The sequence below is a fragment of the Salvelinus namaycush genome, chromosome 4 (assembly GCF_016432855.1).
Source record: "Salvelinus namaycush isolate Seneca chromosome 4, SaNama_1.0, whole genome shotgun sequence".
Lineage (NCBI taxonomy): Eukaryota > Metazoa > Chordata > Actinopteri > Salmoniformes > Salmonidae > Salvelinus > Salvelinus namaycush.
The window spans coordinates 79,105,445-79,177,375 of record NC_052310.1 but is presented as its reverse complement, the minus strand read 5'-3'; the positions used below and the strand labels follow the sequence as shown (position 1 = coordinate 79,177,375).

Sequence of the window (71,931 nt, the reverse complement as noted above, 5' to 3'; positions counted from 1 at the left end):
TCTCTCACGTCAGCACAATGTTGTTTACATCCGTTAGTGAGAATTTCTACTTTGCCAAGATAATCCATCCATCTGACAGGTGGGGCATATCAAGAAGCTGATTAAACATGATCATTACACAGGTGCACCTTGTGCTGGGGACAATAAAAGGCTACTCTAAAATGTACAGTTTTGTCACACAACACAATGCCACAGATGTCAAGTTGAGGGAGCGTGCAATTGGCATGCTGACTGCAGCAATGTTCACCAGAGCTGTTGCCAGAATTGAATGTTCATTTCTCTACCATAAGCTGAAAATGTCCCAGTTCTTCCATGGCCTGCATACTAGCCAAACATGTCACCCATTGAGCATGTTTGGGATGCTCTGGATCATTGTGTATGACACCATGTTCCATTTCCCGCCAATATCCAACAACTTCGCACAGTCATTGAAGCGGAGTGGGACAACATTCCAAAGGCCACAAATCAACAGCCTGATCAACTCTAGATGGAGATGTGTTCACACCAGATACTGACAGGTTTTCTGATCCACGTCCCTACTTTTTTTTAAGGTCTCTGTGACCAACAGATGCATATCTGTATTCCCAGTCATGTGAAATCCATAGTTTCGGGCATAATGAATTTATTTAAATTGACTGATTTCCTTGAACTGTAACTCAGTAAAATCTTTGAAATTGCTGGATGTTGCGTTTATATTTTTGTCAGTGTATATTGTGATTGCCTAGTCACTTTTACCCCTACACACATGTACATACTGTATTACCTCAATTACCTTGTACCCCTGCACATTGACTCAGTCCTGGTACTCCTTGTATATAGCCTTGTTATTGTGTTACTATTTCCTTCTTTATTAAGCAAATATTTGTCTTACTTTTTAACTTTGCATTGTTGGGAATGGGCTCTTAAGTAAGAATTATACTGTAAAGTCTACACCAGTTGTATTTGGAGCGTGTGACCAATAAAATTAGATTTGTGTGCGTTTGTTTCGGTTCAAAGGGGTTGGAGTAAGTTATTTGTTCTGCAACCACTGGGGGGTCCCAATAAAACCACAGGACAGTGGCAGGTTTGGGATGCATTCCACAAATGAAATTCTCTCTCCCTGTAAATTCAATTTAATTAAATTCAAAATCCAGGTCAGTCTTTGAATTCAGAGATCATTAAATTCCTCTCAATTCCAATGTCAGGTAAATTCCCACAATTCTATTCCCAATTCAACATTATCCCCCAACAACTGCACAAATTATAATTCAATTCCCTCAGGGTTTCAGGCTGATCATGCCACCGTTCAGCCTAGCTATACTGGAATTACTGAAAACTAAGTCCATTAATTCCATTGACTGGGAAATGTACACATATCAAATTCCAATTCAATAGATTAAATATTTTTATAATACTAATTCAAACAGTCCAAACAGTCTAATTCCAATTCCATAACCTGAAGGTTGTTGAAATTTCGAATTCAATTCAACATAAATTCTCCACTTGATGAGTGAATTCAAGAATTTAATTGGAATTTCAAATTAAATTGGAATTGACCCCAACCCTGGACAGTGGTCATTCACCTGTAATTGGGGTCCAGTATCTTGACATTAAACACATAGGTAGCACTGTCCACCTGGGAAAATGTCAGAAAGTTTTTGGAGCTTCTGTTCATTATTTCATAAGGCTGGTCCAGGTTCCCCAACTTGCCAGGGCTGACCTTAAAACAAGTCCTGTAGTTCTGGAACGGGGATAAGAAGAATATACGTTTATAGAACAATGTTTCTGGCAGGTAGAAATGTATACAGATCATGAGAACTACAGTATATAAAGAGTACAGCTCTGTACCTCCGGACCCCAGGCCTCCTCCAGGCTTTTCCCCCCAGTCAGCATGGAGATCCAGGTCTGAGATTCACGGAGACAGGCAACCTGAAGGAGCCCCAGTGAGCATACCGGTAAGGAAAATTCAAACCCACCCCTCACACACACACTCAAAGTTAACTTATTTGATAGAGGAGTATAAACTGTACCTGGCGCATGGTTGCATTAAAAGAATAGTCCTTCCGACCAAATCTGTCCCATACTATGAAGTTGGCGTCGACGTTCCTAACATAGTGATCTCCATCATACCTGATTACATTAAAAAAAATTAAAAAATGTAATCACGCATAGAAATATGTGAACCAATAAGTCCTCCTCTGATAGTTTTAGTCATTCCTGTTAATGTATCATTTTCTTTTTTGACTTACAGGTCAATGCTTGGGAGAAATTGATTTTTATAGTGCGTTTTGAGTAGACATCCAAATTTCTCCCAGTCGTAATGCACAACCTATAACAATAATAAATGCATAATCAATGATGAAGGCAATTTAACTTTTATAAAAAATGACATAACTTACTTTAAACATCACATTTAACTACAACACTAAAATGTCCACATTTTAATACTCAAACTATTTCCATTTCCAGCCTCAGGTGCAATACTAGCTACAGTAGTTACGGTACATATCTATACTAGCAAACAGGAACATTTAGTACTGTGTATTTCTGACAACCGCAAACTAAATTACTTACTATATCGTCTTGTTGTGGATCTCTGAGTACAGACCTAAGATGAAAGAGAATGTTTGAATGCAGAGAACTGATACTAATAGGAGACAATACAGTCCTTCAACATCCTTGATTACCTTAAAATGGTGTAGTTGGTGAGGCTGTGCATCTCGCAAGGCATTCCCCAAGGCCTGGAAATAACAAGAAGGCATCACTACAATGTAGTTCTTTGTAGCTCAGTGGGTAGAGCATGGCGCTACCAGGACAGTGGGTTTGATTCCCGGGATCACCCATACGTAAAATGCATGCATGACTGTAAGTCACTTTGGGTAAAAGCATGAACGTTTATCAGTTAAAGAATAGATCAGTCCACCGTCACACTAATTCTGTCTAGAGAATATAAATCTTACAGAATAGTTTCCACTTACCTAGCAACACGGATATGTCTATTTGGTGGGCAGCCAACATTAAAATGGGATATCTGTCAACAATATGAGAGAGTTGGTAAATAACAATGTGCTACAGTAAAATATAGATGCAGTAACTGTTGAATATGTTTGAAAAATGATTACCCGACTCATTGGCAAATTACAAGTGTTGCCAATCTGGTTGGGTACTAGTTCCAGGGTAACAATGCCACTTGTTTTTTTTCTGTGAGGTAAATTAACAGTTTATGTGAATATATTCCCAAAACTGATAAATTAAGCCTTTGAATGAACATCAATCACAAATTGACAAACAAAAAGGACTGACGTTAAATGTGTGTAATTCGTTGCATCACTGTAATCCACTTTCTGGCTGATTATAAATGTCTGAAAAATCAAATAAAAGCATCAAATAAGTCTTTAGAAATGTAGCCATGGTAACTCGTCATGTATTCATTTCACAGAGCATTAGCAAAGTTTAGCAGAACAACAAAACATGCTACAAATCTGTCGACAGGAAATCTGTAAAGAGCAGCACTGTATCGCTCCAGTTTCTGGGAATGACATAATCAATACAGTAACAGCCTCACCGTGTTCACTGTGTCCACACTGTTCACACCCTCAAAGTGAAACTTCTGCTCAATATAAAGCAGGTCCGCATTGTTGCTGAGGAACTTCACGTGCACACCTTTCCCCTCTGGGTAGACTATCTGAGCCCACAGAACCATCTGGTCTCCCTTATCCATGTTATAGGAAATGGTGTTCATACTGTGCTCAAAGGAGATGAAGGGACAGTCATGGTAGCTGCCCTTCATGGCGCTCTTAGTCTCCATCATCATGGGGTACTTCTGGACGTGCAGCCCCTCAGGTGTCAGGGTGAGCATGTTGATCTCCTCTTTCTGGTTGAGGTAGAGGACCATGCGACTGTCCGGCTCCATCCACTTGTGCAAGCGCACCACCTCGTGCATGCCCACTTTACAGTAGAACAGGATATTGTTCTCCATCTTCACCAGCATGTTCCAGGAGTGATCTGAGGCAGAAAGTAAAAGAAGATGCACACCAATAAAATGTACAACTACACTTTTAGAGAAAAAAAAGGTGCTATCTAGAACGTAAACGGGTTCTTCGGCTGTCCCCATAGGAGAACCCTTTGAAGAACCCTTGTGGTTCCAGGTAGAACTGTTTTTTGGGTTCCATGTAGAAGCCTTTCCAAACGAATGAAATCTTCTTCTACTTCTCTGCTATTCAAATCTGAAATAATATCAGAATTATCTGGTACCGATCAAACGTTACAGCTGTTTAAGTAACCGCATCAACAAAATGTACTCACATTTTTATAAACAACTGAACTTTTGACCACTTTCCCAATAGGTTTGACAAAAAGTGAGAGGGGATGAAGTCTTCATCTACTTCTCTGCTATTTCAATCTGTCAGCGGAACAAAAATATCTGCAACGTATCTCACGATACAGTTGTTTTAGTAACTGGAGTTTTTCCTAGCCACCGCGCTTCTACACCTGCATTGCTTGCCGTTTGGGGTGTTAGGCTGGGTTTCACTTTGAGATATCAGCTGATGTAAGAAGGGCTTTATAAATACATTTGATTTGATTAACACGTTTTCCAACTTTTTCCCAAACTGCCACCGTTTTGACCACTTCCAACAAGTCAGACAAAAATGTAGAGGGTATGAAATCTTCCTCTACTTCTTTGCTATTGACATCTGGCGTATAAAAAAAAAAAATCTTATACCAATAATAAATTGCAGGTGTTTGTAGTTTAGAGTGACGAAAAAGAAGCTCGATAACGTCAGTTAACAGCTCTGTTATGTCTCATCATTGAGTACGTTTACATGCACAGTAATAATTTGATATTAAACTGATTACGGCAGTAGGCAGATTATGCAATAGTCATGTAAACACTTTACTCTGCTTATCTTTATGGGCGTAAGGTCAATATCGAAGTAAGCATGCGCTGATTAAAACAACTGGTTTTCTGAGCAATCTTTCGAATTATTAGGACGTGTAAACACCTTAAATCGGCATTCCAGCTGTGTATTTGATCTGCCAAAGTGCTAGCACAAGCCCAGCGAGCCTCCCTCTTTAGCGTGAGTGAGTAAGTTCAGAACAACTGAATGTACACTACCGTTCAAAAGCTTGGGGTCACTTAGAAATGTCCTTGTTTTTGAAAGAAAAGCACAATTTTTCTCCATTAAAATAACATCAAATTTAACATAAATAGTGTAGACATTGTTAATGTTGTAAATGACTATTGTTGCTTGAAACGCCTGATTTTTATGGAATGTCTACATAGGCGTACAGAGGCCCATTATCAGCAATCATCACTCCTGTGTTCAAATGGCATGTTGTGTTAGTGGCATTAGGTAGCCTGATTTCAGATGTGTCCATGTAAACACGATTATTAGGGAAATCGTTCTTCTTATAAATCTGACTATCCACAATAATCTCATTATTGTGTACATGTAACCGTACTCATTGAGCAGCTCAAACAGAACTGTTGCTATGGATACTCACACAAAGGTAGATAAAAAGGTTACAGCTGTTTGTCAAGAGTTTAGTGACGAAAAGTAGGTTCTGTAGCTAACATCAGCTAAGAGCACTCTCGTATCGCATCATTGAGCAGCACAAATCGAGCCGTTGCAATGGATACCAATGCATTCAATTGCAAAAAAGGCCCATAGACTAGAATGTTAAAAATACAAAAATTTGAGACCCATCTCCTCTTTCACCGCTTAAGCTATTAACTCCAAATCAACGGTGAGATGTTTAGACGGACCCTACTTAGATTGCTTGTTGTCAAAAGATTTTTGATACTATATATCATTTTTTTTAACTATAACCATTAATGTGCATAAATTAAGATGGGTTTGAATGAGAACCATAGGAATACAGAGGTAGCAATTCAAAATGGTCTTGCTCATTGGCCAATTAAGCTACAAGACCAACTTTAAAACATTCAGGCTATCAAATTCTTTAATACATTTATAAACTATAACTAAATAAATGTGGATACATTTGTATACAAGAAGTCAACAGTAATTCTTGAACCGTTCAAACTAGGGACACCAAGCCAACTTTCACAGGTTCAGATCGTCAAATTCTTTACAACTTTTATCAACTGTAACTATATACAGTGCATTTGGAAAGTATTCAAACCCCTTGACTTTTTCATTTTTTGTTACGTTACGGCCGTATTATAACATTTATTAAATTCATGTTGTTTTCCTCATCAATCTACCCCATAATGACAATGTGAGACCACACAGTGACCTCCATCAATCTTATATGGAAGAAGTTTGGAACCACAAAGACTCTTCCTACAGCTTGCCGCCCGGCCAAACTGAGCAATCGGGGGAGAAGGGCCTTGGTCAGGGAGGTGACTAAGAACCAGATTGTCATTCTGACAGCTTCAGAGTTCTTCTGTGGAGATGGGAGAACCTTCCAGAAGGACAACCATATCTGCAGCACTCCACCAATCAGGCCTTTATGGTAGAGTGGGCAGACGGAAACCACTCCCCAGAAAAAAGGCACATGACAGCCCGCTTGGAGTTTGCCAAAAGGCACCTAAAGGACTCTGATGAAACCAAGATTGAACTCTTTGGCCTGATTGCCATGCTTCACGTCTGGGAAAAACTTGGCACCATCCCTACAGTGAAACATGGTGGTGGCAGCATGTTTTTCAGCGACAGACTGGGAGTAGTCAGGATCGAGTGAAAGATGAACAGAGCAAAGTACTGAGAGATCCTTGATGAAAACCTGCTTCAGAGTGCTCAGGACTTCAGACTGGGGTAAAGGTTCACCTTCCAACAGGACAACAACCCTAAGCACACAGCCAAGACAGCGCAGGATTGGCTTTGGGACATGTCTCTGAATGTCCTTGAGTGGCCCAGCCAGAGCCTGGACTTGAACCCGATAGAACATCTCTGGAGAAAACTGAAAGTATCTGTGCAGTGACGCTCCCCATTGGGAATGGGAGAAACTCTCCAAATACAGGTGTGCCAAGCTTGTAGCGTCATAACCAAGTAGACTCAAGGCTGTAATCGCTGGCAAAGGTGCTTCAACAAAGAACGGAGTAAATGGTCTGAATAATTATGTAAATGTGATATTTCAGTTATTATTTTTATTTGCTGTTTTTGCTTTGTCATTATGGGCTATTGTGTGTAGATCGACGAGGGAAATTTACAGCCCTATTCACGTAACAAAATGTGGAAAAAGTCAAGGGGTCTGAATACTTTCCGAATGCACTGTACATTTGCATTAAATAACACCAACATTAGGTAGCCTAGTGGTTAGAGCTTTGGGCTCCCCGAGCTGACAAGGTAAAAAATCTGTTGCCCCTGAGCAAGGCAGTTAACTCGCTGTTCCTCGGGCGCGGGGACGTTTATGTCGATTTAAGGCAGCCCCCCGCACCTCTCTGATTCAGAAGGGTTGTGTTAAATGCGGAAGACACATTTTAGTTGAAGGCATTTAATTGTACAACTGACTAGGTATCCCCCTTTCCCTAACTCTTGAACCATTCAAGCAAGAGACACCAAACCAACTTTCATATGTTCAGGCTATCCTAACTTTTCATCTACCGACTTTTTCAACTATAACCAGTCCCCACCTTTACTACTGCAGACACTACCACTAATATAACGTTTTTCAACATTTAACATAGTTTAAAACTGCTTTGCTTTAATTAAATAGTAAAGTAAAACTTCTACCATTACCACAAAAATATTTTAAAAGAAGTAACGCAAGTTCCAGCAATTGTACTACATGTACAATTACCATCTAGTTATTATTATCATTCTGCACGCTACTCATCTTATGTCACGCCTACTCCCGCTCCCCCTCTCCAGCGCTCGACGTCGCCGGTTTATAACCACCGGTCCTGGCAACCATCATTACGAACACCTGGACTTCATCATCACCTTGATTACATTCACATTCCGTACACTTCTCATGTTTTGTTTATCTGCATTCTTCATTATTAAACTCACCTTCTGTACCGTCTTCCTGACTCCTGGCATATATGTGACATCTTACACAGTTTAAGCTAAAAACGCTGTTCAAACTTCAAAACTTGTAAAATGGTCTGGAATAGTGCTTTCATTTAATGTTTAGATTTTTTTTTTTTAATTTTTTAACAATCTTCCTTCACTGTAATGGGACTTTTTTCAACATTCTAAAGCTCCCCATTGTGACATCATGACTTCCAACATTCGCTGTAAACAATGTGACTTTTGACACAAATCAGCTACTTTGACCACTTTCCCAACAAGCTAGACAAAAACTTAGAGGGTGTGACATCTTGGTCTACTTCTCTGCTATTCAAATTTGGAATCGGAACAGAATTATCTTCTACATGACAAACGATATAAAAACAATTGTAACCGCATCAACAACTTTTCCTCTCAACTTTTTGAAACAACTGCTGTTTTGACCACTTACCGAACTAGTTAACTAAACTACTTGGTTTACTTCTCTGCTAATCAAATCTGGAATCGGAACAGAAATATCTTGTACAGAGCGATACAACTGTTTTAGTAACCGCATCAACAACTTTGTCTAATTGTTTTCAAACCACTGCTGTTTAAATCACTTTCTCAACTAGTTGTACAAAAAGTTAGAGGGTAAGACATCTTGGTCTACTTCTGTGCTATTCAAATCTGGAAATATGAGCAGAAATATCTACTACCAATCAAGAGGTACTGCTGTTTTAGTAACCACATCAACTATTTTAGATAACTTCCCAGTGTTGAATAGTAGTGGGGACTCGACTCCAAAAGAATCCCGGAGTCGGGGCGCAGAGGAGGTTTGGAACGCTGCCAGAAGGAACAGGCGGATCGCCACCGCAGTGAGGCTCCCGTGTTCCATCCTGGTGATCGCGTCTGGCTCTCCATCAGGAACCTCCCACTCCGCCTGCCCTGGAGTCATTCACTACTGTTGAATTAACTACCATGGAACTTTTCAGAACTTTCAAATGATAACAATGGGGGAGCATATTCTAAGCATGACACAATGAGTAAACAGTGACTTTTGACTCAAATCAGCGACCTTCACTTTTCCTGACAACGCATCGTAGACAAAAAATTAGAGGGTATGACACCTTGGTCTACTTCTCTGATGTTCAAATCTGAAATCGAAACAGCTATAACTACTACCAATAACTACCCCCCCCCCCCCCCCCACACACATACCATCCATATTCCTTTATCACACCAATCAGTCCAACTTAACCTCCTTTCATCCCTCCTTTCACCAGTTCTTCCACTACCACAAAAATACTAATACTAAAGCAACCTCCACCAATTTTTCTTCATGGAAAATTACCATCTATACTGAATAAAAATATAAACGCAACATGTTAAGTGTTGGTCCCATGTTTTATGAGCTGAAATAAAGATCCAAGAAATGTTCCATATGCACAAAAAGCTTATTTCTCGAATATTTTCCGTACAAAAATCCCTGTTAGTGAGCATTTCTCCTTTGCCATGATAATCCTTCCACCTGACAGGTGTGGCATATCAAGAAGCTGATTAAACAGCATGATCATTACACAGGTGCACCTTGTGCTGGGGACAATAAAAGGTCACTCTAAAATGTGCAGTTTTGTCACACAACACAATGCACACACACACGTTTTGAGTCAGGGTGCAATTGGAATCCTCTGCAGGAATGTCCACCAGAGCTGTTGCCAGAGAATGAAATGTTAATTTCTCTACCATAAGCCGCCTCCAGCCTCATGTCATGTCAAACTCTTTGCATTCTGACGGAGGTCAATCATTGTTAAATGGGGCTGTCCGCAACGATGCGTTGGAGATGCCGCACTAGGCTGCAGTGCGTTCTGTGTAGCGCATGCGGTCAATATTTTTAACTCGAGCGTTGCTTTACCGTGCGGTGGTACAAACAGAAGTTCATAAACAGTCAAGCCAGTTAGCTAGCTATCTAATTACAAAGCTAACCCCTTTGCTAGACAGCTTAGCTAAGAAATTGTCAGCACCTAGCTTCCACTTTCCAGCTAATTATTTCACATTCAACTGACCAAGGAATCCAATAATATTGGCAATGTGTCTCCATTCAGCATTTTTAGCATGGAGGTCCCAGTAGCAATCGGCGCTTTGGTCGAACAGGGCAGGGAACCCAGAGAGAGCGAAAATGACCTTCTCCATGCTGCAAACCTTTCTGCAGCCTTGCGAAGCACATGTGTCAAGTTCCAGTTCCTGCAAATATCCAGCAACTTTGCGCAGCCATTGAAGAGGAGTGGGACAACATTCCACAGGTCACAATCAACAGCCTGATCAACTCTATGCGAAGGAAATGTGTTGCGCTGCATGAGGCAAATGGTGGTCATACCAGATACTGACTGGTTTTCTGATCCACGCCCCTACCTTTTCTTAAGGCATCTGTGACCAACAGAGGCATATTTGTACACCCAGGCATGTGAAATCCATAGATTAGGGCCTGATTAATTAATTTTAATTTACTGATTTCCTTATATGAACAAACTCAGTCAAATCTTTGAAATTGTTGCATGTTGCATTTATATTTTTGTTTAGTGTAGTTTAAAGAAATAAAAATTATACAATTTAGTCCAATAGAATCACAGCAGTTCTTTGAATTGACCAAAAAGATTCAGAAGATCTTACCCAAGGCCACTTGGTGAATCTTACTGCCAAAGGCTGCAGCACTGAGATGTGATGCGTTGAAGGGTCTGATCTCGCCCCACTCGTTGTCATTGTGAAAGCTATAGAGGATGGTCTCTTTGTTCCACAGCAGCAGGGATGCATCAGCTGATTCCAGGAAGCGCATTTCAAATGGACCTTTAGGGATGTCCTTCAGCTTAAACTTGGTTATGAATGTGCTGGTTATCCAACTAGGGACCAGTTCATTGTAACTGGTGAGGAAGTGGCGTGAGATAGCGCCTGGGATGGAGTACATCCCCAGAATGGCCAGGGAGGCCGGGTGGGAACCGAATGATGCTGTTAAATAGGTGACACTTGGAGGAACCGTCAACACAATTTTTAGGAAATTCTCCCTACCCGGGTTTTTAAATTTCTTTGGACCCACAAGCAACAAATTGTCTTTCCACACAATTAAAGAGCTCAGTTCCACATCCTGAAAACGCAGAAGAAAATGCCTTGAGAAACAATGTATGACTTTGTCTTATTTGGACTAAACCTAAGTTATTTACAAGTGATTAAATGTGGAGATGGAAGGACTACACCTTTGATCTTCATATTTACTTCGATTTTCACATTTAATCACATTGAATCCCTTTGGGAGGAGCTGATGCTTACCTGAACAGGGTAGTTACTAGCGCAGCACATTCTTTGATAGAGGCCCATCACTCCACTCGTGGGAAGTTGAGGATGTTCTGTCAGCACACGATCCTGGTTGTCCCTCCAGTAGAGGGCGCCATCTATTCTAAATATGATGCCGTCCTCAAGAAGAGCAGCTTGGTCCACAGTGAAATATCCCTCAGGAGGGACAGGCAACGTTCCTGGGTCCACCTTCAGCTCCTCAGAGGTGAGGAAAGCATTCTTGGTTATGAGGGCGCCTGTGTCGGAGAGGAGCAGGCCGCGGTAGAGCTCACAGGTGCCCCACACCAGGGATAAAGGGCTTCCTTGGGCCAGACGCAAAGACACCTCCCTCTCCCCATTGGGCTCTGCGGGTTCTGGCCAGTAGAATGTGTGCTGACCGTCTATGACAAAGCGATGCTGGAAACTGATTGGCTGACCATAAATGTGAAAATCGTTGAATCTTTCATCACCAGGGATGACTGCTTCCCAGTACCTAATGGTAGTGGGTATATATTGTGTATTATTTGTACGTCAGAATTAGTTTTTTATGATATGGCTTAGGGTGGTATGCTTACCCATCTTTCTGGAAATGCCCCAAGTGTGTCTGCTTAGATTTTAACTTGATCACTGGGTACTGTCCGTTATTGTAGAAGTGCTTCGTGATATATCTGGATTGCTGAGGGACAAGAATGCAACTGAAAATCGTAGGTACAATTTAGATACTTTTTATACATTTCTGACAGAGATGACGATGCCAGAACTGGTCTCACCGTTGAGGGTACAAGTGCAGTGTTGTTAATTTCAGCAGGGTCTGCTTGCTCTGGATCGATGATCCACATTCTCACTTTCTGAAAGAAAAACAGACACAATTTACATTGCTGAAAAAGTTAATGATCTTCCTGTTAAGCTGCCATTTATTACTAAAGATTGGTGTTGTAAAATACATTTTACCTTGGAGCTTGTTTCTGCTGAACCTCTAAAGGAGAACAATTTAAAACAGCCATTAAACACACAAAAAAGCTAGAATCCATATTCTACAAAAATACAGATAATAGTATTTTACCTGTCAATAGGCACTACAGCATACCAGATAAAACAGAAAAATGAATTGCTGATGAAAAGATATCGTGCCTCTTCTTCCTCTGGTGACTGTTCAAATCATGCAATACAAAGTATTACAAATAAATAACAATTTAAACATTAAGGCTTTTTGATGGTATCATTTTTTGTTAACATTCAGTTCAAATGAAGAAGGTACTTACAGACACCAATGGCTTTACCATTTGGAAACCAGGAGAAGTGCATTTCATGATGGCATTTGGGGAGCTAAGTGGAGTTCACAATAAAAACAATAGTGCCAGATAGAAGTCAAGGCAATGAAGGTATCCTTTTAAACCAATGAAGAACTGTAAAATATTGTTCAATAATTACATACACTACATCTGCAGATGCCAAATGGGGACTGTTCCATCATATTTTTCCTTTACCTTTTGTTGTTGACATTACAACACTCTGGATACTCCCATTCAACAAAGTCAGATCCATCATACTTGAGGAAAACCTAAATATAAAACTAGTTTTAAACACACTGAAATCCGAGTAGCTATTACAACCTTATACTTGGGGTTATAATATGAAAAGAGTGTAACTAATTTGTTATATTTAACAATAATCAATGGGAAATTGAACAGTATATCACAACAGTAGGAAATATATATTCCTTCCAAGCATATGCATATTCTTCCCATGCACCTGAATTGTTTTAATTGCTAGAGGGACCAATCTAGTATCCTGTTGGCTATAGCTAGCCAGCATTAGCGTTAGCTAGTGTCTTTGCTAATAGTTAGAAGTTAAGAGTACTTACTGCATTTTGTAGTGTAAATAAGTTTTCATCCTCCAAAATATTATTGTATCTGTAAAATAAATTAATAAATTATATTTACATGAACACATAGTTAACTACTTGATACTCCCTTTTTGTAAGCTTAGTTAGCTTGCTAAAAAGATACGAAGAGGCTACATAAACTTGCTAATAACGTTAGCCCATGTCATCTAGCTGGATAATTTATTTTGGGCAGAATGGGTAGTTAGATAGTTTAATTACCTCCATACTCCAACGATTAATTCGATTTTCTGAAGTACAAGGAGAGACAGAAAAAAAGGTAACCCCCTCATCCTATCTAGCTTGATATTTAGCCACTTGCTAGCTCACAGAGGCGGTTAAAAGAATTTGGCTCGCTCTTTTTTGGGCGTTGTGGCTGCGTTCCAGACAGCCAACTAATTATGGGTGCGTTCGTAAATACACTCTGGCTATCTACTCCGATTTCAGAGCGCCCTCATCTGAGTGTGCCAGAGCGCAGAATAAAACAGATGTATTTACAAATACACAACACCCGTCGAATGTGACCGGTGTAAGTTAACGTCGGGGGGAAAAACGTTATGAAATTATTGCCAGCATCAGTTACAGTCTCCAACGCGTTAGATAACACGAAAACAGCATAACCAGCTCTGCTAAGGCGAGTAAAATGGTCAGAGTGAGGTGTTATCTCATTTGTGTCTGGAAGTAACTAGCCAATTTAACCAGTTAGTTTGGGAGCTTGACTGCTGTTGTGAGGTCAGAACGCTCGGATCAACCCTACTCATCGGCCGGAGCTTCCGGTGTGCGCTCTGAACGCTCCTAGAGCGACGCGCTCTAGATTTACAAACGGACAATCTGACAACGCTCAGAATTTGCGAACGCCGAGAGAGCACTCTGCGCGCACTCTGGCACTCCAAAGGGAATTTACAAACACACCATATTATGCAGTCACGTGATGGAGTTTATGGAACGTTAGAAATCATTCTGTATTTGTGCAGATCTGAGACCAATTACATATGTATCGAATATCTACCAAATAGAAATAATATAGTGATGGGCATTCAGTCTTTTCGGGGAGCCTGATATTTTTTCTCTGTTCACTTAAAAGAGACGTTAATTTGGCTCCCAAACATTATGGCCCCCACATATCCCATACGACAAATCAAAGGCTGTTGTCTGGTGTTATGATGTTTGTACGCTTGTGGCTAGATGGAGTACAGTTCCATCTAGATGGCGTGTCGGGGACAACGCAGGGCCGGAGCATTAATCCAATCCCCTCAAACTCTGGCTGTTGTTGTCGATTAATGGAGCTAGTGGGCGTGTCTGTTTAAAATAAACTGTATTTCATACCGCGCGCAGGGCTAGTTTGCAACCACTACTACCAAAACCAGATTGCAGCGAAGAACGAGACGGACATGTCGGAGAGCCGGAGAAAAGATGCTGCGCAAAACGGTGCAGAGCCACACGTGGCCAGACCAAATGTTGGCAACAGGGTGACTGTAGTGCTAGGGGCTCAATGGGGCGACGAGGGCAAAGGGAAAGTTGTGGACCTACTCGCTCAGGACGCCGATATTGTTTGCAGATGCCAGGTAAATTATAGAGCCACGTTACCGTCAATGAATGGGCTAAACATATGCTAGCTAATAAGCTAGCTGAATGACATATAGTTGTAAATAATGTAGCTAACATTACCTAGCTACATAACTAAGCTAACAAGTTAGCGAGCCAAGGTTGTGACAGTCCGTATGTTGCAAAAAAAACTAACACCCAAGGCTGAATTGTTGTGCCAAAGATTCTTATCCATCTCTGTGGTTCTGTGTTTAACTAACGTTAGTTAGCACAATCTGTATTTGTTGTAATTACAAAACGAATTAACTAGCCAACACTAGCTCGTGAACTTGTGTGTTTGTGCAACTTGCTTTGCTAGTTAGCCGCCTAAGCTAGTGTTGGCTGGTTAGTTAGCTAAATCTGTTTTTGTGGTAATCTTGGTTTCAAAGATTTCAAACATGAAATCTTAAATACTTGCATCAACAAATGTCCCTTTTTATGCATTAATAACAAGGTCTGAAGTGTTTGAGCATTAATTTAAAAACATTTACTGACAATTTAACACCTTTTTGAACATATTTTCCAAAACAAGTCCTTAAAAATCTCTACCGCAATGGTCTGAACGTCAAGACCAATAGGAAAGCTAATACATTTTTTAAAAATTGATTATTAACAGTCATGCACAGTTACTTAACTCAAATAATATATATTTTTAAATTACATTTTTTGACTGATCTCATTACTACAACACCTTCTGCAATATACAACCTAATATTTTTGATATTCCATTGAAACCTGACGTATATTTAAAAATTGTGGCAAGCCTGTATTTAAAAGCAAACCACTATTTTTACTTTCATAAAAGTACTGAATATCTCTGGAATTCCCATTTATTACAGTGGAGACCTCATCTTGATGAAGGAAGTGGCTAACAAGTTTGCGCATTAGTCTTCTCTGGCTCTTATTGGGTAATTTTCTCTTACTTCTTTGTAGTTTTCTTCTGGACCTCTCTGACTTCAATGTTGACAATTACCTGCTTCCTCTTGGCCATCATCTCAAGTCTTTAGGTTGATCATCTCTTTGGTCCTCTCCAGCAGCTTCTCTTCTGTGTAGTGCAACTTTGACCTCAATTTTGATAGTGATTTCTTTCTTCTGTTCCTCATTTTGAGTGATTCCTTTGGGGTAGATGTCTTCATTGGTCCTGGTATCTGTAGAGATGTCTCTCTTATTTTAGGAGTTGATGGCAGGGACATTCACCTGCTGAGGTGAGAATGGATGTTCTCTTGGAGGATTTGAACAACTTCTTAATTTTGCTTCTTGAACATGTTGAAGTCTATCATCTTCCTCGATTGATGGTGTTATGTCCAAAACAGCTGTTAGCTGTTTCTTTCTTCTGTAATACCTTTGAGTTTTCCCGCCACTGTTTTTTCTTTTCATGTTGCTTCTTTGTCAGATCTTGAGTTTTCTTGATTTTACAATGTTGCTTTCGTTTTTGATATCTGAAATGGAAAGGAAGCATGACATGAAATGAGCATGTCTCAAAACATGGGGAAAATCTTACTGTTATGGACATGTCATCCTATACTAGACTGAATGGCTTACTGTCTGTGTGTGTCTCTCTGTGTGTGTGTGTGTACACATCCTATAGTAGGATGATTTACAGACTCTGGACATCCTATAGTATAAACTAAATGGCTTACTGATTGTGTGGGCGACGTGTGCGCACATGTGTAGACTTCCTAACACTGTAGGGTATTGACTCACTATAGACACTGAGGGCATAGGCTTCCTATGGACTACATATACTAATTACGCTTGCTGTAACCTCTCCAACCCATAACCTCTTTCCCCTTCCTTCTGTACTTGTCCAGCAGTTCTGGGTTGGTGTAAACTTTTTCTCTAAATTGTCAGCCTAGTCTTCTGTAAAGCGTTTTTTTTTTTTTTTTTTTTTGTCACTTGCTGACTGTCTGCAATTAAACAGGACATAAAGAAAAATATCAACAGATAGTAAATTATATTTAAAAATAGTCTGATTAAATTCTTATTACCAAAACAGAAGTTTTCTCTACCGTAACTGGCCTTAAATTGCAGCGGTAAGTGAGAATGGTGTTGCGAAGGATGAGGAACCGTAGCATGTTTTGCTAACAATAGAGAAGACATGATGACTAAGCAAATTTTTACTCAATGTACATAATTAGACATTAATTTTAAATCTAACCTTTTTCTAAATGTGGAAAACTACCTGTATCGGTAATGATAATCAATACTGTCGTGTACGCAGTCTGACGAGTGTGTTTAACTTTTAACTGGAGAAATATAGAGATTTGCTTACCTGGTATCCGTCTTGAAGGTACTGGCAGATGTGTTGCTTCATTCAAAATCATCTGTGTGTAAAGTCCTTAAAAAATGTTGCGGCGGACGAGAACATCATTCATGGACACTTAATTTTTCCAATATTTTTTTCCATTATTATACATGAATATTCAGTTTATAATTTGTTTTCAAATGACATCTAGTAGAACGTCCATTCATTTTTTTAAATTAAATAATAAATTCCTATGTTGAATTTACTTTGTGCAAGGTAGAGAACACTTATCTTATGATATTTTGTTATAGTACTAAATTACATGTTTTATATTTAAAATTATTACTGCCATGGTATTTTAATGGTTTCATGAGAATGACCCAATTGGTAAACTAACGTTAGTTAAATTCGTGTGGTTAGCTACTCGAGCAACCCAATAAATTGTCAATGCTGAATGTCTAACACGGCATTCACATTGAATTCTAAAGCATCATAAGTTAGTTAGTAGGGCTGGGAAGGAAAAAGGGAGCCATGAGAACGAGTTTTGATCAGACATGGAAATAAAAGAGCTGAAAACAAATTGGCTCCCTTTTTTAAAAAGACGAAGAAAAAAGACGAGTTTTTCAAGTACAGTCAACTAGCGCAAACATATTTCGTTGTCAAAACGATATATCATAAAGATATCAATATGTAACTAACGACCCCCCCCCCCCATCACTAATAGCCAGCTAACTACACTGAACACAAATATAAATGCATCATGTAAAGTGCTGGTCCCATGTTTCATGAGCTGAAATTAAAGGTCCCCAAAATGTCCCATATGTACAAAAGCTTATTTTTATCAAATTCTGTGCACAAATTTGTTTACATCCCTGTTAGTGAGCATTACTCTTTTGCCAAGATAATCCATCTACCTGATGGCTGTGGCATATCAAGAAGCAGCATGATCATTACACATGTGCACCTTGTGCTGTGGACAATAAAAGCCCTCTAAAATGTGCTGTTTTGTCACACAACACAATGCCACAGATGTGTGGGGGGGTATTTCTGTATGTAATAAAGCCCATTTGTGGGGCCTAATTTTATTTAAATTTACCGATTTCCTTACAGTTCTTATAACTTAGCAAAATATTTGAAATTGTTCCATGTTTTTACATTTTGGTTCAGTATACATTCATATTACACAACCCTAATACCAGATAGCCTAGTCTTACCATGTCTTGTCGGTACAGTCTGGCATTGCAAGGTGATTCAAACTCCTAGTACTGTTGAAGGTACTGTATATGCGAGCAAGTGCATTTCTGTGTACTTTCTCACTTGCCATTGAAGTATCAACGGCATGATGGAATGTCTGAAGACAGCAGTTAATGCAGCTGACCAAAGTTTAATCATGTCTACGCAAGTGTGATTTGGCTGTCAATAAAGATGCTATATATTGGCAAGCCACCTAGCTAAGCCTATGGGTTGAGTGATTACCACAAAACCATGGTGTCTACCTTGTGTAGACTGAATTCAGTCTGTTTTCAGTTTTACTTTGACAAAAAAAAAAATATTTGTCACGTGCTGAATGAAACATGAAATTCTTACTTACGAGCCCTTTCCCAACAATGCAGAGTCAAAGAAAGGAAATAGTAACACAATAAAATCACAATAACGAGGCTATATACAAGGAGTACCGGTACTGAGTCAATGTGCAGGGGTACGAGGTAGCTTCAAGAGAATCTGTGCAAAAAACAATGCTAATAGTCCGGGTAGCCACTTGATGAACGGTTCAAGCAGTTGCCATACCCACCAGGGATGCAGCTGTGTAACTTTGAGGATCTAAGGCCCCATGCCAAATCTTTTCAGCCTCCTGAGGGGGAAGAGGCATTGTCGTGCCCTCTTCACAACTATGTTGGTGTGTTTGGATAATGATAGGTCCTTAGTAATGTGGACACGAAGGAACTTGACGCGCTCTATTACAACCCCATCGACGTGAATGGTAAACACCTAATGAAGTCAGTGCCTTAACATGTAGCTTACCGATTGCAAGGTGCAGCCTGTGTCCAAAACATTTGAGTCTGATCCAGTCATTCAACGCAATGGCCATCACCACGTTTGCACCGTTATCGTTAGGCACACTAGCAGCTCCTCATTCAGTCCCCAGGCGGTTAGAGCTTCTCTCAACCCCAGAGCGACGTTTTCTCTCCAGTGTTCTCCGTGACCTAGCCTATGATGTTTGCAAGCACCGACCTTTCAGTTAACTCCTCATCAATAAAGTGTACTGTCAAACTAATATACGGCTCTGTTGTTCTACTGCTAATGGTCTATTGTAGTTGCCTAATAATCAGCATGTGTGTTCTGTTTCAACTTCTCCCTTTTGTTATACTGTGTTGGGATGGTGACTTGGGAGATATAATGTGCAAGATGGAATCTGGTATCTCCTGTCCAGCTTGTTTTATCTTTTTGAAGCAGTCTTTGCTGACTGTAAATGGGAATCGTGTGTTTGGCTATGTGATAGATGGGTCAAATAAAATTGTATTTTCCACATGCAGCAAATACAACTGGTGTAGACTTGACTGTGAAATGCTTGCTTACGAGCCCTCCCCAACAATGCAGGGTTTAAAAATACAATAAAACGAGAAATAAAATTACACGAATGGCGTTATACCCTGATTGTACAAAGCATTAAAACCTCTACGTGATCGGTGTCCCTCCACCGGGATGGTTGAGCTAATGTGATTAGCATGACGTTGTAAGTGCCAAGAACATTTCCCAGGACATAGACATGTCTTATATGGGCATAAAGCTTAAATTCTTGTTTATTTAACTGCTCTGTCCAATTTACAGTAGCTATTACAGTGAAAGAACACCATGCTGTTTGAAGAGTGCACAACAAACTTACCATGGCAACTGGTTTGATACCTTCACCTCTGAAGGTAAATGTACTTACATTCAGTAATCTTTCTCTGATTTGTCATTCTCAGGGTCATTCTCAGGGTACATTTTTATATTCAAATGTAGGAACTGGGTTCTAATTTTTTAACACCATCACTGTATCTTTTACCAGATCTAATGTTATATTCTCTTACATTAATTTCACATTTCCACAAACTTCCACAAGGTGTTTTTTAAATGTATTTCCTTTCAAATCGTATCAAGAATACGCATATCCTTACTTGAGGTCCTGGGCTACAGGCAGTTGGATTTGGGCATGTCATTTTAGGTGAATATTGAAAGGGTCCGATCCTTGAGGTTTTTAAGAACGCCTTCCTAATATTAAGTTGTAACCTTTGGCCCTCAGAATGGCCTCAATTCGTCGGGGCATGGACTCTACAAGGTGTCGAAAGCGTTCCTTACTTGATACACACAGGAAACGGTTGTGTGAACTGGGCAGCGTTGTAGTTCTTGACACAAACCGGTGCGCCTGGCACCTACTACCGTACCCCGTTCAAAGGCACTGAAATGTTTTGTCTTGCCCATTCACCCTCTGAATTGCACACATACACAATCCATGTCTCGAAGGATTTTTAAGCCGTCTCCTGTCCTTCATCTACACTGGTTTTGGAGTGGATTTAACAAGTGATATCAATAGGGGATCATAGCTTTTACCTGGTAAGTCTGTCATTGAAAGAGCCTGTTTTATGCACTCAGTGCATGTAGGGAGTACCAGATCAATGTGCAGGGTTGAGGTATTTAAGGTAGATATGCACATGAAGGCAGGGTAAAGTGACTAGGCATCAGGATAGATCATACGGTATTTGAGGTAGATTCAGTGCATTCGGAAAGTATTCAGACATGTTGCCTTTTTCCACATTCTGTTAGGTTACAGTGATTTCTAAGCTTGATTAGAGGAAAAAAAACTTAATCTACACACAATACCCCATAATGACAAAGCAAAAACTTGTTTTTAGACTTTTTTGCAAATGTATAAAAAAAATAAACACATTTTGCCAAAGTATTCAGGCTCTTTACTCAGTACTTTGTTGAAGTGCCTTTGGTAGCAATTATATACTCGAGTCTTCTTGGGTATGATGGTACACGCTTGGCACACCTGTATTTGGGGAGTTTCTCCCATACTTCTCTGCAGGTCCTCTCAAGCTCTGTCAGGTTGGATGGGGAGCTGCACAGCTATTTTCAAGTCTTGCCAGAGATGTTCAAGTCCAGGCTCTGGCTGGGCCACTCAAGGATAGTCAGACTTGTCCCAAACCCACTCCTGCGTTGTCTTAGCTGTGTGCTTAGGGTCGTTGTCCTGTTAGACTGGGGTGAAGGTTCACCTTCTGAGGTCCAGAGCGCTCTGGAGCAGGTTTTCATCAAGGACCTCTCAGTACTTTGCGCTGTTCATCTTTGCCTCAATCCTGACTAGTCTCCCAGTCCCTGCCACTGAAAAACAGCCCCACTGCGTAATGCTGCCACCACCATGCTTCACTGTAGGGATGGTGCAAGGTTTCCTCCAGATTTGGCATTCAGCCCAAAGAGTTCAATCTTGGTTTTATCATACCAGAATCTTGTTTCTCAATGTCTTGAGTCTTCAGGTGCCTTTTGGCAAACTCCCAAGTGGGATGTCATGTGCCTTTTACTGAGGAGTGGCTTCCGTCTGGCCACTCTACCATAAAGGCCTGATTGGTGGTCCTGCAGCGCAGGTGTCCTTTTGTAAGGTTCTCCCATCTCCACAGAGGAGCTCTGTCAGATTGACCATCTGGTTCTTGGTCACCTTCCTGACCAAAGCCCTTCTCCCCCGATTGCCCAGTTTGGCTGGGCGTCCAGCTCTAGGAAGAGTCTTGGTGGTTTCAAACTTCTTCCATTTAAGAATGATGGAGGCCTCTGTTCTTCGGGACCTTCAATGCTGCAGAAATGTTTTGGTACCCTTCCCCAATCAATTTAATTTACCACAGGGGTACTCTTCAAGTTGTAGAAGCATCTCAAGGATGATTAATGGAAACAGGAAGTGCCTGAGCTCAATTTTGAGTCTCATAGCAAAGGGTCTGAATACTTATGTAAATAAATAGCTTATTTTATTTGTAATACATTTGCAAAAAATTCGACACTTGTTTTTCACTTGATGAAAAACATTTTATTTTTTGTATTTTACTTTTCCTCGATCTCATCGCTGCAACTTTCCAACGGGCTCGAAAGGCAAGTCATACTACTTCAAACGTGACCCACCAAACCTTGCTTCTCCCCTCGTATGCCAAGTGAAGCCCCCCGGCCAAACACTCCCCAACCCAGACGATGCTGGTCCAGTTGTGCACCGCCCTATGGGAGTCACGGCCGGTTGTGACACAGCCTGGGATTGAACCCGGTCTGTAGTGACGCCTCACTACTTAGACTGCTGCGCCAATCGGGAGGCCCTATTTAATCCATTTTAGGGTAAGGTTGTAACGTAACAATGTGGATCAAAGGGGTCGGAATACATTCCGAATGCACTGTATGTTCTATTTAGAGGCCAATTGGCTCTAGAAGCAATGTAACATTTGAAATATGGCTGTGTGGGAACCCTATAAAGGTGTGTAGTAATTTTACTTTTCTTATGTTTCTGAAACTCTACCGTAAGCGATGCATGTTAACGTTTAGAGCACGCATTGGGGTTCTTAGCCTCTTCTGGCCAGGGGAGTTTTATTATTGTCAATAGGCTCTAGGTTGTCAGTGTCTATGAATGGGCTCTTCTGATATGTGTCAGAGACTAGAGGACAAACTACATTATCTGTGTTCAAAAGAACATACTGTACAAATATGGGGGGAAAGGTTGACGTGCTTCTGCTGTATGTCCAATATTGAGTCGTGAAAAGCAAGGCTATAGCCTTTCACATTGCTTATGGTGGTGTGATTTGTTTCATAATGTTGGATGTCTTGTCTCTCTGTTTCCCTCTCTGCAGGGTGGTAACAATGCAGGACACACGGTGGTGGTGGACTCTGTGGAGTATGACTTCCACCTTCTACCCAGCGGCATTATCAACCCCAAGGTCACTGCTTTCATTGGTGAGTAGAACTCAGCCAATATTTACTGGACTGAACAGGAAAAATGGCTGATTTTCACAATAAGAATTGATCTATGAAGAAATGCTAATGGTTTACTATGGTCAGTTCTCTAGTCTTTGGTTCATACAGCTTTCTGTTTATTGAATCTCCTGTGCAGTTTCCATCCACACTTTTGTATGCAAGCAGCTAAAATGAATGACTTCTCCCCTCTAAATCTAGCCAATCTGTATTATATTCTAATATTTCCAGTTTTGCCTGATGCCACACAATGTGATTGACTTGACTGGGAGCCACCTCGCAGGCTAACAGAGTGCTACACATTTTATCTGCAGTAATATTTCGCTAATGGGCTGATTGTCTAGTCCAATGTTCACCAACAGGTCGATAACGATAAACCAACGATAAAGCGTTGTGTTCTTATTAGTTTTTTTTTTGAATAGTTTATTTTTATTAGTCTCGGGCTGTTGGTGGTAGGTGCAGCCAATTCAACTGCCCTGCGCGCCGGGCAGGCAAACTGTTGCCATTTCATGTGTCTGAAAGTACAAACTCTGCCTTCCCGGTGGGCCTGGAGAGGAAATCAAGTGCACTATGCGACCGCTGGCCAATCAGATTGCTCAGATGACTGGGTCTGCAGTAACGTAGCAGGCATAAAAGAAAGCTATGACAAAATTGATACTGTGAGATTTCAAAACTTTTAAAGCCATGACTAGAGAGAAACTGTCAACAAATACAGCAAAGAGATACTGTTTATATGAGTAAGTTTAAGTTCTTTCTCAGCACTGTCAACACTTTGTATTCACCACTTTTATAACCCATAAAATGTTTGTTCTTTCTATGTCCACTCAGTGCTACAAGGTGCAGCAGTAATGAATGAGTAGGAAAGTGTATTGATAGGCTTGCGGTGTTATTAGTGGCGTGGGTCTTCATTTATATTGAGGAATATTTCACTTTCTCTTGGGTTATAATTTTGAGTAAATAACTCACGGACACTAGAGAATCTTAACCAAGTTTAATTCTTCCCAAAGGGTCGATACAGCTGTAACTCCGACACAGACATGGCTTCCCCCGTGGTGGTATTCATACCACCATTCATATCATTCTTGCTAAGCAGGGAACTAAGTGATATGAGCCTTCAATGGTTTCTCCCCTTATCAGTACTGTCACATGCAATTGTTTTCCCTGCACTCAGCCCCTCCCAAACTTTATTAGTTCCAAAAGAGACATGAGGGGTGCCATAATGTTCCTACACTTTTGAGTATAACAATGTTCCAAGTTTAACCCCGAATCCAACACTCTGTTTTATAGGCGTAAAAACAGGAATTTGTGTATGAGGCAGAAATAATGCGGTGCGACTCAAGTTTCGCCATCAGCTGGAAGACTGTCCCTTTTTGGTCAGTGTCAGTGGAGGAAAGGGAGAGTGGAGGGATGTTGAGAGATGGACCCTTAGTCTGCTGCTCTCTCCCTCCGCTGAGACTAAATGTCCCGAACAACAATGCATTGGCAGGTAAATTCACGCAGAGCCAGTATGTGGTGATACTGTATTGGGCCTATAGCTTCCTGCACAAACCTCATTGCTACAGTACTGTTTTTAATTGGTTCATGTTGCGTAGGCTTACATTTTAAGTCATGTTAATAAAAAATCAGAGCAGCATGCATTTACTCAGTGATATTGACTCAAAGGTTAGTGACCACTGGTCTAGTCTATTTTGGTGACACGTAACAAAGATGTCCTCTGGCTCTTAACCACGACTCGTCAGCATTTCAACATTATAGAATGTTAAGTGAATCAATTCTTAACTTGCACACTGTCTACTATTGCTCTCTAGTTGAACTCTACAGGCAGACTTTGAGGGCAAAAAACAAATCCAGAGCAGTGTTTGCCATGAGGAAAAAGTCATCTTGAATAAGACTTTCTATGTGCAGAGAAGGTTATTATGGCCCTTTCCTCATTTGATTAATGTGTGGTCTTCATGATTGCTCTGGAAGAGCAGACCTGTTTTTCTAAGATCAACTTTTATTTATTTATTGACTAAGTATGTGTATTTAGCTCTTCATGGGAAAGTACTTTGGTTCACTTCCCTGTTTAGTTACTGATGCATCACTTTCTCCACGTCTTCCATGTTGCCTGTGTCTGTTCCACAGGTAACGGGGTAGTGATCCACCTGCCTGGCCTCTTTGAGGAGGCTGAGAAGAATGTGGGCAAAGGCAAAAGTGAGTATGAAGGAGCTATCCTGTTTTAATATTCTCTTTTACTCTGATGCCTAGAAGATTGCCGTATTGCTTAAAGGGGCTAATGTCAGATGTCTTGTGTGTGTTCAGGTCTGGTGGGCTGGGACAAGAGGCTGATCATTTCAGACCGAGCACACATTGGTAAGCCCTGCCTCAGGCTTTTCTTTAAGGGCCTTTATATTACAACTTCAGCTGCTCTATTTATTTAAAAAATATATTTAGCTAGTCAGTTAAGAACAAATTCTTATTTACAATGACTGCCAAACGCGGACAATGTGAAATCAGATTTTATAGGACCCCTGTGAGAACGAGGGGTCAGTTCTGACTGGAAGAGAGCGACAGACACTACTTCCCTTCATGGATTTTAAAATGAAGGATTGGTGTAAGAACTGTTGTGGATTCTCCAACCAATCCAATGCTGTTAAATGGGTGTCGAGTGCACAAGGGAACACTTCCGGGGAGAAAAGGGAGATAATTGGGATGTTAGGTTTTAGTGAGAAGCGGGGGCGAGTTGACCAGGATTGTGAGTTTGCCCTTCTCTACCTCCCACAGTGTTTGATTTCCATCAAGCGGTCGATGGTGTGCAAGAGCAGCAGAGACAAGAGCAAGCGGGCAAGAAGTAAGAACCCCGCCACCTGTCATTCTCCTGGTTTATGGCTCGGCGGATACGCAGTGTAAACCTTTTCAGCATAATGTCTAGCTAGCATAAGTACTGGAACAACTGAAATATCACAGCTTTGTTCTCTGCACCGGTGTTGTGGAGCGGTTTTAACAGTTTTGCCTTGTGCGTTCTGCCTGAAAGAAGTGGCTGTGATTAGCCAAATTTCACTCATACTGTAGTCTGGGGTTTATTCCATATTCAGGAATAGCAAACAAATCCTACACTAATGTAGCTATTGCAGGTTCCTGTTTGTTACCAGTTAGTCATGGAGCTATTGCAGGTTACTACTGTTACCAGTTAGTCATGTGATGGAGACACCCAATCTGGTTCTGAGAAGAGGTTAGGAAGGACAGCTAAGACACAGGACAGCACTCTGATATACAAGGCATTTTAAGCTTTTGTTCAGGATCAAAATAAGCACACTGTCCTGATTTTTGAATTATTGTGTAAAACAGTCTGCAGTGTTTGAACTTGCTCAACAGCTATGTATTGTACCAGTTTTCTCCCATGGGCAGTAAAGGGCAACTCATTATAGGCTTATATCACCAGTTATGGTGTTGAAATTCCACAAGGCTTTACAACTTCACTCTTACCTCAGAGAACATAGGCTTAGATTAGATCTCCTGCAGTAACAGCATGACTTGTTCCTTGTTCTCATGGTGGACCTGACCTGTGTTATTTTGCTGTCTTGCTGGAGGGGTTAGTACTCATGATACCCTGTCTCATGTGAGAAAGACCTTATCAGTGAGGATATAAAAGTGGTCTTCTGGAGCAAAGTCATCCCTACATCAGACCAGGGATGTTACGTCACCAGACATCCCCTAGCAGCACCATGTGACTGTGATGATGCTCTCCAGCCCTCACTGCAGCGCCATTGTTTCAGTCAGCAGCAAGGCAGCAGGCGATGTTCCAGCCTCATAAACACTCCTTAGAATAGTAGCTACTTCCCTACAACTCCATCACGTCTGACCTTACACAATCACACACAAATACATGTTGAAGGACCGGTGCGTGTGGTTGATGTCGAGGCAGTGACTCCATATTATTCCCTGTATTCCTCACCCAGCCTCGGAACAACAAAAAAGGGGATTGGCCCGGTGTACTCAGCCAAAGCAGCCCGCAGCGGCCTCCGGATATGTGACCTCATGTCTGACTTCACGCTGTTCTCTGAAAGGTGAGGGTGTGGCCTTGTCCTCACATGGCCAATAATGGCTATCCTCCTGTTGAGTACAACTAGCTCTGGTAAGATTAAAAACGGAACTGTATTGACGTCTATCCTCTGTAGATTTAAAGTCTTAGCCTCGCAGTATCAGTCTATGTACCCGACCCTGGTGATTGACATCGATGGAGAGTTGTCCAAGTTGAAGGTCAGATGCAGGTCCTCCATATCAGTTGAATAAACATATCACTGGATACATTATGTCCTTCCTACATTTCAGTGTAATTTTAGGGTTATGTGTGGTGATCTTGTCCAGGATTACGTGGAGAAGTTAAAGCATATGGTGAAAGATGGCGTCTTCTACATGTACGAGGCCCTACATGGACCTCCCAAAAAGATCCTGGTAGAAGGAGCCAACGCTGCCCTCTTAGATATTGACTTTGGTGAGTATCCACCACTATGTCATAATGTCAATTAACCTCCATTGAACTGATCAAGCTAACAAACTGATGGTCTTCAAGAAGCCGGCTGGAAATTCAAGCCGTTTTTACTGGTGTTAACTCTACTGAAACAGTTGTATCGGAGCTGTCATAAGGATTGGAACAACCTGTTCACTGCTCCGAACACCAGAGAGCACTCTTATACCGTGCATGACTCTGAGCTATGCTTTCTAGTGTCACTTTCAGATATTTCTGTCACAAAGCATGCCATCCATAAACACAACTGCTGAAGGAGAGGGTTGCTATGTACTGACGGTCACCATTTTCTTTTTCCTTGATACAATGGTAGTAGGTGAAAGTAGGAGGTATCATATGGCCTTGCTAATGTTATTTGCATAAAGGAGACTGTTTTTGCACCTGTGCAGACATTTATGGGGGGGAATTCTCAACCCCTCTGATCTGAAAGGCCCATTAACCTGGACTAGAAAATCCACCTCTGTTTAAGCACACCTGACAGGGAGATTGTTTGCATGTCATGTTGAGACTGAAGCATTTAGTTTCCTTTACTTGTATTACAAGCTATAGTACCAGTCAAAAGTTTAGACACACCTACTCCTTCAAGGGTTTTTATTTTTTACTATTTTCTAAATTGTAGAATAATGTTGAAGACATCAACTATGAAATAACACATGGAATCGTGTAGTAACCAAAAAAGGTTAAACAAATCAAATATATTTGAGATTCTTCAAATAGCAACCCTTTGCCTTGATGATAGCTTTGCACACTCTTGGCATTCTCTCAACTAGTTTCATAAGGTAGTCAGCTGGAATGGATTTCAATTAACACGTGTACCTTGTGAAAAGTGAATTTGGAATTTCTTTCCTTAATGCATTTGATCCAATCAGTTGTGTTGTGACAAGGTAGGGGTGGTATACTGAAGATGTCCCTATTTGGTGAAAGACCAAGTCCATATTATGGCAAGAACAGCTCAAATAATCAAAGGGAAATGCCAGTCCATCATTAATTTAAGACATGAAGGTCAGTCATTCTGGATAATTTCAAGAAAAACCATCAAGCGCTATGATGAAACTGGCTCATGAGGACCGCCACAGGAAAGGAAGACCCAGAGTTACCTCTGCTGCAGAGAATAAGTTCATTAGAGTTACCAGCCTCAGAAATTGCAGCCCAAATAAATGCTTCATAGAGTTCTAGTAACAGACATCTCAACATCAACTGTTCAGAGGAGACTGTGCGACTCAGGCCTTCATGGTTAAATTGCTGCCAAGAAACCACTACTAAAGCACACACACCAATAAGAAGAAAAGACTTGCTTGGGCCAGGAAACACGTGCAATGGACATTAGTCTGGTGGAAATCTGTTCTTTGGTCCGATCCTTAGTTTTGGTTCCAACCGCCATGCGAAGTAGGTGAACGGATGATCTTAGCATGTGTGGTTCCCACCGTGAAGCATGGAGGCGGTGTGGGGGTGCTTTGCTGGTGACACTGTCTGGGATTTATTTAGAATTCAAGGGACACTTAACCAGCATGGCTACCACAGCATTCTGAGGCGATACGCCATCCCATCTGGTTTGCACTTAGTCCCACTATCGTTTGTTTTTCAACAGGACAATGACCCAACACCTCCAGGCTGTGTAAGGGCTGTTTGACCAAGAAGAGTGATGGAGTGCTGCATCTGATGACCTGGCCTCCACAATCACCCGACCTCAACCCAGTTGGGATGAGTTGGACCACAGCGTGAAGGAAAAGCAGCCAACAAGTGCTCCGCATATGTGGGAACTCCTTCAAGACTGTTGGCAAAGCATTCCAGGTGAAGCTGGTTGAGCGCATGCCAAGAGTGTGCAAAGCTGTCAAGGTGAAAAGCGTGGCTACTTTGAAGAATCTCAAATATAAAATACATTTTCGATTTGTTTAACACTTTTTTTTTTTGGTTACCACATGATTTCATGTGTTATTTCAAAGTGTTGATGTCTTCACTATTCTGCAATGTAGAAAATAGACTGGTACTGTATGTTAACAGTCATTGTGCTATGATAATCATCTGTTGTAACTTGACTGCAGCACCAATGCATTGTCATGTCTGTTTTATCTGAGGAAGACAGAGAAGGAAATAAGATGGTGTTTATCCTTTTGGTATGTTGATTTCAGGAACGTACCCTTTCGTGACCTCGTCTAACTGCACAGTAGGCGGGGTGTGCACGGGCCTAGGCATGCCACCTCAGAACGTGGGTGAGGTGTACGGCGTGGTCAAGGCCTACACCACCCGGGTTGGCATCGGAGCCTTTCCCTCTGAGCAGTTCAATGTAAGAATGTCAGCCTGTCTACCTTGAGGGAAGCCAGGCCTTAGTGCCTTTGACAGCTGCAGGCTAGAGTCATATTGGTTCACATGGCTGTGTTTCCTGCTTTCTGTATCCAGTGTGAGTAGACTAGTGTCAATGTGCGGGGGGGATGGCATAGTTGCTGATTGAGTCATCAGAGTTCTGAAATCCAGTGTGTATTCTGTGAACATCACAGGCAGAGGCATGCGACTGTGGGTGTCGAAACAGTTTTGGGAACGATAGTTGGTGGTTAAACAGCTCCCTCTGGTGGAGCTTGTGAAATAATCCATACAATAACAGAACTACCATTTTCTTCACCTGGACAGGACAGAGAATGGTGACATTTTAAAACTTGACATGGCCATGGTTTACGTTGTCAGCTTTCTTAAAGTGATTCTTGAGTGTCTTTTCTTCTTGAAGGACGTTGGGGAGCTCCTGCAGACGAGGGGGAAAGAAGTGGGTGTGACCACGGGCCGTAAAAGGAGATGCGGTTGGCTGGACCTCGTGCTCATCAAATATGCCCACATGATTAACGGCTTCACTGCGTGAGTTCCCCCTCCCTCAACTCTGTACTGGCCATCACCACACCTCCCGCTTTTTACTTACTTACTTTTTACTTCAGTATACTTGAATAGACCTTATCAGCGTTGTACACATCCTGCATTTGGGTGTTGGTAACATGCATGCTAACCTCCAAATGTTCTGTTGTCCTCCCGTTCAGCTTAGCTCTCACCAAACTAGACATCTTGGATGTGCTCCCTGAGATCAAAGTTGGTGTGTCATACTCTGTGGACGGTGAAAATATACCTCATTTTCCAGGTAGGCTCCTCCTTGTTAATGAGGATGAAGTGAACCAGATAAGGGAGCTGATTATATTCCTAATTGCAGTATTCCCCCAAAAAACTATGTTTTATTGTCACATACACCGGATAGGTGCAGTGAAATATGTTTTACATGGTCAGCCATAGTAGTATTTGTATTTAATAAGGATCCCCATTTAGTTCCTGCCAAATCAGCAGCTACTCTTCCTAGGGTCCAGCAACATTAAGGCAGTTAACACAAAACATAACATTACATTTCACAACAGATTGTGTTCTCTCAGGCCACTACTCTACTATCACATCTACAAACCTTGTGTGTGTGTGTGTAGATTGCGTGTCTTATCGTGTGTCTCTTCATAGTCCCTGCTGTTCCATAAGGTGTATTATCATTTTTTTCAATCTGATTATGCTGCTTGCATCAGTTATCTGATGTGGAATAGAGTTCCATGTAGTCATGGCTCTATGTATTACTGTGCACCTCCCATAGTCTGTTCTGGACTTGGGGACTGTGAAGAGACTCCGGGTGGCATGTCTTGTGGGGTATGCTGGGTGTCGGCGCTGTGTGCTAGTAGTTTAAACGGACACCTCGGTGCTTTCGACATGTCAATACCTCTCTCAAAAACAAGTAGTGATGAAGTCAATCTCTCTTCCACTTTGAGCCAGGAGAGATTGACATGCATATTATTGTTAGCTCTATGTACATCCAAGGGCTAGCCGTGCTGCCCTGTTCTGAGCCAATTGTAATTTTCCTTAGTCCCTCTTTGTGGCACCTGACCACATGACTGAACAGTAGTCCAGGTGCGACACAACTAGGGCATGTAGTAGAGGTCGACTGATTATGATTTTTCAACGCCGATACCGATTATTGGAGGACCCAAAAAAGCCGATACCGATTAATTGGACGATTTAAAAAAAATATATATATATATATATATTATTTCTTTCTTTGTAATGACAATTACAACAATACTGAATGAACACTTATTTTAACTTAATATAATACATCAATAAAATCAATTTAGCCTCAAATAAATAATGAAACATGTTCAATTTGGTTTAAATAATGCAAAAACAAAGTGTTGGAGAAGAAAGTAAAAGTGCAATATGTGCCATGTAAGAAAGCTAACGTTTAAATTCCTTGCTCAGAACATATGAAAGCTGGTGGTTCCTTTTAACATGAGTCTTCAATATTCCCAGGTAAGAAGTTTTAGGTTGTAGTTATTATAGGAATTATAGGACTATTTCTCTCTATACGATTTGTATTTCATATACCTTTGACTATTGGATGTTCTTATAGGCACTTTAGTATTGCCAGTGTAACAGTATAGCTTCCATCCCTCTCCTCGCTGCTACCTGGGCTCGAACCAGGAACACATCGACAAAAACCACCCTCGAAGCAGCGCAAGGGGAACAACTACTCCAAGTCTCAGAGCGAGTGACGTTTGAAACGCTATTAGCGCGCACCCCGCTAACTAGCTAGCCATTTCACATCGGTTACACCAGCCTAATCTCGGGAGTTGATAGGCTTGAATTCAAAAACAGCAGAGCTGCTGGCAAAACGCACGAAATTGCTGTTTGAATGAATGCTTACGAGTCTGCTGGTGCCCACCATCGCTCAGTCAGACTGCTCTATCAAATCGTAGACTTAATTATAACATAACACAGAAATACGAGCCTTAGGTCATTAATATGATAGTTTCCGGATTAGTTTCCGGATTAGTTTCCGGAAAACAAAACAATTATTCTTTCAGTGAAATACGGAACCGTTAGGTATTTTATCTAACAGGTGGCATCCATCAGTCTAAATACTCCTGTTACATTGCACAACCTTCAATGTTATGTCATAATTACGTAAAATTCTGGCAAATTAGTTCGCAATGAGCCATGTTGCCCAAACTGTTTCATATACCCTGACTCTGCGTGCAAGGAACGCAAGAGAAGTGACACAATTTCACCTGATTAATATTGCCTGCTAACCTGGATTTCTTTTAGCTAAATATGCAAGTTTAAAAATATATATTTCTGTGTATTGATTTTAAGAAAGGCATTGATGTTTATGGTTAGGTACACGTTGGAGCAACGACAGTCCTTTTTCGTGAATGCGCATTGCATCGATTATATGCAACGCTAGATAAATAGTAATAACTACACATGGTTGATGATATAACTAGTGATTATGATTGATTGTTTTTTATGAGAAGTTTAATGCTAGCTAGCAACTTACCTTGGCTTCTTACTGCATTCGCATAACAGGCGGGCTCCTCATGAGGCAGGTGGTTAGAGCGTTGGACTAGTTAACCGTAAGGTTGCAAGATTGAATCCCTGAGCTGACAAGGTAAAAATCTGTCATTCTGCTCCTGAACAAGACAGTTAACCCACCGTTCCTAGGCCGTCATTGAAAATAAGAATGTGTTCTTAACTGACTTGCCTAGTTAAATAAAGGTGTAAAAAAAAGGCGTCAAATGACCGATTTCCGATTGTTATGAAAGATTAGGGCTGATTTCAAGTTAATCGGCCATTACGATTAATCGGTCGACCTCTAGCATGTAGGACCTGCCTTGTTGATAGTGTTAAGGCAGAGCTGTGCATTTATTATGGACATGCCTCTTCCCATCTTAGCTACTGTTGTATCAATATGTTTTGACCATGACTGTTTACAATCCAGTGTTAATCCAAGCAGTTTAGTCTCCTCAACTTGCTTAATATATGGTGCTCCTGGAACAAATTAGGGTTAAGTGCCTTGCTCAAGAGCGCATAGACTGATTTTCACCTTGTCAGCTCGGGTATTTGAACTAGTAACCTTTCGGTTACCGGCCCAACGCTCTAACCGCTAGGCTACCTGCCAATACCCCGCTCAGCTGCCACCAAGTCTGATCTTAAGATGTTTGTGGTAGCCAATGGCCTGACATTGTCCCCACCTATCCCCAGCCAACCAGGAAGTCTTACAAAGTGTTGACGTTCAGTATGCCACCCTGCCAGGTTGGAACAGTGACACCTCTGCCGTCAGAACGTTCGATGAGCTGCCAGAGAACGCCCAGAAATATGTCCTCTACATTGAGGAGCACCTCGGTGTGCCCGGTAAGAACCCTCCCCTCTCCTTAACACCTTCATGTCCAGTTGATGCAGCTGTGGTGAAATGTCCATTTGTAGAGGTCATATTGGTAAAGCTTTTCAATAACTCCTTTTCACCCGCAGTGAAATGGATTGGAGTCGGAAAATCTCGGGAGTCCATGATCCAGATCTTCTAAGAGCTTCTCCTCCAAACCCTCAGTCCCCTCTTCCTACCTCCAGATGGCTGCCTGGTTCCAGGGGCCTGTGGCCTGGGAAGGTGGTCTATGCTGCATGACACCCCCCCCCCCCCCCCCTCATTGGAGACTCTTCAAAATTGCCTCTGGTCATTAAGATGGAAGTACACTTCAGCTACATCTCTTACTCCCCATGTATGGTTTGTGAGAAAGCCCCCTCTTCTGGCCTTTCTGGATCTGCTCTTCTGCCACACTTGCACATGCACTACATACACACTCATATCCATTCAATATCCCCATATTCCAACTTCTGATCCAGATGTGTGACACGCTGTCATTCACCTGTCTACAAGCCAATGTCAGACTGTTCAGTATGACCATATGTACAGTGCTGCAGTGGAACTTGGTTGATTCATTAACTGATGTTTTGTGGCTGTAGTGTGATGAAATCACTTGTGCCCGTTTGTGTAGATGTATTCTTTATACCTAGCATGGCCATGAAACAGCCCTCTAGCAACTACAGATTCCACGTGTTCTGCATGGACAACTGTCCCTGACGATACCAGTCTCTGTATTCAAATTGGATAATTGCAGAAAATGTAGAATCTGTTTGTTGTTACAAAGACCTTGTTCCCAGCAACATAGCTGGAACAAAGCCATTATGCAAGAAAATAGATTTAGGTTCCATTACAATCTTAAATGGGCCTTTTGGAGGCGTCGCAATCAAACAACCTCATTAATTTCCCTCATTAATTTCCCCAGTTGACTAGAAATGTTAGTTGTCTCATTTCAAAGCAGTAAAAAGTTGTACTACTAAACAGTGAGCAGTTTAGGTCAGTTAGCATGTTGATGGGTCATCTTGCTATGAAACTCCACATTTTGAAATTACGCATGAATGCAATCCTAAATTTAAGCTCCACCGCGAACACGATGTAGATATGCTAAACTCTAGTCTTAGGACTTCTACACGATCATATCAGTGTATATTTTATTTCTAGGACTAGGTATGGTTGATTTCTGTTCTGCTACTGTTAGACGTGTGGGTGTCTCTGCAGATGTAGTGTATTAGACAGCAGATTGTCTCCTGACTCAGTGACCACTATGTAACATGTGTTTCCCGTTAGTTCTATTTCAATCACTAATATACAATCTAAATATTTAAAATGAAAGTCATTAAATGATCTTGCCTGTTTACGCATGGATTGAATATACACTGCTCAAAAAAATAAAGGGAACACTTAAACAACACAATGTAACTCCAAGTCAATCACACTTCTGTGAAATCAAACTGTCCACTTAGGAAGCAACACTGATTGACAATAAATTTCACATGCTGTTGTGCAAATGGAATAGACAAAAGGTGGAAATTATAGGCAATTAGCAAGACACCCCCAATAAAGGAATGGTTCTGCAGGTGGTGACCACAGACCACTTCTCATTCCTATGCTTCCTGGCTGATGTTTTGGTCACTTTTGAGTGCTGGCGGTGCTTTCACTCTAGTGGTAGCATGAGACGGAGTCTACAACCCACACAAGTGGCTCAGGTAGTGCAGTTCATCCAGGATGGCACATCAATGCGAGCTGTGGCAAAAAGGTTTGCTGTGTCTGTCAGCGTAGTGTCCAGAGCATGGAGGCGCTACCAGGAGACAGGCCAGTACATCAGGAGACGTGGAGGAGGCCGTAGGAGGGCAACAACCCAGCAGCAGGACCGCTACCTCCGCCTTTGTGCAAGGAGGTGCACTGCCAGAGCCCTGCAAAATGACCTCCAGCAGGCCACAAATGTGCATGTGTCAGCATATGGTCTCACAAGGGGTCTGAGGATCTCATCTCGGTACCTAATGGCAGTCAGGCTACCTCTGGCGAGCACATGGAGGGCTGTGCGGCGCCACAAAGAAATGCCACCCCACACCATGACTGACCCACCGCCAAACCGGTCATGCTGGAGGATGTTGCAGGCAGCAGAACGTTCTCCACGGCGTCTCCAGACTCTGTCATGTCTGTCACATGTGCTCATGTACTCAGTGTGAACCTGCTTTCATCTGTGAAGAGCACAGGGCGCCAGTGGCGAATTTGCCAATCTTGGTGTTCTCTGGCAAATGCCAAACGTCCTGCACGGTGTTGGGCTGTAAGCACAACCCCCACCTGTGGACGTCGGGCCCTCATACCACCCCCATGGAGTCTGTTTCTGACCGTTTGAGCAGACACATGCACATTTGTGGCCTGCTGGAGGTCATTTTGTAGGGCTCTGGCAGTGCACCTCCTTGCACAAAGGCGGAGGTAGCGGTCCTGCTGCTGGGTTGTTGCCCTCCTACGGCCTCCTCCATGTCTCCTGATGTACTGGCCTGTCTCCTGGTAGCGCCTCCATGCTCTGGACACTACGCTGACAGACACAGCAAACCTTTTTGCCACAGCTCGCATTGATGTGCCATCCTGGATGAACTGCACTACCTGAGCCACTTGTGTGGGTTGTAGACTCCGTCTCATGCTACCACTAGAGTGAAAGCACCGCCAGCACTCAAAAGTGACCAAAACATCAGCCAGGAAGCATAGGAATGAGAAGTGGTCTGTGGTCACCACCTGCAGAACCATTCCTTTATTGGGGGTGTCTTGCTAATTGCCTATAATTTCCACCTTTTGTCTATTCCATTTGCACAACAGCATGTGAAATTTATTGTCAATCAGTGTTGCTTCCTAAGTGGACAGTTTGATTTCACAGAAGTGTGATTGACTTGGAGTTACATTGTGTTGTTTAAGTGTTCCCTTTATTTTTTTGAGCAGTGTATAAACCTCTGAATGGCTCGATTATGAAATAAAAATAGTTACGGGGAGAGGCATGTGTTCAAGTTCAACCTTGTACATGAGGTGCCTATTCATGTAGAAATGGGAAACTGCTAAAACATTAGTTTGCCTTTGTCTGCAGGTCTCTACAGAGATGGGTGTAGACTGCTGTGAAAAAAGGGCTTTCTACATTGGTGGTGGAGTGCTTTCTCTTTTTTTTCCTTTTTTTATATGGACTGTCAGACTAGTGTCAGACCCCTTCCCTTTTTCCACAGGAAAGTGGTTTTTTGTTACAGCCTTATTCTAAAATGGATTATATTCAATTTTTTCCTCATCAATCTACACAATACCCCATAATGACTGTGAAAACAGGTTTTTAGAAATATTTGCACATTTATACAAAATAAATACCTTATCTACATAAGTGTTCAGACCCTTTGCTATGAGACCCCAAATTGAGCTCTGGTGCAACCTGTTTCCATTGATCATCCTTGATGTTTATACAACTTGATTGGAGTCCACCTGTGGTAAATTCAATTGATTGGATATGATTTGAAAGGCACACACCCGTCTATATAAGGTCCCACAGTTGTCAGTGCAAAAACCAAGCCGCGAGGTTGAAGGAATTGTCCGTAGAGCTCGAGACAGGATTGTGTCGAGGCACAGATTTGCAGCATTGAAGGTCCCCAAGAACAGTGGCCTCCATTGTTCTTAAATGGAAGAAGTTTGGAAACCACCAAGACTCTTCCTAGAGCTGGCTGCCCAGCCAAACTGGACAATCGGGGGAGAAGGGCCTTGGTCAGGGAGGTGACTGAGAATCCGATGGTCACTCTGACAGAGCTCCAGAGTGTCTCTGGAGATGGGTGAACCTTCCAGAAGGACAACCATCTCTGCAGCAATCCACCAACCAGGCCTTTCTGGTAGAGTAGCCAAGCGGAAGTCACTCCTCAGTAAAGTTCACATGACCACCTGCTTGGAGTTTGCTAAAGGACTCTCAGACCATGAGAAACAAGGTTATCTGGTCTGATGAAACCAAGATTGAACTCTTTGGCCTGAATGCCAAGCGTCACGTCTGGAGGAAACCTGGCACCATCCCTAGGGTGAAGCATGGTGGTGGCAGCATCATGCTGTGGAGAGGTTTTCAGCAGCAGGGACTGGGAGACTAGCCAGGATCGAGGGAAAGCTGAACGGAGCAAAGTACAGATATATCCTTGATTAACGCGTGCTCAGAACCTCAGACTGGGGTGAGGTTCACCTTCCGTCAGGACAACGACCCTAATCTCACAGCCAAAACAACGCAGGAGTGGCCTGGACTTGAACCCGATCGAACATCTCTGGCGAGACCTGAAAATAACTGTGCAACGACACTCCCCAACCTAACAGAGCTTGAGAGGATATGCAGAGAAGAATGGGATAAACTCTCCAAATACAGGTGCCAACCTTGTAGCGTCATACCCAAGAAGTCTCGAGGCTGTAATCGCTGCAGAAGGCGCTTCAACAAGGGACTGAGTAAAGGGTCTGAATACTTATGTAAATATAATATTTACAATTCAAAACCTGTTGCTTTGTCATTATGGGGCATTGTGTAGCTTGATGAGGGGGGGGGGGGACTATGAATCCGTTTTTAGAATAGGGCTTTAAAGTAACAATGTTGAAAAAGTGAAGGCGTCTGAATACTTTCCGAATGCACTGTAGTTACTGTGTCAGGTACATTCTTACATAACTGCTCTACTGAAAACGGTGATCTCCGCTAGGCTTATGTTCACTGGTAAAGTCTGTTTCATTATTCCATGTGGATTTTAAGATATCAGACTGTTATTTTAGTGGCCTTAAATGTTAACCTGGGCCTTGTCTGAATACCTCTGACATACATCTTTCTTTTCTACCTTGAGGCTCGTCTGGAAATGAGTGGATAGGTCAAAATATGTTTACACCAAAGCTTCCATCTACACTACAGTGATGTCCTCAAGGAAAGAAGGGTGTATTAAAACAAAAAATAGTAAAAACAGGGTCCAGGTCTTACCCCCCCCCTGTGTAGTGTCTTGAAAGTGGCTTAGTATTGTGTTCTCTATCCCACCACATCAGCTCAACATGGTATGCTTAACATTGTTGTTTGAGTGGGATCCAAACAACTTTGTCAGTTAATTAGGGTTTGAGGAGCAATGTGTAAAAAATAATTGACAACAAGCCTCCTTTAGCCAAAAACAAATGTGTAGGGTGCAAAAGGAGTTTTTGATGCTTTGAGACAAAGGGATAAAATCCTTCTCTAAATTAAGAGAAATGTAGAGTACATTGGATCCTGATCCAGGTGAAAAATCCATATTTTGTTAGATGTTTGCTGTACAGTGTGTTTTCTTCCAAGCACTACCTTCCAAAGTCACTAAACTCAGTAATCATTTTAATTAGTGCCATTTTAAAGAAACATTCCTTGGCTTGATGACTAGGTTTTAATCTAACTCCAATTTTTTACCTGTTCATTTGAACATTGCACATGTAAACACATATTTGGTCTTCTGTTTTGAAACTATTTACCTACTTTCAGTTCTGCAATGTGTTGCTGCTTTGTTAACTCTATAAATGTGTGTGTATATGAAATCCAATACCATATGATCGTCATCTTATAGTAGCACAGTGTTCAATATGTTTTTTTTGACTGGAGTTTTATCAAATGTCATTTGTACAGTACTGGTCTTACATTTTTGAAATTACAAAGTCATTTCAATATTAAACAATTGTTAATACAACCCTAGAACAAGATTCCAACTAATAAATAAACATGAGAAATATATCATCAGTTTATTTTTTTGTTCATTTCAAATTCATCCATGTCTGTTCTAGAGGGGTCAAATGTTTTCTGTTTTTCAACTGTCTTTGAAGAGTAGTTTTACTCTCATGGCACCCCACCACCACTAATTGCTTGTGTACTTCATTACATGGCCACCAGAGGGAGTTTACCTTTGAATACTATTATTTGTACCGCTAGGAATATACGGTACTGGCTGAGAATTAAAATACTACTCTGAACAAAGATACATGCAACAATTTCTAAGACTGAGTTAGTTTAATTAAGGAAATCAGTCAATTTAAATAAATTTGATCTTTTATGGATTTCACATGACTGGGAAAACATGAGTCTGTTGATCAGACTGTTTGTGACCTATGAATGTTGTCCCACAATGATTGTGACGTTGCTGGATATTGGCATAAACTGGAACACACTGCTGTACATGTTGATCCAGAGCTTCCCAAACAGGCTCAATGGGTGACATATCTGGTGAGTATGCAGACCACGGAAGAATTGGGACATTTTCAGCTTCCAGGAATTGTGTACAGATCCTTCCAACATGGAGCCGGGCATTATCATGCTGAAACATGAGGTGATGGCGGTGGATTAATGGCACAACAATGGGCCACGGGATCTCGTCATGGTATCTGCATTCAAAGCTTATGCCTGCCCGTACCATAGCCCCACCGCCACCATGGGGCACTCTGTTCACAACATGGCCAGCGGTTTGCTGATGTCACACACGCGCTCTATACGCTGTCTGCCATCTGCCCAGTACAGTTGAAGTAGTAATTAATCCATGACGAGCACACTTCTCAAGTGTGCCAGTGGCCATCGAAGGTGAGCATTTGTCCACTAAAGTCGGTTCAAGACCCTGGTGAGGACGATGAGCATGCAGACGCGCGTCCCTGAGACTGTTTCTGACATTTGTGCAGAAATTCTTAGGTTTTGCAAACCCACAGTTTCATAAGCTGTCTGGGTGGCTTGTCTGACTGTCCCGCAGGTGAGGAAAATGGATGTAGAGGTCCTGAGCTGGCGTGGTTACACGTGGTCTGCGGTTGTGAGGCTGATTGGACGTACTGCCAAATTCTCTAAAACAACATTTGAGGCAGCTTATGGTAGAGAAATGAACATTCAATTCTCTGGCAAATGGTGTACATTCCTGCAGTCAGCATGCCAATTGCATTGCCCCTCAACTTGAGACATCTGTGGCATTGTGATAACTGACTATTTTTGTGGGCTTTTGTCCCCAGCACAAGGTGCAATGATCATGCTGTTTAATCATCTTATTGATATGCCACACCTGTCAGGTGGATGGATTATCTTGGAAATGAGAAATGCTCAATAATGGGGATGAAAACAAATTTGTGCACACAATTGAGAAATAAGCTTTTTATGGACATTTCTGGGATCTTTTTATTTTAAAGTGTTGCGTTTACAATGCATTTGGAAAGTATTCAGACCCCTTGAATTTTTCCACATTTTGTTATGTTACAACCTTTTTCTAAAACATTTAAATTGTTCTTTCCCCTCATCAATCTACACACTACCCCATAATGACAAAGCAAATTTATAAAAAAATAAAATAATGAATTGGTGTTTACATAAGTATTCAGAACCTTTACTTTGTTGAAGCACCTTTGGCAGTGATTACAGCCTCAAGTCTTCTTGGGTTTAATGCTACAAGGTTGGCACCTGTATTTGGAGAGATTCTTCCCTGCAGATCCTCTCAAGTCAGGTTGGATGGATGGGAGCGTTGCTGCAAAGCTATTTTCAGGTCTCTCCAGAGATCAGGTTCGATCAGGTTTAAGTCCGGGCTCTGGCTGAGCCACTCAGGGACATTGAGACTTGTCCCAAAGCCACTCCTGCGTTGTCTTGGCTGTGTGCTTAGTGTCGGTGTCCTATTGGAAGGTGAACCTGGAGTCTGGAGGTCCTGAGTGCTCTGGAGCAGGTTTTCATCAAGGATCTCTCTCTACTTTGCTGCGTTCATTTTTGCCTCGATCCTGATTAGTCTCCCAGTCCCTGCCGCTGAAAAACATGCCCACAGCATGATGCTGCCACCACCGTGCTTCACCGTAGGGTCTGTACCAGGTTTCCTCCAGACGAGACTCTTGGCATTCAGGCCAAATAGTTCAATCTTGGTTTCATCAGACCAGATAATCTTCTTCCTCATGGTCTGAGAGTCTTTACGTGCCTTTTGGCAAACTCCAAGTGGGCTGTCACATGCCTTTTTAAATTTTTTAAATTAATTCTTTACTGAGTGGTTTCCGTCTGGCCACTTTACCATAAAGGCCTGATTGGTGGAGTGCTGCAGAGATGGTTGTCATCCCATCTCCACAGAGGAACTCTGGAGCTCTGTCAGAGTGACCATCAGATTCTTGGTCACCTCCCTGACCAAGGCCCTTCTCCCTTGGTTGTTCAGTTTGGCCAGGCGGCCAACTCTGGAACCACCAAGACTCTTCCTAAACTTTTTCCATTTAAGAATGATGGAGGCCGCTGTGTTCTTGTGGACCTTCAATGCTGCAGAAATATTTTGGTACCCTTCCCCAGATCTATGCCTTGACACAATCCTGTCTCGGAGCTCTACGGACAATTCTTTCGACCTAATGGCTTGGTTTTTGCACTGTCAACTGTGGGACCTTATATAGACAGGTGTGTTCCTTTCCAAATAATGTCCAATCAATTGAATTTACCACAGGTGGACTCCAAGTTGTAGAAACATCTCAAGGATGATCAATGAAAACAGGATGCACCTGAGCTCAATCTCGAGTCTCATAGCAAAGGGTCTGAATACTTATGCAAATAAGGTATTTCTGTTTTATTTATTTATTATTTTGGGGAAAATGTAGCCTGTTTTCGCTTTGTCATTATTGGGTGTTGTGTGTAGATTGCTGAGAATGTTTTATTTATTTAATGCAGTTTAGAATAAGGCTGTAACATAATAAAATATGGAAAAAGTCAAGGCGTCTGAATACTTTCCGAATGCACTTTTTTTTTTTCAGTGTATTTAGTCGACCTTATGACTCCTGGCTCATTTCCCTTGTTTTGCCCAGCTTCCTCTGATAGTTGACTACATCTAAGTAAAACCACATTTATTCCAGTCATGGTCGAAGCTGAAGGATGATGAAACTCAACCATTGTTTGGGATTCCAGGGAAATAGATAAGAACAGCTGATCATTGCCAACAAATATACAAAATGTCACTTGACAAGCATGTATGTATCCCCTTCATAAAACAAGCAGCTGGATTGTGTGAGCAGTCACAGGTAGACAACATCACACAGTGGCCTGGCCCAGGCTGTTGTTTCTCTTTCCGGTGTGGATGTTAAGTATTTGCATCTAACCTCAGTGTTGCAGCCACTGTCCAGGGCTCTCCACTTTGTTTGCCCTTCATATTTAAATCCTCTTGTATGGCCTCTGTTTGCCAGAGACCACTGTATTATACTAGAGGGGAAAGGAAATTCTATAGACATCCAAATAAGTGCTGCAGGAACCAAGGCATGCCTTTCACCTATAGCCTGGACACAAAGGACACGATAGAAGCATTAGGGATGTACTGTACAGTAGACCGCTCCTACTTGAATGTGGTTTGAGGTTATGACCTCCACACGTTGGACTACATCCATTCCCACCACATCCCCTTGATGTAAAAAGCACACCCATCCAGGAGCAGGGTTGGGGAGTAACTGATTACATAAAATCGGTTACATGTAATTTGATTACATAAAACTAATCAGTTACGTTACCAGCTAAAATATTGTCATCAGATTACAGATACTTTTGAAAAACTAGATGACTTACTTAATTACTTTTAAATTCAGAAAGGATGTGGGCAAAATGTTTAAGTTTGTTTCACCTGAGCAAGTCTGACCTCAAGTCAGAGACACCTATGATCAAATCAAAGTTTATTGGTTGCGTACACAGATTTGCAGATGTTATCGCAGGGAAATGCTTGTGTTTCTAGCTCCAACAGTGCTGTAACACCTAACATGAATAGAATACAATATTAAGTTAATTTACACTGAAGTAATAGCCACCATACCTCTTCAGGCCATTTCAATGCTACGGCTATGTTCAAAAACACAAAAATAGGAGTCAACCTCTGACTCTCTGAACAAAGGTACCAAAGCAATCTGCCTACTAATGTCAAAAGTGTTGGAAGACACAGCTGGTGAGGACGGCTCACTAACAGGCACAGCAGGAACGGAGGCTAGCCTCGCTGTCTCTGCCTCCAGTTCCATTTGGCGCATTTTGAACAACAACTGCCGCTGGTCTCTTTTTCTGCCTCAATTTTACACATCTCCAAATGCTGCTGTTCTCTTTCTGCCTCAATTTTACACATCTCCAACTGGAGATTCTCTCGCCTAATTTGGGCTCTCTCTTCCGCCTCCAGTTGGAACTGTATTGAACGGACATCCCTCCTGGCATCACCGGTTGACAGTGGGGAGAGTGGATCAAAACGGGGCAATGTGGCTGGAGCTTTAGCCTCGCCCTCGTTCTCAGACACCAACGGGCTTACAGGAGCAGCAACATCCCCTACAGGGGTAGTAGGCTCAGGCAGCGGTAACACAAGCACTTGCTCTTCCACCAAAACATTTAACAACAGCTGTTTAACCTCCGCCTTAACTAAACTCTGCGGAATAGATACCGAATAATGGTCAGCCAAGGTCAGTAAATCAATTCTACGACATTTGTCAAAAACCTCCCACGTAGGGCTAACCAAAAAGGATTTAAAATCAAAAGTAGACATTTTACCAAAACACAAGAGCCAACAAATAGCAAACACTAATGCTACATCAGCTATGATGCTCAACACTGTACTAGACCACTACAATCTGCACGAGTGTCAGTAATGACAAGATCCCGGATGAGCCCCCACTTATGTTACGAATCCCTTTGACCCTGCAGTCTAGGGGGGATGTAAATGAGACCGTAACATAACTCATGCAAATTATAACAGTGAAATGGGAACAGTGAGAACTAATAACCACAGACAACTTAAATCTACCGTCAAACACTATTGGTTTATTTTTAAACACACGGTAAAGGGGGGCGGGAAAAGGGGCTGAGCTGGACCCAAGGAAATAAACAAATATCCCAAAACACCGCTAAACTAGACTAGCCTGCTTCAATCCAGCTAACTACCTAATAGAGGTCGACCGATTAATCGGAATGGCCGATTAATTAGGGCCGATTTCAAGTTTTCATAGCAATCGGAAATCGGTATTTTTGCTCACCGATTTTTTTTAAAAAAATATTTTTTTTTTTATTACCTTTATTTAACTAGGCAAGTCAGTTAAGAACACATTCTTATTTTCAATGACGGCCTAGGAACGGTGGGTTAACTGCCTTGTTCAGGGGCAGAACGACAGATTTTCACCTTGTCAGCTCGGGGGATCCAATCTTGCAACCTTACAGTTAACTAGTCCAACGCAATAACGACCTGCCTCTCTCGTTGCACTCCACAAGGAGACTGCCTGTTACGCGAATGCAGTAAGCCATGGTATGTTGCTAGCTAGCATTAAACGTATCTTATAAAAAACAATCAATCATAACCACTAGTTAACTACACATGGTTGATGATATTACTAGATATTATCTAGCGTGTCCTGCGTTGCATATAATCTGACTGAGCATACAAGTATCTAAGTATCTGACTGAGCGGTGGTAGGCAGAAGCAGGCACGTAAACATTCATTCAAACAGCACTTTCGTGCGTTTTGCCAGCAGCTCTTCGTGGTGCGTCAAGCATTGCGCTGTTTATGACTTCAAGACTATCAACTCCCGAGATGAGGCTGGCGTAACCGAAGTGAAATGGCTAGCTAGTTAGCGCGCGCTAATTGCATTTCAAACGTCACTCGCTCTGAGACTTGGAGTAGTTGTTCCCCTTGCTCAGCATGGGTAACGCTGCTTCGTTGTGTTCCTGGTTCGTGCCCAGGTAGGAGCTATACTGGATGGAAGCTATACTGTTACACTGGCAATACGAAAGCGCCTATAAGAACATCCAATAGTCAAAGGTATATGAAATACAAATCGTATAGAGAGAAATAGTCCTATAATTCCTATAATAACTACAACCTAAAACTTCTTACATGGGAATATTGAAGACTCATGTTAAAAGGAACCACCAGCTTTCATATGTTCTCATGTTCTGAGCAAGGAACTTAAACGTTAGCTTTTTTACATGGCACATATTGCACTTTCACCAAAACTTTGTTTTTGCATTATTTAAACCAAATTGAACATGTTTCATTATTTATTTGAGGCTAAATTGATTTTATTGATGTATTATATTAAGCTAAAATAAGTGTTAATTCAGTATTGTTGTAATTGTCATTATTACAAATACATTTTAAAAATCGGCCGATTAATCGGTATCGGCTTTTTTGGTCCTCCAATAATCGGTATCGGCGTTGAAAAATCATAATCGGTCGACCTCTACTACCTAACCAATAAAATACTGCGGGTGGTCCGTCCAGTTCTAACTAGGGTATTTAGACAAAGTATTCCTACGTGTAATGTATGCCCATGGGCGACTTGGCTTGGTACCCCCTTTTCCCACCATTAAACAAACAGTCATACACCATAACAAAACAATACTCGCAGGATAACGGACAAAGTGACATGTAGTTGCAAAAAAAAGAGAGATCTCTGCATACAAAGAGAGAGGGAGAGAGACATTGGGAAAACAACTGAATGGGTTTTTAAACCAAGGGAAAGGGGATGTGATTGGGTAATGGAAACAGGAGGAGGTGTGTCTTCAGATTGATGACTGATTGGGGAATGATGATTGCCACCTGTGAGGGGATAAGGAGAGAAAGGAAATACACACACACAGGATACACACTCAGGATACCTGTATCCGTAACAACAGTGCCTTCGGAAAGTATTCAGACCCCTCGACTTTTTCCACATTTTGTTACATTACAGCCTATTCTAAATTTGATTAAATTAATAAAAATCCTCAGCAATCTACACACAATACCTCACAATGACAAAGTGAAAACAGGTTTTTAGACATTTTTGCAAATGTATAAAATTGTAAGAATGGAAATACCTTATTTACATAAGTATTCAGACCCTTTGCTATGAGACTCGAGATTGAGCTCAGGTGCATCTTGTTTCCATTGATCATCCTTGAGATGTTTAACAACTTGATTGGAGTCCACCTGTGGTAAATTCAATTGAATAGACATGATTTGGAAAGGCACACACCTGCCTATATAAGGTCCCACAGTTGACAGTGCAAGTCAGAGCAAAAACCAAGCCATTAGGTTGAAGGAATTGTCCATAGTGCTCTGAGACAGGATTGTGTCAAGGCACAGATCTGGGGAAGGGTACCAAAACATTTATGCAGCATTGAAGGTCCCCAAGAACACAGGGGCCTCCATCATTCTTAAATGGAAGAAGTTTGGAACCACCAAGGCTCTTCCTAGAGCTGGCCAACCGGCCAAACTGAGCAATCGGGGGAGAAGGGCCTTGGTCAGGGAGGTGAACAAGAACCCAATGGTCACTTTGACAGGGCTCCCGAGTTCCTCTGTGGAGATGGGAGAACCTTCCAGAAGGACAACCATCTCTGCAGCACTCCACCAATCAGGCCTTTATGGTAGAGTGGCCAGACGGAAGCCACTCCTCAATAAAAGGCACATGACAACCCACTTGGAGTTTGCCAAAAGGCACGTAAAGATTCTCAGACCATGAGAAACAAGATTATCTGGTCTGATGAAACCAAGATTGAACTATTTGGCCTGAATTCCAAGCGTCACCTCTGGAGGAAACCTGACACCATCCCTACGGTGAAGCATGCTGGTGGGAGAATCATGCTGTGGGGCTGTTTTTCAGTGGCAGGGACTGGGAGACTAGTCAGGATCGAGGCAAAGATAAACTGCAAAGTACAGATCCTTGATGAAAACCTGCTCCAGAGTGCTCAGGACCTCAGACCGGGGCAAAGGTTCTACTTCCAACAGGACAACGACCCTAATCACACAGCCAAGACAAAGCAGGAGTGGCTTCGGGACAAGTCTTTGAATGCGCTTGAGTGGCACAGCTAGAGCCCGGACTTAAACCTGATCGAACATCTCTGTGCAGCAACGCTCCCCATCCATCCTGACAGAGCTTGAGAGAATCTGCAGAGAAGAATGGGAGAAACTCCCCAAACAGAGGTGTGCCAAGCTTGTAGCATTAAACCCAAGAAGACTTGAGGCTGTAATCACTGCCAAAGGTACTTCAACAAAGTACTGAGTAAAGGTTCTGAATACTTATCTAAATGTAGTATTTCCGTTCTTTATTTGAAGAATATTTCTAATAAACCGTTTTTGCTTTGTCATTATGGGATATTGTGTGTAGGTTGAAAGATTTCATCAATTTTAGAATTAGGTTGTAACCTAAAAAAAATGTGGAAAAAGTCAAGGAGTCTGAATACTTTACGAAGGCACTGTATACATATAAAGTGGTCACATGTAGCTCAGTTAGCAGAGCATTGCGCTTGCAACGCCAGGGTTGTGGGTTTGATTCCCATGGGGGACCAGTATGAAAATATGTATGCACTCACTACTATAAGTCATTCTGGATAAGAGCGTTTGCTTAATGACTAAAATGTAAGTGGGTAAAACAGTATGTAAACATTATTAAAGTGACCAGTGTTTAATGACTATGTCCATAGGGCAGCAGTCTCTAAGGTGCAGGGTAGAGTACCGGGTGGTAGCTGACTAGTGACAGTGACTAAGGTTCAACGCAGGGTACTGGGCACAGGCCGGCTAGTGGTGACTGTTTAACAGTCTGATGACACACCAAATGAGTTTGATGGATCCTTTTTGTCTTCTTCTAATGGCTCTTAAGGGGAAAGTAATCAGATTATGTTACTGAGTTTGGGTAATCCAAAAGTTACATTACTGCTAAAAAAAATTTGAACAGGTAACTAGTAACTAATAGATTACATTTAGATAGTAACTTACCCAACTCCCCTGCTCTGAATGCACACATAGGGGTCTCTCTCTTTCTCTGGCTGGGTGCTCTGGTCAGCACACGGATTGGGAAGCTAGGTCGTGAATGAGCCATCGCCGGGGCGGCAAGTGGGCCAGCTGGTAGCCCTGCAGCCTGGGCCATACCGGATCTGCCAGGCGACCCATAACAGCCTCATTAGAGCAGATGTGAGGCTGATGCTGTGGCTGTCTACTGTGTTGCTGTCTCTGCCCTCCCCTTCCTCTGCTCCTTCCATTGGCCTGAGAAGCCCAGCAGCTGTTCACCAAGGGGTGGCCTAGGCCAATGCCTGCCTGATCACTGAATCTCAGTGATGGGGGTAGGGAGGCAGCAGATGAGGTCGGTCAGAGGAGGGGTTGGCCTGGGTAGGGTGAGGTGTGGTGGAAGGGGGAATTTATGAGGGGGTAGTAGTAGTGGTTGTTGCTCAGACTGGGTTGAAAGAGTTAGTTGGTTGGACGTATGAAGGGGGGGGGGGGGGGAGGGGTCTCAGCTAAGGTCTCAGCTAGGGTCTCGGCTAGGGTCTCAGCAGGGTCTCGGCTAGGGTCAGGGCAGGGTCTCGGCTAGGGTCTCAGCAGGGTCTCAGCTAGGGTCTCGGCTAGGGTCTCAGCAGGGTCTCGGCTAGGGTTCGGGCAGGGTCTCAGCTAGGGTCTCAGCTAAGGTCTCAGTAGGGTCTAAGCAGGGTTTCAGCAGTGTCTCAGCTAGGATCTCAGCCGTGTCTCAGCTACAGTAGGGTCTCAGCAGGGTCTCAGCAGGGTTTCAGCTAGGGTCTCAGCTAGGGTCCGGGCAGGGTCTCAGCTAGGGTCTCAGCAGGGTCTCGGCTAGGGTCTCAGCAGGGTCTCGGCTAGGGTCAGGGCAGGGTCTCAGCTAGGGTCTCAGCAGTGTCTCGGCTAGGGTTCGGGCAGGGTCTCAGCTAGGGTCTCGGCTAGGGTCTCAGCAGTGTCTCGGCTAGGGTTCGGGCAGGGTCTCAGCTAGGGTCTCAGCTAAGGTCTAAGCAGGATCTCAGCTAGGATCTCAGCAGTGTCTCAGCTACAGTAGGGTCTAAGCAGGGTCTCAGCAGGGTCTCAGCAGGTTCTCAGGAGGGTCTCAGCTACAGTAGGGTCTAAGCAGGGTCTCAGCAGGGTCTCAGCTAGGGTCTCAGTAGGGTCTAAGCAGGGTTTCAGCTCGGGTCTCAGCTATGGTCTCAGTAGGGTCTAGGCAGGGTCTCAGTAGGATCTCAGCTAGTCTCAGCTAGGGTCCGGGAAGGGTCTCAGCAGTGTCTCGGCTAGGGTCTCAGGAGGGTCTAAGCAGGGTCTCTGCAGGGTTTCATCAGGGACTCGGCTATGGTCTCAGTAGGGTCTCAGCAGGGTCTCGGCTAGCATCAGGGCAGTAGGGTCTAAGCAGGGTCTACAGTAGGGTCTAAGTAGGGTCTAAGCAGGGTCTCAGCAGGGTCTCAGCTAGGGTCTCAGTAGGGTCTAAGCAGGGTTTCAGCTCGGGTCTCAGCTATGGTCTCAGTAGGGTCTAGGCAGGGTCTCAGTAGGATCTCAGCTAGTCTCAGCTAGGGTCCGGGAAGGGTCTCAGCAGTGTCTCGGCTAGGGTCCGGGCAGGGTCTCAGGAGGGTCTAAGCAGGGTCTCTGCAGGGTTTCATCAGGGACTCGGCTATGGTCTCAGTAGGGTCTCAGCAGGGTCTCGGCTAGCATCAGGGCAGGGTCTCAGCTAGGGTCTCAGCAGGGTCTCAGCATGGTCTCATCAGGGACTCAGCTAAGGTCTCAGTAGGGTCTCAGCTAGTGTCAGGGCAGGGTCTCGGCTATGGTCAGGGCAGGGTCTCAGCTAGGGTCTCAGCTAGGGTCTCGGCTAGGGTCTCAGCAGGGTCTTGGCAGGGGTCTTGGCTAAGGTCTTGGCTAGGGTCTCAGGAGGGTCTCAGCAGGGTCTCATCAGAGACTCAGCTAAGGTCTCAGTAACGTCTCAGGTAGGGTCTCAGCAGGGTCTCGGCTAGGTTCAGGGCAGGGTCTCAGCTATGGTTCTGGCAGGGTCTCAGCCAGGGGCTCAGCTAGGGTCTCGCAGGGTCTCGGCTAGGGTCCGGGCAGGGTTTCAGTAGGGTCTCAGTAGGGTCTAAGCAGGGTCTCAGCAGGGTCTCAGCTAGGGTCTCAGTAGGGTCTAAGCAGGGTTTCAGCTCGGGTCTCAGCTATGGTCTCAGTAGGGTCTAGGCAGGGTCTCAGTAGGATCTCAGCTAGTCTCAGCTAGGGTCCGGGAAGGGTCTCAGCAGTGTCTTGGCTAGGGTCCGGGCAGGGTCTCAGGAGGGTCTCAGCAGGGTCTCATCAGAGACTCAGCTAAGGTCTCAGTAACGTCTCAGGTAGGGTCTCAGCAGGGTCTCGGCTAGGTTCAGGGCAGGGTCTCAGCTATGGTTCTGGCAGGGTCTCAGCCAGGGGCTCAGCTAGGGTCTCGCAGGGTCTCGGCTAGGGTCCGGGCAGGGTTTCAGTAGGGTCTCAGTAGGGTCTAAGCAGGGTCTCAGCAGGGTTTCAGAAGGGTCTCGGCTAGGGTCCGGGCAGGGTCTCAGGAGGGTCTAAACAGGGTCTCAGCAGGGTCTCATCAGGGACTCAGCTAAGGTCTCAGTAAGGTCTCAGCTAGGGTCTCAGCAGGGTCTTGGCTAGGTTCAGGGCAGTGTCTCAGCTAGGGTCTCAGCTAGGGTCTCAGCAGGATCTCAGCTATGGGTCTCAGCAGGGTCTCGGTTAGGGTCCAGGCAGGGTCTCAGCTAGGGTCTCAGCAAGGGTCTCAGCAAGGGTCTCAGCTAGGGTCTCAGCTAGGGTCTCAGCAGGGTCTCGGCTAGAGTCCGGGCAGGGTCTCAGTAGGGTCTAATCAGGGACTCGGCTAGGGTCAGGGCAGGGTCTCAGCTAGGGTCTCAGCAGGGTCTCGGCTAGGGTCAGGGCATGGTCTCAGCTAGGGTCTCAGTTACAGCAGGGTCTCAGCAGGGGTCTCAGCTAGGGTCTCAGTAGGGTCTCGGCTAGGGTCCGGGCAGGGTCTTGGCTAGGGTCAGGGCAGGGTCTCAGCTAGGGTCTCAGCTAAGGTCTAAGCAGGGTCTCAGCAGGGTCTCAGCAGGGTCTCAGGAGGGTCTCAGCTACAGTAGGGTCTAAGCAGGGTCTCAGCAGGGTCTCAGCTAGGGTCTCAGTAGGGTCTAAGCAGGGTTTCAGCTCGGGTCTCAGCTATGGTCTCAGTAGGGTCTAGGCAGGGTCTCAGTAGGATCTCAGCTAGGGTCTCAGCTAGGGTCCGGGAAGGGTCTCAGCAGTGTCTCGGCTAGGGTCCGGGCAGGGTCTCAGGAGGGTCTAAGCAGGGTCTCTGCAGGGTCTCATCAGGGACTCGGCTATGGTCTCAGTAGGGTCTCAGCAGGGTCTCGGCTAGCATCAGGGCAGGGTCTCAGCTAGGGTCTCAGCAGGGTCTCAGCTGGGGTCTCAGCAGGGTCTAAGCAGGGTCTCAGCAGGGTCTCATCAGGGACTCAGCTAAGTTCTCAGTAGGGTCTCAGCTAGGGTCTCAGCAGGGTCTCAGCAGGCTCTCGACTAGAGTCCGGGCAGGGTCTCAGCATGGTCTCATCAGGGACTCAGCTAAGGTCTCAGTAGGGTCTCAGCTCGTGTCAGGGCAGGGTCTCGGCTAAGGTCAGGGCAGGGTCTCAGCTAGGGTCTCAGCTAGGGTCTCTGCTAGGGTCTCGGCTAGGGTCTCAGCAGGGTCTTGGCTAGGGTCTTGGCTAGGGTCTCAGGAGGGTCTCAGCAGGGTCTCATCAGAGACTCAGCTAAGGTCTCAGTAAGGTCTCAGGTAGGGTCTCAGCAGGGTCTCGGCTAGGTTCAGGGCAGGGTCTCAGCTATGGTTCTGGCAGGGTCTCAGCCAGGGGCTCAGCTAGGGTCTCGCAGGGTCTCGGCTAGGGTCCGGGCAGGGTTTCAGTAGGGTCTCAGTAGGGTCTAAGCAGGGTCTCAGCAGGGTCTCAGCTAGGGTCTCAGTAGGGTCTAAGCAGGGTTTCAGCTCGGGTCTCAGCTATGGTCTCAGTAGGGTCTAGGCAGGGTCTCAGTAGGATCTCAGCTAGTCTCAGCTAGGGTCCGGGAAGGGTCTCAGCAGTGTCTTGGCTAGGGTCCGGGCAGGGTCTCAGGAGGGTCTCAGCAGGGTCTCATCAGAGACTCAGCTAAGGTCTCAGTAACGTCTCAGGTAGGGTCTCAGCAGGGTCTCGGCTAGGTTCAGGGCAGGGTCTCAGCTATGGTTCTGGCAGGGTCTCAGCCAGGGGCTCAGCTAGGGTCTCGCAGGGTCTCGGCTAGGGTCCGGGCAGGGTTTCAGTAGGGTCTCAGTAGGGTCTAAGCAGGGTCTCAGCAGGGTTTCAGAAGGGTCTCGGCTAGGGTCCGGGCAGGGTCTCAGGAGGGTCTAAACAGGGTCTCAGCAGGGTCTCATCAGGGACTCAGCTAAGGTCTCAGTAAGGTCTCAGCTAGGGTCTCAGCAGGGTCTTGGCTAGGTTCAGGGCAGTGTCTCAGCTAGGGTCTCAGCTAGGGTCTCAGCAGGATCTCAGCTATGGGTCTCAGCAGGGTCTCGGTTAGGGTCCAGGCAGGGTCTCAGCTAGGGTCTCAGCAAGGGTCTCAGCAAGGGTCTCAGCTAGGGTCTCAGCTAGGGTCTCAGCAGGGTCTCGGCTAGAGTCCGGGCAGGGTCTCAGTAGGGTCTAATCAGGGACTCGGCTAGGGTCAGGGCAGGGTCTCAGCTAGGGTCTCAGCAGGGTCTCGGCTAGGGTCAGGGCATGGTCTCAGCTAGGGTCTCAGTTACAGCAGGGTCTCAGCAGGGGTCTCAGCTAGGGTCTCAGTAGGGTCTCGGCTAGGGTCCGGGCAGGGTCTTGGCTAGGGTCAGGGCAGGGTCTCAGCTAGGGTCTCAGCTAAGGTCTAAGCAGGGTCTCAGCAGGGTCTCAGCAGGGTCTCAGGAGGGTCTCAGCTACAGTAGGGTCTAAGCAGGGTCTCAGCAGGGTCTCAGCTAGGGTCTCAGTAGGGTCTAAGCAGGGTTTCAGCTCGGGTCTCAGCTATGGTCTCAGTAGGGTCTAGGCAGGGTCTCAGTAGGATCTCAGCTAGGGTCTCAGCTAGGGTCCGGGAAGGGTCTCAGCAGTGTCTCGGCTAGGGTCCGGGCAGGGTCTCAGGAGGGTCTAAGCAGGGTCTCTGCAGGGTCTCATCAGGGACTCGGCTATGGTCTCAGTAGGGTCTCAGCAGGGTCTCGACTAGCATCAGGGCAGGGTCTCAGCTAGGGTCTCAGCAGGGTCTCAGCTGGGGTCTCAGCAGGGTCTAAGCAGGGTCTCAGCAGGGTCTCATCAGGGACTCAGCTAAGTTCTCAGTAGGGTCTCAGCTAGGGTCTCAGCAGGGTCTCAGCAGGCTCTCGACTAGAGTCCGGGCAGGGTCTCAGCATGGTCTCATCAGGGACTCAGCTAAGGTCTCAGTAGGGTCTCAGCTAGTGTCAGGGCAGGGTCTCGGCTAAGGTCAGGGCAGGGTCTCAGCTAGGGTCTCAGCTAGGGTCTCTGCTAGGGTCTCGGCTAGGGTCTCAGCAGGGTCTTGGCTAGGGTCTTGGCTAGGGTCTCAGGAGGGTCTCAGCAGGGTCTCATCAGAGACTCAGCTAAGGTCTCAGTAAGGTCTCAGGTAGGGTCTCAGCAGGGTCTCGGCTAGGTTCAGGGCAGGGTCTCAGCTATGGTTCTGGCAGGGTCTCAGCTAGGGTCTCAGCTAGGGTCTCAGCTAGGGTCTCAGCAGGGTCTCGGCTAGGGTCCGGGCAGGGTTTCAGTAGGGTCTCAGTAGGGTCTAAGCAGGGTGTCAGCAGGGTTTCAGAAGGGTCTCGGCTAGGGTCCGGGCAGGGTTTCAGTAGGGTCTAAGCAGGGTCTCAGCAGGGTTTCATCAAGGTCTCAGAAGGGTCTCAGCTAGGGTCTCTGCTAGGGTCCGGGCAGGGTCTCAGGAGGGTCTAAACAGGGTCTCAGCAGGGTCTCATCAGGGACTCAGCTAAGGTCTCAGTAAGGTCTCAGCTAGGGTCTCAGCAGGGTCTTGGCTAGGTTCAGGGCAGTGTCTCAGCTAGGGTCTCAGCTAGGGTCTCAGCAGGATCTCAGCTATGGGTCTCAGCAGGGTCTCGGTTAGGGTCCAGGCAGGGTCTCAGCTAGGGTCTCAGCAAGGGTCTCAGCAAGGGTCTCAGCTAGGGTCTCAGCTAGGGTCTCAGCAGGGTCTCGGCTAGAGTCCGGGCAGGGTCTCAGTAGGGTCTAAGCAGGGTCTCAGCAGGGTCTAATCAGGGACTCGGCTGGGGTCAGGGCAGGGTCTCAGCTAGGGTCTCAGCAGGGTCTCGGCTAGGGTCCGGGCATGGTCTCAGCTAGGGTCTCAGTTACAGCAGGGTCTCAGCAGGGGTCTCAGCTAGGGTCTCGGCTAGGGTCCGGGCAGGGTCTTGGCTAGGATCAGGGCAGGGTCCCAGCTAGGGTCTCAGCTAGGGTCTTAGCTAGGGTCTCAGCTAGGGTCTCAGCTAGGGTCTCAGCTAGGGTCTCAGCAGGGTCTCAGCAGGGTCTCAGCTGGGGTCTCAGCAGGTTCTCAGTAGGGTCTCAGCAGGCTCGGCTAGGTTCAGGGCAGGGTCTCAGCTAAGGTCTCAGTAGGGTATAAACAGGGTCTCAGCTAGTCTCAGCAGGGTCTCAGCTGGGCTCTCAGCAGGGTCTCAGCTGGGGTCTCAGCAGGGTCTCAGCTAGGGTCTCAGCAGTGTCTCAGCTAGGGTCTCAGCAGTGTCTCAGCTACAGTAGGGTCTAAGCAGGGTCTCAGCTAGGGTCTCAGCTAGGGTCTCAGGAGGGTGTCAGCTACAGTAGGGTCTAAGCAGGGTCTCAGCCAGGGTTTCAGCAGGGTCTCAGCTAGGGTCTCAGTAGGGTCTCAGTAGGGTCTCAGCAGGGTCCCAGCTAAGGTCTCAGCAGGGTCTCAGCTAGGGTCTTAGTAGTGTCTCAGCTAGGGTCTCAGCAGGTTCTCAGCAGGGTCTCAGCTAAGGTCTTAGTAGTGTCTCAGCAGATTCTCAGCTATGGTCTCAGCTAGGGTCTCATCTAGGGTCTCAGCAGGGTCTCAGACAGTAAACACAAGGGCAAAAGGCCTGGGAGTGAAAACTTTCTTTTTGAGTTTTTGTGACTTGAAGTTTCCATTAGTCATTAAACGTGTGTATCTGTTTATTTTGTGTGGATGATAATGAGACACAGATACATAGAGATGGAAAGCCTATTACCTATGTATGTGGACAGGACAGCAGGGGTTGATGTGCACAGTAGCTTTGAAACACTACCTGATACAATCTCTCAAGTCAATATATACTATGTGAATCTATAATAAAAAATGTTTATATTTCTTTTTACCCCTTTTTCTCCCCAATTGGTAGTTACAGTCTTGTTCCGTTGCTGCAACGCCCCTACGGACTCGGTGAGGTGAAGGTCGAGAGCCATGCATCCTCCGAAACACGACTCTGCCAAGCCGCGATGCTTCTTGACACACTGCTCTCTTAACCCGGAAGCCAGCCCCTGGCTGAGACCCTGCTGAGACCCTGCTTAGACCCTACTGTAGCTGACACCCTCCTGAGACCCTGCTTAGACCCTACTGTAGCTGAGACACTGCTGAGACACTGCTGAGACCCTAGCTGAGACACTGCTGAGACCCTAGCTGAGACCCTGCTGAGACCCCAGCTGAGACCCTGCTGAGACTAGCTGAGACCCTGTTTATACCCTACTGAGACCCTGCCCTGAACCTAGCCGAGCCTGCTGAGACCCTACTGAGAACCTGCTGAGACCCCAGCTGTGACCCTAGCTGAGACCCTGCCTGTCGGAGGAAACACTGTACAACTGGCAACCGAAGTCAGCTTGCAGGCGCCTGGTCCACCACAAGGAGTCGCTAGAGCGTGATGGGACAAGGACATCACGGCCGGCCAAACCCTCCCGTAACCCGGTACGACGATGGGCCAATTAGGTGCCACTTCATGGGTCTTCCGGTCACGGCCAGCTGTGACACAGCTTGGGATTGAACCCGGGTCTGTAGTGACGCCTCAAGCACTGCAATGCAATGCCTTAGACCGCTGTGCCACTCAGGTGAATTGAATGTATACATTTTATGGTAAATAAAACAAACTGTACAACAAACAAACAACATTACAGATCCAGAACAAAAATCTGTTTTTCCAAAACTTTGCTGTTATCCAGATTGATTTACAATTAGTGCCTTGCCCCTCTAATCTCCATTTATTGTGACTCAGTGGTGGTTTTCATTTGCCAGAAACAGCACTCTGTCTTGAGTAACAGTAGCAACATGGCTGTTAGACTGTGGCTGCATGTGGCTGGACATTTGCTGGCCCTGTGTCTCCAGAACGGACAGGTGTCGGCGTCAGCAGTGTCCAGACTCGTTCCGGCAGCTGCTGCGACCACACACCCCTCCCCCACCCCGACAGATGTAGTGTCACCACCCATCAGCTTTATGGCGCCTGGGCTGTTGTTACTTTAAATATTTGATTTGCCCAGGAGGGACAGTCCTGTTTGGGCAAGGGGTTGAAAAGAGCTGGGTAGCTTATCAGCATGACAGAAATAAAACCTACAGAAGATACTTAGACAGTTGACTTGACACCATGGCAGGGTGTTTGACTTGACACCATGGCAGGGTGTTTGGGGAAAACAAATTGCCAAAGTCTTTGGAAGTCCATTTTGGAATGTTAGGAGGCTTGGAGGACATTTTGGAACGTTAGGAGGCTTGGAGGACATTTTGGAACATTATGAGGCTTGGAGGACATTTTTGGAATGTTAGGAGGCTTGGAGGATATTTTGGAATGTTAGGAGGCTTGGAAGACATTTTGGATTGTTAGGAGGCTTGGAGGACATTTTGGAATGTTAGGCTTGGAGGACATTTTGGAATGTTAGGAGGCTTGGAGGACATTTTGGAATGTTAGGAGGCTTGGAGGACATTTTGGAATGTTAGGAGGCTTGGAGGACATTTTGGAATGTTAGGAGGTTTGGAGGACATTTTGATATTGTGGGACAGGGGGAGATGTAACACCCAATAGTCAAAATGACTAATATACAGAAGTGACATTTACCATGTAATATCATCACATTTAGTACAATGATTATTTTGTTTCAATAGTTTTTATTATTGTAATTCTTTGGGGGGGGGAGAAACAGGAAAAAGTCTCTGCACACTTCTCTTTTAATAGAGGCTAAGCTTTCGGTCAGTCGACCTTCAGAGCATATCTCCACAAACATTATTGTAAAACAAATATATATAATAATCTGTCAATGTGAAGTTAATCAGCAGAGTGGACGTACAGTAACGTTTGGGTTAAAGGTAATATAAAGGCCTGAATTCCACTGCCAATAATAATCTTTATCATTTTATAGTGTGAACATTTTCCTTCCATAACACTTGACTCTCAGTATATTTCCCTTCACATAATCCCCATTCACACCTTGTTCAAAATCCCTCAAACATCATAAACAACTATGAAGGTGACCTCTAATCTTCTTTTGGCTGTTTTTCAAGGCATTATTGAAGTCTTTTAATTTACTCTGTATAGTATGCCATCACAGAAAAGGTAGAAAGAGACTAAAGGCTGGGTTTACCGCTAATCACAGCCAAAAGGTAGAATTCCAGTGCTGATCTTGAGGAAAAACTTAATCCAGCTGGATTCAAAGTCTCTGAGGGAGTTGCGGAAAGCACCTTGTTCTACCATCTGGGACGGCAGACAACCCACAGCCCCATTAAGATGCCACATTAAGGGACTGCTGGTAATTGCAAGATACAGCAGAATGGAGTGCACCTAGCAATACATTTTAGTGTCAGAGAGAGAGAGGGGGGGAGAAAAACTTTCTTAACACCGTGAAATTCATCTTGAAACGTAGCTTCTGAATACTGCCAGACAGATGCTAGTACACTTGTTTCTTTTTTCTCCCCCCATATGGTTGCAGCTGAATGTTGGTATTGTTCACTTTTGTCAGTGATCCTGAGAGATGTGGGAGCTCTAATGATAATGCAATGTGCAGATGTGGTCAGGGAGAGGGGGCCGTCGTTAACTCACACAGTCGGCTACAGTGCCCCGTTCCTCCTCACATCATGATAGATGCTGTCCAGCCTGCTCAGAGTTGACCTTCTGTAGGAAAAAACACTTCTCTGGGGCTTCCACATCACAGTTGTACAGATGTAAAAGAGAGACTGAGACTGAGGCATGGGATTTGGTTCCAACTTTTCTGTTCTGAGTTGGAGTTGGTTGTTTAGTAAGTGATGATCCAAGGGGCATTACCAGAGGTGTGAGATCATGGTTTCCCTGAGAGGACTCTTTGCACATCTGTTGCCAGAAGCATCTAGTTAGACATGCTAATTGTCCCAAGCGGTGGACACTAGTGCATAGTAAGTTCAACTAGAGGAGTCTGAATAGGTCAACATTAACTAAAGGAGGTGACGGTTCAGCTCTGATTTCTTATTTTACACTATTGCAGCGATATCTATATATATCTTCCACTTCCATTGGAATGCTATGTACAAAGCACGTATAAGACCTAATGGACAACATGTATCGATGGGGCTGTAGTGGAGCAGGTCAAGAGTTTCAAGTTCCATGGTGTCCACATCACCAACAAACTATCATGGTCCAAACACACCAAGAAGGTTGTGAAGAGGGCACGACAACACCTTTTCCACCTCAGGAGACTGAAAAGATTTGGCATGGGTCCCCAGATCCTTCAAAAGTTATACAGCTGCACCATCGAGAGTATCCTGACGGGTTGCATCACTGCCTGGTATGGCAACTGCTCGGCAACTGACCGTAAGTTGCTACAGAGGATACCGTGTACGGCCCAGTAGATCACTGGGGCCAAGCTTCCTGCCATCCAGGACATACACTGCCGTTCAAAAGTTTGGGGTCACTTAGAAATGTCCTTGTTTTTTTAAAGAAAAGCAATTTTTTTGCCCATTAAAATAACATCAAATTATTCAGAAATACAGTGTAGACATTGTTCATGTTGTAAATAACTATTGTAGCTGGAAACGGCAGATTTTTGTATGGAATATCTACATAAGCGTACAGAGGCCCATTATCAGCAACCATCACTCCTGTGTTCCAATGGCACGTTGTGTTAGCTAATCCAAGTTTATTATTTTAAAAGGCTAATTGATCATTAGAAAACCCTTTTGCAATTATGTTAGCACAGCTGAAAACTGTTGTCCTGATTAAAGAAGGAATAAAACTGGCCTTCTTTAGGCTAGTTGAGTATCTGGAGCATCAGCATTTGTGGGTTTGATTACAGGGTCAAAATGGCCAGAAACAAAGAACTTTCTTCTGAAACGCGTACGTCTATTCTTGTTCTGAGAAATGAAGGCTATTCCATGCGAGAAGTTGCCAAGAAATTGAAGATCTCGTACAACGCTGTGTACTACTCCCTTCACAGAACAGCGCAAACTGGCTCTAACCAGAATAAAAAGAGTGGGAGGCCCCGGTGCACAACTGAGCAAGAGGACAAGTACATTAGAGTGTCTAGTTTGAGGAACAGACACCTCACAAGTCCTCAACTGGCAGCATCATTAAATAGTTCCCGCAAAACACCAGTCTCAACGTCAACAGTGAAGAGGCGCCCCCGGGATGTTGGCCTTCTAGGCAGAGTTCCTCTGTCCAGTGTCTGTGTTCTTTTGCCCATCTTAATCTTTTGTTTTTATTGGCCAGTCTGAGAAATGGCTTTTCTTTGCAACTCTGCCTAGAAGGCCAGCATCCCGAAGTTGCCTCTTCACTGTTGACGTTGAGACTGGTATTTTGCGGGTACTATTTAATGAAGCTGCCTGTTGAGGACTTGTGAGGTGTCTGTTTCTCAAACTAGACACTATAATAAACTTGTCCTCTTGCTCAGTCTAATGTACTTGTCCTCTTGCTCAGTTGTGCACCGGGGCCTCTCACTGCTCATTTACAACATTAACAATGTCTACACTGTATTTCTGATCAATGTGATGCTATTTCAATGGACAGAAAATGTACTTTTCTTTTAAAAAAGTGGACATTTCTAAGTGATTCAAACCTTTTGAACAGTAGTGTATACACTAGGCTGTGTCAGAGGAAGGCCCAAAAACTTGTCATAGACTGTTCTCTTTGCTACCGCACGGGAAGAGGTACCGGAGCACCAAGTGTTGGTCCAAAAGGCTCCTTAACAGCTTCTACCCCCAAGCCATAAGCCTGCTGAACAATTAATCATATGGCCACCTGGACTGTTTATTATTTATCCATAGTCACTTTACCCCTACTTACATGTACAAATTACCTCAACTAACCTGTTGTCACGCCCTGGCCTTAGTATTCTTTGTTTTCTTTATTATTTTAGTTAGGTCAGGGTGTGACATGGGGAATGTTTGTGTTTTGTCGTTTTGGGTGGTTATATGGTAAAGGGGGTGTTGGGTGTAGTGTATGAGTTTGTGTTGAGTGAATGTTTCTAGGTATGTCTATGGTTGAGTTAATGTTTCTAGGTATGTCTATGGTTGAGTGAATGTGTCTAGGTATGTCTATGGTTGCCTGAGTGGTTCTCAATCAGAGACAGATGTCTTTCATTTGTCTCTGATTGGGAGCCATATTTAAGGCAGCCATGGGCATCATGCATTTGTGGGTAATTGTCTATGTCTAAGTGTTTAGTGTCAGCACTTATGTTTGATTAGCTTCACGGTCGTCTGTTTTGTTGTTTTGTTTAGTTGTATAGTGTTCGTGTCGTTTTCGTCTTCTTTCTTTAATAAAGAAGATGTACTTTCCACATGCTGCATTTTGGTCCTCACTCTCTTCGCAAGACGATCGTGACAGAATTACCCACCAATCCGGGATCAAGCAGCGTGATAAGCGGCAACAGGAGCAGCGCAAGGAGGAATGGCAATGGGAGCGTAATCTGGACTACACTACGTGGGAGGAGATCGACAGGTGGGCGATCGACCCAGGGCGAGTGCCGGAGCCCGCCTGGGATTCTCTGGCGCAGTGCGAGGAGGGATACTGGCGAATGGAGGCAGCACGACGACGCGGTAGGAAGCCTGTGAGTCAGCCCAAAAAAATTATTGGGGGGGGGGGGCTTAGAGGTAGTGGGCCGAGGGCAGGTAGGAGACCTGCGCCCACTTCCCAGGCTAACCGTGGAGAGCGGGAGTACGGGCGAACACCGTGTTACGCAGTAGAGCGCACGGTGTCTCCTGTACGTGTTCATAGCCCGGTGCGGGTTATTCCACCTCCCCGCACTGGTAGGGCTAGATTGGCCATTGAGCCAGGTGCCATGAAGCCGGCTCAACGCGTCTGGTCTCCAGTGCGTCTCCTCGGGCCGGCATACATGGCACCAGCCTTACGCATGGTGTCCCCGGTTCGCCTACATAGCCCGGTGCGGGTTATTCCACCTCCCCGCACTGGTCGGGCGACGGGGAGCATTCAACCAGGTAAGGTTGGGCAGGCTCGGTGCTCAAGGGAGCCAGTACGTCAGTCAGGATCTGCCAGAGCCGCCAACCAGACAGGATCTACCAGAGCCGCCAACCAGACAGGATCTGCCAGAGGCGCCAACCAGACAGGATCTGCCAGAGCCGTCAGCCAGCCATGAGCGTCCAGATCCGTCAGCCAGCCATGAGCGTCCAGATCCGTCAGCCAGCCATGAGCAGCCAGATCCGTCAGCCAGCCATGAGCAGCCAGATCCGTCAGCCAGCCATGAGCAGCCAGATCCGTCAGCCAGCCATGAGCAGCCAGATCCGTCAGCCAGCCATGAGCAGCCAGATCCGTCAGCCAGCCATGAGCCGTCCAGCCAGGATCCGCCAGAGCCGTCCAGCCAGGATCCGCCAGAGCCGTCATCCAGCCAGGATCCGTCCCTCAGTCCGGAGCTGCCGTCCCTCAGTCCGGAGCTGCCCCTTATCCTGGTGCTGTCCCTTATCCTGGTGCTGTCCCTTATCCTGGTGCTGCCCCTTAGTCCGGTGCTGCCCCTTAGTCCGGTGCTGCCCCTTAGTCCAGTGATGTCCCTTAATCCAGTGGGGTTAATGTGGAGGGTGGCCATTTGGAGGAGGCTACGAAAGCGGGTAGTGACTATGGTGGGGTGGGGACCACGACCAGTGCCAGAGCCGCCACCGTGGACAGACGCCCACCCAGACCCTCCCTTAGACTTTATGCTGGTGCGCCCGGAGTTCGCACCTTAAGGGGGGGGGTTATGTCACGCCCTGGCCTTAGTATTCTTTGTTTTCTTTATTATTTTAGTTAGGTCAGGGTGTGACATGGGGAATGTTTGTGTTTTGTCGTTTTGGGTGGTTATATGGTAAAGGGGGTGTTGGGTGTAGTGTATGAGTTTGTGTTGAGTGAATGTTTCTAGGTATGTCTATGGTTGAGTTAATGTTTCTAGGTATGTCTATGGTTGAGTGAATGTGTCTAGGTATGTCTATGGTTGCCTGAGTGGTTCTCAATCAGAGACAGATGTCTTTCATTTGTCTCTGATTGGGAGCCATATTTAAGGCAGCCATGGGCATCATGCATTTGTGGGTAATTGTCTATGTCTAAGTGTTTAGTGTCAGCACTTATGTTTGATTAGCTTCACGGTCGTCTGTTTTGTTGTTTTGTTTAGTTGTATAGTGTTCGTGTCGTTTTCGTCTTCTTTCTTTAATAAAGAAGATGTACTTTCCACACGCTGCATTTTGGTCCTCACTCTCTTCGCAAGACGATCGTGACACCTGTACCCCCGCACATTGACTTGGTACCGGTACCCTTTGTATATAGCCTTGTTATTGTTATTTTATTGTTCGTTTTATTAAATGTTTTACTTTAGTTTATTTAGTAAATATTTTCTTAACTCTTTCTTGAACTGCTTTGTTTGTTAAGAGCTTGTAAGTAAGCATTTGGTGCATGTGACAAATACAATTTGATTTGATATACAGTACCTGTGTTGTACAATGCACATGCAACCCGATATTGGACAAATCTCCCCATGTCACGTTTCAACAGCTCTCTTTGATATCCGACTGATAGTATTATGTTGCCTTAAATAAGACAGCAGAATGTGTTGCCTGTGCCAGGTCCCACAGGCTGGGCCCACGCCTCTCCCTCTCTCTTTAACCCAGATCAGGATGCAATCATTAATCCTGGGAGAAGGCCCGGGGCCACCCCAGCACTGCTGCAGGTTGGTGGGGAGAGAGGGAGGCGACAGATGGGGCTTGCTACTCCAGAGCTAGGAGGGAGTGGAGAGGTTGGCATCTCAGGGTGAGAGAACACAGTGACACTCCTGTTCCTGCGCTAAACCAGGCTTGAACCACGCAGGCAGCATCCACACACGCTCAAACACTATGCAAGGATACATAGGCTACAGGAATTATGGGCTTACTTCTCGCACACAAGCATGCTACAGTCTGAATATACCACACCTTGTATCTCTGTTCGGTGTATCACAGTGCTACAGTCTGAATATACCACACCTTGTATCTCTGTTCTGTTTATCACAGTGCTACAGTCTGAATATCAAATCAAATCCAATTTTATTGGTCACACACATATTTTGCAGATGTCATTGTGGGTGTAGTGAAATTGTGTTCCTAGCTCCAACAGTGCAGCAGTATCTAACAATACACACAAATCTAAAAGCAAAAAAATTGAATTAAGAAATAGATAAATATTAGGATGAGCAATGCCGGAGTGGCATTGACTAAAATACATTAGAATAGAATACAGTATGTACGTATGAGTAAAGCAGTAATGATGCATTGGGCAGACTGCACCACCCTCTGGAGAGCCCTGCGGTTGCGGGCGGTGCAGTTGCCATACCAGGCGGTGTTCCAGACGAATGTGTGATCCCGCTCTCCGGAGCTGACGTGAGTAAGACCTTTAAACAGGTCAACATTCACAAGGCCGCAGGGCCAGACGGATTACCAGGACGTGTACTCCGAGCATGCCCTGACCAACTGGCAAGTGTCTTCAATGACAATTTCAACCTGTCCCTGACTGAGTATGTAATACCAACATGTTTCAAGCAGACCACCATTGTCCCTGTGCCCAATAACACTAAGGTAACCTGCCTAAATGACTACTGACCCATATCACTCACGTCTGTAGCCATGAAGTGCTTTGAAAGGCTGGTCATGGCTCACATTATTACAAAAATCCTAGACCCACTCCAATTTGCATACCGCCCCAACAGATCCACAGATGATGCAATCTCTATTGCACTCAACACTGCCCTTTCCCACCTGGACAAAAGGAACACCTACAGTTGAAGTCGGAAGTTTACATACACTTAGGTTAGAGTCATTGAAACTCGTTTTTCAACCACTCCACACATTTCTTGTTAACAAACTATAGTTTTGGCAAGTCGGTTAGGACATCTACTTTGTGCATGACACAAGTCATTTTTTCAACAATTGTTTACAGACATTATTTCACTTATAATTCACCGTATCACAATTCCAGTGGGTTAGAAGTGTACATACACTAAGTTGACTGTGCCTTGGAACATTTACGAAAATGACATCATGGCTTTAGAAGCTTCTGATAAGCTAATTGACATAATTTGAGTCAATTGGAGGTGTACCTGTGGATGTATTCGAAGGCCTACCTTCAAAGTCAGTGCCTCTTTGCTTGACACCATGGGGAAATCAGCCAAGACCTCAGAAAAAAATTGGAGACCTCCACAAGTCTGGTTCATCCTTGGGAGCAATTTCCAAACACCTGAAGGTACCACGTTCATCTGTACAAACAATAGTACTCAAGTATAAACACCATGGAACCACGCAGCCGTCATACCGCTCACGAAGGAGACGCGTTGTGTCTCCTAGAGATTAACGTACTTTGGTGCGAAAAGTGCAAATCAATCCCAGAACAACAGCAAAGGACCTTGTGAAGATGCTGGAGGAAACAGGTACAAAAGTATCTATATCTACAGTAAAACGAGTCTTATATCGACATAACCTGAAAGGCCGCTCAGCAAGGAAGAAGCCCCTGCTCCAAAACCACCATAAAAAAGCACCTGCACCTGCACATGGGGACAAAGATCATACTTTTTGGAGACATGTCTTCTGGTCTGATGAAACGAAAATAGAACTGTTTGGCTATAATGACAGAATTTAGATGCACCTGTCTACTGTAGCTGTCACATTGCTAGTGATTTTAGGGCCGGGATGATATCAGTATCGCAATACTCCTTGGTAGTGTGGCAAGGAAGCATAACACAAAGTGGATTTACCTCCTTTAGGAAAGCAGTCCTAATGTTGGAAATAGATATTATGTTGTCATCCAGAGTCAAATGTATTTATTTATCAAGCTGTAGCACACAATATTTGACAGCAGGTTTTTAAAGGACTAAAGGGTTTGATCTGCTACATGATTTCATTTTTTCCATGGACAAAATATTATCGTCCCAGCCCTAAGTGATTTGTAAAGTTATGGTGAATAAATGCGACGGGGAGGAAAGTTGGATTCCTCAACTCCCACAGCTGTCTGCCTGCTCCCTGTAGGCGCCCTCTGTCTTGGCTCGCCCACATGTGGCTCTGTGTGGGGGTGTTTCCTTGTTCTCCTTCTGTGTGTGTGTGTGTTGCCTCCTGACTCACCTCTACAGCAGGCAGGTGCCGGAGCGGTCTGGAACAGACTGACGCGTGCAGGGGGGCTTTCTCATGGCAGCCTGTCCAAACCTCTCTTCACACACACACACACACACAGCCGATAAGTAATCAGTGCCACAACACCAAGGGCGTCCACAACACAACAGCTCTGATTGGTTAGGTAGAGATAGGCCATACGTACATCAATGTGGAGTAGACAGACTGAGTCTAAATACTGTATTACTTACTGTTTACTACGGAGCCTAAATACTGTATTATGTACTGTTTACTACGGAGGCTAAATACTGTATTACGTACGTTTTATTACTGAGTCTAAATACTGTATTACGTACTGTTTACTAATGGGTCTAAATACTGTATTACATATTGTTTACTACGGAGTCTAAATGCTGTATTACATACTGTTTACTACGGAGTCTAAATACTGTATTACATACTGTTTACTACGGAGTCTAAATACTGTATTACTTACTGTTTACTACTGAGTCTAAATAATGTATTACGCACTGTTTACTACTGAGTCTAAATAATGTATTACGCACTGTTTACTACTGAGTCTAAATAATGTATTACGTACTATTTACTACTGAGTATAACTACTGTATTACGTACTGTTTACTGTGTGGTACTTAGTTTGTACTACTACAGTTGAAGTCGGAAGTTTACATACACTTAAGTTGGTGTCATTAAAACTTGTTTTTCAACCACCCCACAAATTCCTTGTTAACAAACGATAGTTTTGGCAAGTCGGTTAGGACATCTACTTTGTGCATGACACAAGTAATTTTTCCAACAACTGTTTACAGACAGATTATTTCACTTATAATTCACTGTATCACAATTCCAGTGGGTAAGACGTTTACATACACTAAGTTGATTGTGCCTTTAAACAGCTTGGAAAATTCCAGAAAATGATGTCATGGCTTTAGAAGCTTCTGATGGGCTAATTGATATAATTTGAGTCAATTGGAGGTGTACCTGTGGATGTATTTCAAGGTCTCCTTCAAACTCAGTGCCTCTTTGCTTCACATCATGGGAAAATCAAAAGAAAAGACCTCCACAAGTCTGGTTCATCCTTGGGAGCCATTTCCAAACGCCTGAAGGTACCACGTTCATCTGTACAAACAATAGTACTCAAGTATAAACACCATGGGACCACGCAGCCGTCATAGCGCTCACGAAGGACTCGCGTTCTAGAGATGAATGTACTTTGGTGCAAAAAGTGCAAATCAATCCCAGAACAAAGGCAAAGGACCTTGTGAAGATGCTGGAGGAAACGGGTACAAAAGTATCTATATATTGGAGTGGCCATGACAAAGCAATGACCTCAATCCTATAGAAAATGTGTGGGCAGAATTGAAAAAGCGTGTGCGAGCAAGGAGGCGTACAAACCTGACTCAGTTACACCAGCTCTGTCAGAAGGAATGGGCCAAAATTCACCCGACTTATTGTGGGAAGCTTGTGGAAGGCTACCTGAAACATTTGACCCAAGTTAAATAATTTAAAGGCAATGCTACCAAATACTAATTGAGTGTATGTAAACTTCTGACCCACTGTGAATGTGATGAAAGAAATTAAAGCTAAAATAAATCATTCTCTCTACTATTATTCTGACATTTCACATTCTTAAAATAAAGTGGTAATCCTAACTGACCGAAACAGGACATTTTTACTAGGATTAAATGTCAGGAATTGTGAAAAACTGAGTTTAAATGTATTTGGCTAAGGTGTATGTAAACTTCCGATTTCAACTGTATATCTAACAGTATTACATTCTGATACTACATTTGGGAATTTTGGACATATTGCTTACAAAAAATGTATGCATTAAGCTAGGAATATCATCATATTACAGCCTCATCCATACTGACAAGGTGCTCCACAGTTGAATTACAGGAGGCTATGACTAATTTGGTTCTCAAGTGTAAAAGCTAAATGTTTATGTTAACAAATATTGTATAATTACTGTGAAGATATTCAGTGTTATATCCATTGGTACAGAAGTTTCCCATACTAACTCTCTCTCTCTGTAATAGCCATTGGTACAGCAGGTCTCCATACTAACTCTCTCTCTGTCATAGCCATCGGTACAGCAGGTTTCCATACCAACTCTCCCTCTATCATAGTATGGAATCCTGCTGTACCGATGGCTAACTCTCTCTCTGTCATAGCAATCGGTACAGCAGTTTCCTATACTAACTCTTTCTCTGTCATAGCCATCTGTACAGCAGGTTTCCATACTAACTCTTTCTCTGTCATAGCCATCGGTAGAGCAGGTTTCCATACTAACTCTCTCTCTGTCATAGCCATCAGTACAGCAGGTTTCCATCCTAACTCTCTCTCTGTCATAGCCATCTGTACAGCAGGTTTCCATACTAACTCTTTCTCTGTCATAGCCATCGGTAGAGCAGGTTTCCATACTAACTCTCTCTCTGTCATAGCCATCTGTACAGCAGGTTTCCATACTAACTCTATCTCTGTCACAGTCATCTGTACAGCAGGTTTCCATACTAACTCTATCTCTGTCATAGTCATCTGTACAGCAGGTTTCCATACTAACTCTCTCTCTGTCATAGCCATCGGTACAGCAGGTTTCCATACTAACTCTCTCTCTGTCATAGCCATCGGTACAGCAGGTTTCCATACTAACTCTCTCTCTGTCATAGCCATCGGTACAGCAGGTTTCCATACTAACTCTCTCTCTCTGTCATAGCCATCGGTACAGCAGGTTTCCATCCTAACTCTCTCTCTGTCATAGTCATCTGTACAGCAGGTTTCCATACTAACTCTCTCTCTGTCATAGTCATCTGTACAGCAGGTTTCCATACTAACTCTCTCTCTGTCATAGCCATCGGTACAGCAGGTTTCCATACTAACTCTCTCTCTGTCATAGCCATCGGTACAGCAGGTTTCCATACTAACTCTCTCTCTCTGTCATAGCCATCGGTAGAGCAGGTTTCCATACTAACTCTCTCTCTGTCATAGCCATCGGTACAGCAGGTTTCCATCCTAACTCTTTCTCTGTCATAGCCATCGGTACAGCAGGTTTCCATACTAACTCTTTCTCTGTCATAGTCATCGGTACAGCAGGTTTCCATACTAACTCTCTCTCTGTCATAGCCATCGGTACAGCAGGTTTCCATACTAACTCTCTCTCTGTCATAGCCATCGGTACAGCAGGTTTCCATACTAACTCTCTCTCTGTCATAGCCATCGGTACAGCAGGTTTCCATACTAACTCTCTCTCTCTGTCATAGCCATCGGTAGAGCAGGTTTCCATACTAACTCTCTCTCTGTCATAGCCATCGGTACAGCAGGTTTCCATACTAACTCTTTCTCTGTCATAGCCATCGGTACAGCAGGTTTCCATACTAACTCTTTCTCTGTCATAGTCATCGGTACAGCAGGTTTCCATACTAACTCTCTCTCTGTCATAGCCATCGGTACAGCAGGTTTCCATACTAACTCTTTCTCTGTCATAGCCATCGGTAGAGCAGGTTTCCATACTAACTCTCTCTCTGTCATAGTCATCTGTACAGCAGGTTTCCATACTAACTCTCTCTCTGTCATAGCCATCGGCACAGCAGGTTTCCATACTAACTCTTTCTCTGTCATAGCCATCGGTAGAGCAGGTTTCCATACTAACTCTCTCTCTGTCATAGTCATCTGTACAGCAGATTTCCATACTAACTCTCTCTCTGTCATCTGTCAGCAGTTTCCATACTAACTCTCTCTCTGTCATAGCCACGGACAGCAGTTTCCATACTAACTCTCTCTCTGTCATAGCCATCGGTACAGCAGGTTTCCATACTAACTCTCTCTCTGTCATAGCCATCGGTACAGCAGGTTTCCATACTAACTCTCTCTCTGTCATAGCCATCGGTACAGCAGGTTTCCATACTAACTCTCTCTCTGTCATAGCCATCGGTACAGCAGGTTTCCATACTAACTCTCTCTCTCTGTCATAGCCATCGGTAGAGCAGGTTTCCATACTAACTCTCTCTCTGTCATAGCCATCGGTACAGCAGGTTTCCATCCTAACTCTTTCCTCTCTCTGTATAGCCATCAGGTAGAGCAGTTTCATACTAACTCTCTCTCTGTCATAGCCATCGGTACAGCAGGTTTTCCATACTAACTCTTTCTCTTGTCATAGTCCATCGGTACAGCAGGTTTCCATACTAACTCTCTCTCTGTCAATCATCAGGTACAGCAGGTTTCCATACTAACTCTCTCTCTGTCATAGCCATCGTACAGACAGGTTTCCATATAACTCTCTCTCTCTGTCATAGCCATCGGTACAGCAGGTTTCCATACTACATCTCTCTCTCGTCATAGCCATCGGTACAGCAGGTTTCCATACTACTCTCTCTCTGTCATAGCCATCGGACAGCAGGTTTCCATACTAACTCTTTCTCTGTCATAGCCATCGTTAGCAGGTTTTCCATACTAACTCTCTCTCTGTCCATAGCTCATCGTACAGCAGGTTTCCATACTAACTCTCTCTCTCTGTCATAGCCATCGGTACAGCAGGTTTCCATACTAACTCTCTCTCTCTGTCATAGCCATCGGTAGAGCAGGGTTTCCTACCAACTCTCCTCCTATCATAGTATGGAATCCTGCTGTATCCATCTAACTCTCTCTCTGTCATAGCCATCGGTACAGCAGTTTCCTATACTAACTCTTCTCTGTCATAGCCATCTGTACAGCAGGTTTCCATACTAACTCTTTCTCTGTCATAGCCATCGGTAGAGCAGGTTTCCATCTAACTCTCCTCTGTCATAGTCATCTGTACAGCAGTTTTCCATACTAACTCTCTCTCTGTCATAGCCATCGGTACAGCAGTTTCCATATAACTCTCTCTCTGTCATAGCCATCGTACAGCAGTTCCATACTACTCTCTCTTGTCATAGCCATCGGTACAGCAGGTTTCCATACTAACTCTCTCTCTCTGTCATAGCCATCTTACGCGTCCTCTAACTCCTCTCTGTCATAGTCATCTGTACAGCAGGTTTCCATACTAACTCTCTCTCTGTCATAGTCATCTGTACAGCAGTTTCCATACTAACTCTCTCTCTGTCATAGCCATCGTACAGCAGGTTTCCATACTAATCTCTCTCTGTCATAGCCATCGGTACAGCAGGTTTCCATACTAACTCTTTCTCTGTCATAGCCATCGGTACAGCAGGTTTCCATACTAACTCTCTCTCTGTCATAGCCATCGGTACAGCAGGTTTCCATACTAACTCTCTCTCTGTCATAGCCATCGGTAGAGCAGGTTTCCATACTAACTCTCTCTCTGTCATAGTCATCTGTACAGCAGGTTTCCATACTAACTCTCTCTCTGTCATAGTCATCTGTACAGCAGGTTTCCATACTAACTCTCTCTCTGTCATAGTCATCTGTACAGCAGGTTTCCATACTAACTCTCCTCTGTCATAGCCATCGTACAGCAGTTTCCATACTAACTCTCTCTCTCTGTCATAGCCATCGTTAGGAGCAGGTTTCCAACTAACTCTCTCTCTGTCATAGCCATCGTACAGCAGGTTTCCATCCTACTCTTTCTCTGTCATAGGCCATCGGTACAGCAGGTTTCCATACTAACTCTCTCTCTGTCATAGTCATCGGTACACGCAGGTTTCCATACTAACTCTCTCTCTGTCATAGCCATCGGTACAGCAGTTTCCATACTAACTTCTCTCTGTCAGCCATCGGTACAGCAGGTTTCCATACTAACTCTCTCCGGTCATAGCCATCGGTACAGCATTTTCTATACTAACTCTCTCTCTCTGTCATAGCCATCGGTAGAGCAGGTTTCCATACTAACTCTCTCTCTGTCATAGCCATCGTACAGCATGTTTCCATACTACTCTTTCTCTGTATAAGCCATCGGTACAGCAGGTTTCCATACTAACTCTCTCTCTGTCATAGTCATCGGTACAGCAGGTTTCCATACTAACTCTCTCTCTGTCATAGCCATCGGTACAGCAGGTTTCCATACTAACTCTTTCTCTGTCATAGCCATCGGTAGAGCAGGTTTCCATACTAA

The 71,931-nt window shown here is 44.2% G+C and overlaps 3 protein-coding genes across 3 annotated transcripts in view; all 3 read left to right on the top strand.

The window, feature by feature from the left end:
* Window positions 1-14,531: 14,531 nt before the first annotated feature.
* On the top strand, window positions 14,532-27,217 carry LOC120046017 (adenylosuccinate synthetase isozyme 2-like). The gene is made up of 7 exons (XM_038990929.1): window positions 14,532-14,705; window positions 22,825-22,927; window positions 25,070-25,132; window positions 25,247-25,297; window positions 25,709-25,775; window positions 26,884-26,991; window positions 27,103-27,217. The coding sequence occupies exons 1-7, from the start codon at window positions 14,532-14,534 to the stop codon at window positions 27,215-27,217; spliced, it is 681 nt and encodes a 226-aa protein (XP_038846857.1).
* Window positions 27,187-35,028, top strand: LOC120045747 (adenylosuccinate synthetase isozyme 2-like). Its single transcript, XM_038990685.1, has 6 exons — window positions 27,187-27,419; window positions 29,582-29,736; window positions 30,172-30,296; window positions 30,473-30,570; window positions 33,501-33,650; window positions 33,768-35,028. The coding sequence occupies exons 1-6, from the start codon at window positions 27,272-27,274 to the stop codon at window positions 33,818-33,820; spliced, it is 729 nt and encodes a 242-aa protein (XP_038846613.1). The 5' UTR covers window positions 27,187-27,271; the 3' UTR covers window positions 33,821-35,028.
* A 9,005-nt stretch (window positions 35,029-44,033) lies between these two features.
* LOC120046016 (cytohesin-3-like) overlaps window positions 44,034-71,931 on the top strand; it is a 62,663-nt gene continuing 34,765 nt past the window's right edge. Inside the window, exon 1 of the mRNA XM_038990928.1 lies at window positions 44,034-44,046. Within this exon, the coding sequence (XP_038846856.1) occupies window positions 44,034-44,046 (13 nt within the window). The remainder of the gene's footprint in view (window positions 44,047-71,931) is intronic.

Coding starts and splice junctions, on each gene's coding strand:
- LOC120046017 (XM_038990929.1), top strand. CDS start 14,532: ATGTCGGAGAGCCGGAGAAAAGATGCTGCGCAAAACGGTGCAGAGCCA. Junction 14,706..22,824: donor ATATTGTTTGCAGATGCCAG/GTAAATTATAGA, acceptor CCCTCTCTGCAG/GGTGGTAACAATGCAGGACA. Junction 22,928..25,069: donor CAAGGTCACTGCTTTCATTG/GTGAGTAGAACT, acceptor TCTGTTCCACAG/GTAACGGGGTAGTGATCCAC.
- LOC120045747 (XM_038990685.1), top strand. CDS start 27,272: ATGTGTGGTGATCTTGTCCAGGATTACGTGGAGAAGTTAAAGCATATG. Junction 29,737..30,171: donor TTCCCTCTGAGCAGTTCAAT/GTAAGAATGTCA, acceptor TTCTTCTTGAAG/GACGTTGGGGAGCTCCTGCA. Junction 33,651..33,767: donor GGAGCACCTCGGTGTGCCCG/GTAAGAACCCTC, acceptor TTTCACCCGCAG/TGAAATGGATTGGAGTCGGA.